General features: G+C 43.5%; 1 protein-coding gene across 1 annotated transcript; it reads right to left on the minus strand.

Moving 5' to 3' along the window:
* Nucleotides 1-20,737: 20,737 nt before the first annotated feature.
* Nucleotides 20,738-35,705, minus strand: LOC118085133 (zona pellucida sperm-binding protein 4-like). The gene is made up of 11 exons (XM_060273998.1): nt 35,701-35,705; nt 34,908-35,010; nt 28,748-28,862; nt 27,148-27,335; nt 25,767-25,864; nt 25,396-25,523; nt 24,560-24,749; nt 24,344-24,482; nt 22,348-22,426; nt 21,531-21,644; nt 20,738-20,865 (listed from the first exon to the last, which is right to left on the minus strand). Exons 1-11 carry the CDS (start codon nt 35,703-35,705, stop codon nt 20,738-20,740), a joined length of 1,287 nt encoding a protein of 428 aa, XP_060129981.1.
* Between the last annotated feature and the right edge of the window lie 36,384 nt (nt 35,706-72,089).

Consider the following 72,089-nt stretch of genomic DNA (forward strand, 5'->3'; position numbering starts at 1 on the left):
ATCAAGGTAATCTCTGCATTCCTCTCTCAAATGATCAATCAGTTCTTCAAAAATTAGGTCTTTTTCATGATCCATGCAACTCTTGAATGAACTGAAGCTTGGTCCTAGAGATGCTATCAAAAATGAAACCTTTGTTTCTTCATCAAGGGCTTTAGTAGTAAGATCAATCCTCTGAACAATTTCACTAAATTTGCTGATATGGTCAGTGAATTCTTCTCTTGAATTCATCCTCAGCGCAGTTAATTTGCTCATCAAATTCCTGTAGGAGTTCTTAGTAGATGCTCCATACCTGCGCTCAATATCTTTTAAGATTTTAGCTGCATCATCTTTGCTATTAACTGATGTTAGATGCCTGTTGCGAAGTCCACTCAAAATTATGTATCTGGCCTCGCTGTTCATGCGTTTCCAATTTGCTATCTTGGCTAAATCCTCTGCTGTTGTGCCAGTAGGCATAGGTTTTTCAATGGCATCCAAAACATTCCTTGCATCTAAAAATGCTATCAGGCGTTGTTTCCAAAATACATAATTGTCATCATCTAGAGCCATGAATCCTGGCTTAACTCCACTATCAAAATCTGCAAAAGCCATCTTGGAATCTCAAAATTCTAAAAATTTCTCAAAATTCAAAAATTTGCCAAAAATTCCAAAATCAAAATCTCTAAAAATATCTCAAAATGCAAAATAATCTTCACTGCCTCTGAGTTCTCAGTGCTGTAAACTCTGAGGGAGGGGAGGGGTAGCTAATCCCCTAGGCACACTGGAGAACAATAGACCATGTGCTTACCAGGAAGTTCTAACTGAAAAAATCCTACTCAGTTCAAAATCACAATCCAAAGCAATCCTTCAAAAATACACAAAAATACGCAGTCCTGGGCCGTAATAACCCTTTATGGGAATGTTAGGGATGTGGATTAGGATATATTATTAGATAGATCCTATCCAAGCTTGTGTTAGCAAGCTTCCAATATCAGCAGAGTGACATTCCCCTTTTGTGCGCAGCAAAGCATGTGCGTTAGATTCACTAGAATCTCTATAACAATATTACACTTTATAGTTCAATATTACACTTCCTGGCAAAGGTCCCCTTTGTCCCTCTTAAAAGAAATACACAACACAGTGTTTATAAAATAAGATAGAGTTTACTTACAGTTTCATCCTGAGTTACAGCATAATCTCAGAAAGGCAGGCTTGCTTAGAAAAGTTACAAGTATATATATATCTAGAGACTACTTAGTAAAGTAAGTCTCCATTTGGTCTCACTCTTGGCTGCAGGCCTAGAGTGAAAACCATGCTAACTAGAGATTCTCTGGAGATGTGTCCTCATCGAAGGAGGAAGTAGCTAAGAGAGCGAGTGATTGCAGGCTAGGGCTTTTGTCCCACCTAATCTCTTCAGCATATCTGGAGGAACAGGAACTGACCTGTAGTCAGGTGTCCCTCCAGGTGAGTTCCTGTTAGTGGACACTCTAGGAACTGTTGTGACTTGTCTGCCCCAGTGTTCCATCCCACACATCCGAGGATCACTAGGTGGATTACAATATCAAAACACAAAAAAATGCATAACATTGTAACAAACAACAGCACCTCCAGTAACTAAGCCCCAACTTTGAATCATTGACATATCCTTGTATCCCCATCAGAAATTCAGTGTATACTGTCAGAGGTTCTTGTGGCTACTCTTGAGTAACGACGCTCCACACCTCCTTGTCTTTAAGGTGTCTTTATTGTGCATATTATTTACAGTGTAAAGAGTCTGGAAAACATGTCTGCTCAGGCCGAGTCAGAACCTCGCAATGGCTTCTTTCTGCTTCATGCCCAACATAACAGCTTGGGAACCCCAAAGCGCCTCCCTCTCGCCCTACAGGGTGCCGTGCGCCTCGATTCAGGCATCGGGGGGGAGGGCCATCCTTCTGACTGCTCTCCAGTGGCCAATCCCATCATTTCCTCCCCAGCTGCTTCCTTCTCTACCCAGTGTTGAGGCTCTCGCATGCTGTCAGAGCCTCTCACCTCCCTCTCTACTTCCCGATTCCTGTAATCTGATCCGCTACTGGACTTGCTGCTCTGCAAAGAACTCAACCTGATGGGGGGGGCTGTTCCCTATAAGCCCTCCCCCTGACATACACCTTCTTGGGAACAGGCCCCACTCAGCTAATCAGGACATCCTCCTATCTAAACAAACTGTGAGGCAGGGATGAGAAAGCTGGTCAGGGATGGTGGGAATTATAGTCCAATAACATCTGCAAAACCACAGATTCCACATCTCTGCTATATGTCATGAGCAAGATAAACAAGGGAACCTGACAACTTGGTGCTGGAAAGAGCAGATGGCCTGATTTTGGCAGTTCTGTGGCACCACCCTGAAACAATTTGAAGGTGTACTCCTGCTTGTGGTGTGACCAGGTGGTGTGAGTAGCCAACTCACATCACCTTGCATTATTGCTAAAGCAGACTTAGTTCCCTAATTTGATGCCTGCTTGTTGGCTGGAGAAGTTTCTCTACAGCGAGGATGGCTAATTGGTGGCCCTCCAGATGTTGTTGGACTTCAGTCAGAGGCGGAATGCTTCTGAATACCAGGAATGGGGAGTGCTCTTATGCTTGGGTCCTGTTTGCAGATTTCCCACATGCATCTGGGTGGCCACTGTGAGAACAGGATCCTGGGCTAGATGTTCCATCAGCCGAATCCAGCAGGATCCTCTTACGGTCTCACAACTCCCATCATCCCTGACTGCGGATTATGCTGGTGGGGCAAACGGAGTCCAGGAATATTGGGAAAGTCAGATGTTAGCTACTGGCTTCCTCTAGTTATTTTATTGTTGATGATTAAAAAAACTAATATTCAACTCTTCATTTGAATAGAAATACCAAAGCAGTTCACAAGGCAATAAGACCATGCAGAATACAACAAACAGACTCCTCGAGCTCAGGCTGCATTCACACTTCCACTTGTTCTATGATTTATTCCATTTGTCTCATAATTTTTAGGCACAGGTCTGTGAAGTTTTTTTTTGTTCCATTGCTTTCCCTGGGGAAACCCACTGTTTAGTGCTGAATCAAAACATACATCCATCCACAGAAAACCCAGTAGATATTTTGTTCCAATTCAGTAGTAAAGAGTGAGTTTTCCTGGGGAAATCAGGAGGACAAAAGAAAAACCTTCCACACCCATGCCTAGAAACACAGCTTTTTTTAGCATGGCAAAGAAACTTGCTTCTATAACTGTATTATATGCCCAAAATATGACTTACTTACTACATTTTAGCTCAACTCACTTTTCATAGAGGCTGGTGAGTTGTGAACTTGCTACATGAACAATACTTCATGTTTAAATCCTGCATGTGTTCCACAGGTGGCAATTTAACCTTAGAACAAAAAATGTGTAAATCAGGGATGGGGAACCTGTGGTTCCCCCTGAACCCAAGCTAGCATGGCCAATGGTCATGGGTAGGTGTTCACCATCAAAGAAAGTGTAGGTGTGTATCTCAAAGGCACATATTGCAGGAGAAAGGATCATTAATACTCTGTCTAGGGAAAATATCATTTCTTGAGCTCAACTGTGTTTCCTGTGAACATGAGCAAAAACAATCTACCAAATTTTCCCAGGGGAAATATATAGCTCTCTGAGAAAACTTGGCCAAACAACAGAGTGCCCTTATCTCCACTATGATGTTTAGAATTCCCATTCGGTCTATAGGCACAAAGGACATCACTCTGTGACTATGGTAAACTGAAGACCAACTTATTTTTCAATGAAAGCAGAGAATAGAAATGAAAGTTCCAGGGCACCCTAATGATAGATCAAATCTGGGGCCAATGGACCCTGGGGAACCCACAAGGCTGATGTCATCAACCCTCTTTTAATGAAATAAAAAAAATGCACAACCCTCCTTTGCTGAGCATCACCACTGATCCCAACCACTGCTGGTCACCTGGCCTTGAGGGTGTGGGGCAGGCCACGGCGTTTAGCAAAGTAGAAAAGCACTGAGTGAACTAGCTGGAGCAGCAGCAACTCAACTCTCTTAATTTCCCAGAGAGTTGATGTGGGCAGTGCAGAGGGCATTTTACACAGGGACACCTCACCCCTGACATCAACCCCGGTAAGTACAGAAAAACTAGCAAGGGAGAAGGCAAAACAGCCTAACCAGTTTGTTACTGGTTAGGCTGCTATTATTCTTGCTTGCTTGTGCTTTACCAGCTGTTTCATGCCCAAACTGGAAGGCTTCTGAGATCAGCAACTCCGTGAAATATGTTCTGTGATCTGAATAGCATGAAGTCCAGAGGAGGCAAAACGAGATGCAACGGGGAATCTGAGTGGCGTTTAAAAGATAACTCTGATCTTTGTGGTTTCGAATCACACTAGACCCATGGCAGTGGTTATAAGTTCCCATGCATCTATTGTAACAGTGCTATCAAATATAGAACATAGGTGAAAAAATATATATTCGACTGGTGTGAGACACTAATGAGAGCCCCGCTGACTTCCATGATTCTGTCATGATAGACATCTTGATGAACTCTCCTTGTTCATTCCCTGTATTGATCTGCACCCCTTGCCCCTTGTAATATAGTCATCTCTTGCTTCACATGCAGGTGAAGAGGTTGGAGGGTGAAAGTAAATGGCACTGGCCATATTAATCAGGATGGAAGCTGGAGAGCCAGAGATAACTACCAAATATGTCTTGTGTCCAATGGCCTCAATAATAAAAAGTGTTGCCACTTGATGGCCTCTCAGAGATCAAATTGGAATTAGTTTTGGAGCTGTGATCTGAAAGGCTGCCCAATGGATTTATGGGACAATGAGGAGCCAGCCAGCAAGGGCTAAAGTATGAACAATGGATTATGCTCGTGCGACTGTAGCACTTTTTATTATGCCTTCAGACTCTCTAGCCTAGGTCAAGAGGGCAGCCTTTGTGCGGCAAGAATGAGAGGGGAGAAGCTTCTTCTTCACATCACTGCCTTGGGGCAACATTGATCAGGAAGGCTGGCCTATCGCTAGAAATTTCCAAAGGTGGGTCAGTTAATAAAGCTCAGTCATAGCAGCAGGAGGAAAGTTTAAGATGCCCAGGAGACACAAGTTTAAGATACATGAGCAGGCTAATCAGGTCTAAGTTTGATGAAAGATGTTTGAGTACCTTTTACAAAGCAGTAAGTAATTGCCACCTGAGGAAGAGGGGCATCACTTGTATTCTGTGGGGTGTAATCCACTGGGAGCAGTCAAGTACAACATTCCTTGTTTTGCTAGAGTGGACATGCAAGGGAATGTTTGGTCCAACCAGGTGAACTTCCTGTTACACCTGGCCTGGAGCATCCTTCCTTGCATGTCAGACTGGTAGGTAGGCGTGACCTTTTCAGACCTGGTAAAAGGCCAAGTCATGCAGCCACCTCCCTCTCTTCGATCTTCTTTTTCATCCTGCAAACTTCCTGATTCACCTGGACTGTACTGCTGGCTGCCAGCCAGCAGTGCCCCAGGTTATCTCCCATATGGGGTAAACCTGTTTGTACATGTTTGTAACTTTAAGTCTAAAGCCTGCCTTCAGGGATCACACTGTGCTCTGCCTGATCGTGAGTAAAACTACTTTTTGTTACTTATGAATAACACTGTTGTGTTTTTATTCTGTTAGGAGGGATCAAAGGGGTCTTACCTGGAATATTAGAACATATCTCAATCTGGGCAAGCCAGGTTGAATTGTTTATTGTCTTAAGAGACTCACACGAGTTTGCAACCAGCTTTCTGCTGTGTAATAAGGGGAATGTAACTCTGCTAAGCGAAGAAACTTGTTAACGCAAGTTAGGAAGAATATTAATAATCAATATAGCCTCTCCTGCCATCCTTAACATTCCCACAGATTCTCTGTCAGAAAGACACCAAAATATTTCTTGGACTATCTGTGTAACCAGTGGGACATGAATGTCAGAGTTATATACCAGAAGCTCACCTCAGCGCAGTCTAAAAGGCTGGCAGGCTGGTTACATAGCTATTGGATTAGAAGGGAAATAAATGTCCACTTAGGCATATGAGGAAGCATGTTATGAGGAGGAATAGGTGGAGGAGGAAGAGCCCCAGGCCCCCAGGTTCTAAGGGTACATAAAACTGATTACTCATTTCGATGTTTTGCTGAGGGTGAACAAATGAAGCTGTTCTGTACCAAATCTCACCATTTAATAGGAACATAGGAAGTTGTTCTAATACTGAATCAGACCATAAGTCCATCAAGCTCAGTATTGCCTACACTGATTGTCTCCACTGTTTCAGAGAGCAGCTGTTCCTCTCCCTACCTGGAGATGCTGAGAATTGAGCCTGGGACCTTCCACCTGCAACGTGGATGTTCTACCACTGAGCTTCAGCCCTTCCCCAGAACAGAAATCTAGTTCTATCTGCTTCCCAGCAACAACCCTTTAGGGCCAAAACCTACTACTCAAGATCTGTCAACTGGAGCTTCTAGGGATTGAACTGGGATCTTGTGCATTTCAGTGAGCCATGTGACTTAGATCTGCCGCTGTGCCCCTAGCAGCCATCCATAAAGGCTACAGCCTCTGAATGCCTGTTGCTGGTGATCACTTGTGGGGAGAGCACTCTTGCACTCAGGACCTGCTTGCTGTCTTCCCATAGGCATCTGGTTGGCTCCTGTCAGAACAGGATTCTTAGGACTGATTGAGCAGGGTTTTTCTTATGTTCCAGAGTAGTCTGAAGCTGGAACTAACTTCGGGATAACATACCATATCACTATCACCTAAATAACATGTTTGCTAAGGATGTTATTAAGAGCTGCAATTTCCCAGCATTTTGGAGCTTGAGTGAACATGGAAAGCGCCTCAGTGCAGCATGTTAAACTTCTGTCATGTGAATATGTATATGTTTATATAATGCTCTACACATCTTTAGCGCTTCAATATATCCTCACAAGAGTATATTAAAATGTGACTATATAGGATGTGTTAAATTATAAATCAGCATGTTTTAATGGTTATATATCAACCAGTGAGAATATATTTCCTCTTTTAAAATGGTCCAAATAAAAAATGGATATGTTAATTAAAAGCAATGGTTTAAATCACGTCTTTCTGCTTGATGATTTAAATAATTTTGATTTAAATCAATCTTCCATGCTCTCTCTCCCTCTTTGACAGTGTATGTGTGCGTGCGTGCTGTTCTTCTTTGTGTTGTGGTTTGAGTTCATTTCCAACAAAATATACACTACCAGCAATATTGCAATGCACATTTCTCTTACCTGACAACAGGGTGGGTTGCATTTTTTATTTAAAAAGTCATAAGGAACAGTGTTCTCTGACTTCCAGCACAAGGGCAGAAGGTGAAAATAATGGCTGTGTGATATAAAATCCATTGCAACAATTGAAGCAGTACTGGGTCTACAGCAATCTGCCGCACAACCAGCCATGAGAACCATGGTGGCTTCCTGAACCTTCTCTTGCGTAAGTTTTTCCACTAGTAGATCACTAAGGGGCTTTAAGGGAGCACTACATTGAATTACTCCCAAGGATTTGAGCGGTAGAAAATTGACCAGGATGGTAGAAAACTGAAGGTAGGCAGCCTTTCTCCACAATCCATATACATATTATCAGCTAAATGATAAATGTTTTAAAGGAGTGGTTCAATTAACTACTCAGGATAGTCCATTCTGATGCTGGAAACCATGGAGAGCACCTTTGCCCCAATCTTGTGCCCTCCACGTATCATTGGACTCCAATGTCTATCAGCCCCAGTCATCATGCCCAATAGTCAGGGATGATGCAAGCTATAATTCAAAATATCTGGAGGCTACTGTGTTGGGGGAAGCTGAAGCATAGAGTACAGGTGCAGATGTCCTGTTATTGGGGATCCCACAAACTTGCTTATCCTGTTGAACTGGTAAGGTGTGAATCAGTCCTATACAAATATCATAGCTGTCCATTTTCCCCTTTGCTCACGAGGAAGCCTATTCAGCATAAGGGAATTTCCCTTAAAAAAAGGAAGAACTTGACAGCTATGACAAATATATTTGTAAGATACAGTGCCCTTTGGAGAGGTGTTATGTTATGTTTCTAGAGAACCTAGCCAAATTTGCACATACAAGGATTAAGATGTTAAGGCCAAAGCTATTTAACTGCCCCAAAACAACACCTTGAATTGTGTCTTTTAGGCACCAAGGAATCAGTGCAGACTCTGGCACATCAGGGGTAAACAGGAAGAGGAAATCCAGAGTTCATTCATAACAATTTCTACCAGCACTCTTATTCAAGGTGAGTTTGTTCTCCTCCATAAGCACACACATTTTCCTAGTTCTGTTTAAACCGAGGCAACAGACTCCCTGACATTCTTCAGAAGCTACCTTTACATTGATTTAGAGCAGGGATTCTTTTATGTTTGCTTTAATTATTATCTGGATTGTGTATTGTCTCGATGCCATAAATACAGGGGTATAAGGGCTTTTTATATAAGGTTAAGCATATAACTCCCCCCCCCAAAAAGGCAGCTCCTCCTCTGATGCCACAACAGAATTTAAGGGTAGCACATTAAACAGACCCCTGATGGCTACAACATACTCCTTAGGTCACAAAAGGGCCACAGATATGTACGGCACAGTTGGAAAAGGAATAAGATTGACTTAAAAGAACTTCACATACTTTTTTATGTGTCTCGTTTAAGGAAATTGGCAATTCGCGACCTACGACCCATCAGCCTCATCTCTTGCAGGGGTGCCATGTATCGGAACTCTCTTTCATTGCCCAACCTCTTGCAGGCATCATTTGACTCCAGAAATCAAAAGTTAACACACACACACACACACACACACACACACACACACACACACTCTAAAGCAGACAGAGAAAAGAATATTCACCATACCATTGCTTAGCTATCCAGCAAGCAAGATCGAGAGCAATCCCCTTTTGATACTTTGGTAAAGTAGGAGCGAATTTCACACTACCTATTTAAGTATCTCCCAGCTGCACTGAAGAATGGCACAGCTTGTTCGTGTGCTAATTAGAACCGGCCCAGGCTGACATTAAAAAGCAAAGCAGAATTGACTGTGTGTGTATGGATGGCAGATAGTCTTCCTCCTCCATCCATATCGTATTTGGGAAGCTTGTTGTTTCATAAGCGGCGATACTGTTTTTTAAAGGAACCAAAAGTGAGACATAGCCCCAGCTGATCCTAATAAACAGAGGTTTCCCTCTTCTTCCTATATTGGCTTTGGAAAACTCATTGTTTCATGTGCAGCAACCCTCTGTTTTACAAATGATCAAAAAGCGAGACATGGCCCTAATTGATCCTTAACAAAATTCCCCCACATATTGATTTCCGTTTTGTACCGAGCAACGTGCATTCCAGCTATTACAGACACAGCAGATATGTTTTGCTGGTTTCTCCATTTAATGAACCACATCACAGCAATCTCTCTCAAAAGCAGCACAGAATGAACTAACAACTCATCCCATTTGCCTTTTGCTGCCCAGCCCAGAGTATCTGCATCTTACAGCAGCCAGGCAAATAATTGCAAAATGGTATTTACAGTGTTTTCCCCAGTAAGATTTTCCCCTTCCATTTTATTCACAGACTTTTCTTCTTCTTCTTTGTCTCATGTTATTGCTGAACAGGTCGCAATGTGAACTGATTGCTTTTATTAACCTGCCTTCCTCAAATAAGTTCCAGGAGGTATATAGAAGGCTGCAACTCCACAAAGTTAGGCTAATTTAAACCCACTGGTTTTAATGTGCATAAGCACATGCAATCCTATGTCAGATTGTGGGCCATGATGCCTCTATCCCAATTATATTGTCATGGGTCTAGGGGGTGGGGAAGAAATCCCATTCATTTTGCATTTAAAGGCAAATAAACATTGCCCTTTCTGGAAGAATATGCCAAACAAAACACCAGCATTCTTCAAACATTGCACTTTTACAAATATTGCAATGCAGTTATCTAGCCAAATAATATTTACAAAAATGCACATATTGTGGCATAATGTGCATAAAAATGCACATATTGGTGAAAAATAACATACAGAATTGCATTACAGGAGGACAAATTGCATTGCAAAAATGTACACAACAGGGAACACATCATAGCTGCCAAGTTATCCCTTTTTTAAGGGATTTTCCCTTATGCTGAATAGGCTTCCTCGTGAGAAAAGGGAAAACTTGGCAGCTATGGAACACATACAAACAAATCCATTTAAGCAAATCCACACTAAAATGCTGGTGAATTTTCATGAGAACTTAAAGTAAAAATTCCACAAAGCGATATGAAAATGTCAATTGAACTTAATGCTGGAAAAATAAGGAACTGGAGAAACCATGTTTGACAGATTTGCCTATCCACCCCTACATGAGCCTGTAGACTTGCGTAGACAGTACTTGGCTCAATACAAAATAGCTTCATATGTTCTCAGCACCAGAGGTTTCTGTATGTCTCAGAACCAATTGTCCTCTTAGCACCTGAATCAAGGACATTAACAGTATTTATTACCTTAGACTCCTCAGGCACACACAACAACGAGGCTGAAAACCTAGGTTTTTCCAGGACAGTAGCCAAAATAGCCTCTGCGATCTCACACAATTGTGAGCTGCACTTTTTTTCGGGCACAGTGTCCCAAAATGCACATTTTGGGGCGCTATGCTTGAAATAGTGCTTTTTTTGGAGGCCGTGATCTCACACAAGTAAAGTGACACAAGCGGGATTGCAGCCCTGGAAGATGGCATCCCAGTTTGGGCCTCTTCATATTGGAAGGTATGCATTTAAAGCACTAATCCACCCCTTTAACAGCCAAGGAATCCTGGGAACTGTAGTTAGGGGATTCCACATATGGCTACATTGCCTAGTACAAGTCATGTGGCACATGCAATCTCTGCTGGGGACACAGCTGGCGGTGGGTGGGGGGATGGCGGGCCAAGTCAACCTGGCCGGACCGGGGGGGGGGCAATCATGCATGTGACATCATGCATGCACAAACGCCCCATTCCCAATGTTGGCACACCTTTAAAGGATTTCCCCCCTACATCTCAGTCCTGATCAGAGTTGCAAGCCCCAATCAGCTATTTGGGGGTTTTTTTAAAGGAAAAAAATTAACCACACAAGGCCAACACATCGTGTCTATTATGGTTCTAAACTGCGTCACATCAAGGTGCCTGCAGAACAGATGATTGAAGAATGAGCCTTCAGATTATGGACCAAAATGTTCCCCATGCCCTTTAGAGCAACATTTTAAATGTTTTCAAAGCCAATTACCATTATCTACCCTCTAACCATTTTTCTAAGTTTAACAATGTCTATTTTTCTTGTGATCCAGACACTTTCCCCCCTCTGAAGTGTTCCTATATGACTCATCCAACTTCTGTATCAATCCCGCTTGAAATATAGTAGAGACAACAGTTTTGCTCAGGTCTGCAACCGCACAGCAATCTTGTACTATTATTTCTTATAACTCAGATTTAAAACGATGCTTTTGCAAATAAAGCGTGTAAAAATGATTGGGGGTTACAGAGTTTTGGGCTCTATAGTTGATGTGCGAGCCAGGGAAGTGACTAAAGGGGAAATGATAGAGGTTTATAGAAATACTGGATGTATAGTGTGAAGAAAGTGGATAGAAGGAAGTTTTTCTTCCTCTCTCATATTAGAACTTAGAGCAGGCATCCCCAAACTGCGGCCCTCCAGATGTTTTGGACTACAATTCCCATCTTCCTCGACCACTGGTCCTGTAAGCTAGGGATCATGGGAGTTGTAGGCCAAAATATCTGGAGGGCCGCAGTTTGGGGGTGCCTGACTTAGAGCCACCCAATGGCAGGAAGTTCAGGTCAGTCAAAAGGTATTTCTTCACATAGTCTATGAAATTTGTCTCCATAGCGATGAGCACTAGCTTACATGGCTTTAAAGAGGAATTAGACAAATTCATGGATGGTAAGGTTATCAATGGCTATATATTATTGATTACAGTATCAGAAGCAGCAGACCTTTGAATATTGGTTACTAAGGAACATGACAGAGATGGTGGGCGCTGTTGTTCTTATGCCCTTTTTGTGGCCCTACCAACCAGTTGCATCTGGTTAGCCACTGTGGGAAAGAATTCTCTAGTCTGAACAGGCAGGTCTTGTGTTCAAATATTCCAATATGCAACCACCACCCCACATAATTTTATTTTGCTGGTCTTGCGGGGGATGATACTTTCCCCTTGAAATAAGGTGGAACTTTAAAATACACTTCAGGTTATTGTATTTGTTTCAGGGAAATAATTTTGGCTTTGTCCTCAAAGATATTCTGCCTGAATGGTGGGGTGGGGTGGGCAGATTCATTTCAAGTTCCATTTTTGCATGAAATTTCAGTCACAATATGCTTTGCCTTTCATTCTCTTTGGGAGCAGAACAAGATAAAAACTCATCTTACCACATTTGTCTCCAATGTTCCCATCAATCTGAACATGGATAATCTGGAGAATATGTCTTTCTGGTGGCAGCCATAGGCTTTTTTAAAACCACCACTGCTCTTTGCCTTGCACTGTTCAGTACATTTCTAAAAGTTACTTCTCAAATTCTCTTAAATTAGTTCCTCACCTACTCTGATGCCATCTTGGGGAGACAGGCAAACTACCGTAATACCAGGGTACTGGAAGAAGCAAAGATCATCAGTGTTGAAGCAATGATTCTTCAACATCAACTTCATTGGTCTGGTCATGTGCGGATGCCTGATGATCGTCTTCCAAAGCAACTACTCTATTCCGAACTTAAAAATGGAAAGTGTATTGCTGGTGATCAACAAAAGAGGTTTAAACACTGTCTCAAGGCAAATATTTTTTAAAATGTAGTATAAATACCAACAATTGGGAAACACTGGCCTGCGAGCTTTGAAGACACTCAAACTTAGGACGCAAGGGAGAAATGTGGTAAGAGGAAGGCATGCTTGACAAATCCATGGCATGATCAACTCCCACCCAAACCAGTGTCCCCACTGTGGAAGGACGTGTAGATCCAGAATTAGCCTCCACAGTCACTTACAAACTCATTATTCAAACCGTGTTTATGGAAGACAATCTTCCTCGGCTACGAGTGATCATCAAAGAGAAAGAAGAGATGCATGCAGCATAAATACCATTCTAAAACATGTGGAGTGTTGCTCAGCAAGTGAGCCCCTCCAAACAACATGCCTTATGCTATCATTTGCTATGCTGTTTTTGAGCAGGCTTGAACACATACTTTTGGGTCCCAGTCATTTAAATGATTAAGCAAAGAAATAAATCACGAAGGAACATGTGGAGGTCTATTTCTTCTAGGAACAATGAATCCTGGTCTGTGGCCAAACACGTGTTTCCATGTCCCTTTATTTTCTTCTAATTCCCCTACACTTTCTTTCGCCACCCCTGCCAGGCTTCAGAGATGTGCAGCGGTTTCAGATCAGTACGTTAGAGCCTTCAGAGTCAAACCCTGGTATCCTCAATATTTGTCCCCAGCATGTAAGTGGTGCCTCATGCTGTTCCCCTCCCTGACCTCAATATCCAATTCCTGTTCCCCTTCGTTGCTTCACTTGCAGGAATAATACCTTCTGTGGTGAAGATAATACCCTGCAACATCTCACCAATACATGAGGTAGGCCTGATCTCTTCCATCACACACACACACACAGCTCTGCTGATAGAGGTGCTTTGTACAACCAGCACGTTCAGTGAACACAGTGTTCAGCAGCACATCTTTCCCCTGAATTATTCTGTTCATCCCTTACAGTTTTCATGGAAGGAGCTAGGGCAGGCAGTTGCCATGTGGTTGCTGCAAAGGTGCAAAATGTATGCAGCCATGTGCATTGTTCTCTAACTCCTCTTACATTCAGAAGTGTGTGTGTGTGTGTGTGTGTGTGTGAGAGAGAGAGAGAGAGAGAGAGAGAGAGAGAGAGAGAGAGAGAGATGGAAGACATCAGGCCTATGTGTACACACACACACACACACACACACACACACACACACACACACACACACCATGTCTTCCGTTCTCCTTCCAAACTTGATGGATATTTACGGTCATCCTCTTATGTTTTGTTCAGCAAAGTTGTTCTGTGAGTGCATTTCCTTATCGCTGGTCATCAGCGTTTCAAAACATGATTAAGCAGAGAGAAGAGAGGCAAACAGTGCTGACTTAGGAGTTTGTTCTGCGGCACTGGCATATACAACAGTTAATTCAAAGTAATTGATTTCTGCATGAATCAGTTTGAAGATTCCTGCACTATGGTCTAAGATAAGCCCCTTATGAACACAATTCTAGCTTTTTTCAACACAGGGTGGCAGGGAATGGGATTAATGACAATGATAGCATATTACATAAACAAGTCCTATGCTTTAAGCATGCTTCTTTTCACCATAAGCTGGGTTTCTAAAAAAAATCGTTACATCTGCCTTTTCATCAGTATAGACCGAGAGATACGGCTCACGTGCACACATTCTTCAGTCATTGACAGTAGCGTTGAGGGTGGACTTTCATGTGCAAAGTGAGCCACCACAGATTAAATCACTGCAGGCATAATGCATAAGAACAGGAGGTGTCATCTCAAGCACAACACTTGGGGCTGAGTCGCATCTGACGGAGAGGAATCAAATGTTGAGTAATGGGTAATGAAAGATCAAGCGATAGAAATGCAGATGTGAACCAACTCTGAGCATGTTTAACCATTATCTATGTATCTGAGGATCATGGGCCCAATACAAGGGCTCTACCATTCATCAGCCAATGACAAACAGACATGCATCCATTGTAATCACCCAATCTTCTGCATGTATGTGGCAGAAATTCCATTAAAACAAGAATCCTCTACAAGATTCATTGGGCTAATCTGGAAGCCATTGTTGTAGTTCTGTAGGCTCTTAGTGTACACATTCAAGGACACTGCAGGGGAGGTCTGTAGCGCAGTGCTAGACCATCTGCTTTGCATGCAAAATGTCCCAGGTTCAATTCAAAGGACCAGGTGTGCAGCCTGGGAGTCATTTTGGTTTGGACTCACAGCTTTCCATGAAGGTGTAAGTCAATTCTGTGTCCAGGGTTACCAGCTCCATCTGGTACACCAGCTGAGAACCTTCCTGCCCGCAGACTGTCTCACCAGAGTGGTGCATGTTCTGCTTGGACTACTGCAATGTGCTCTACATGGGGCTACCTTTGAAGGTGACTTGGAAACTACAACTAATATAGAATGCAGCAGCGAGACTGGTGTCTGGGAACGACTGCCAGGACCATATAACACTGGTCCTAAAGGATCTTCATTGGCTCCCAGTACATTTCCAAGCACAATTCAAAGTGTTGGTGCTGACCTTTAAAGCCCTAAATGGTCTCAGCCCAGTATACCTGAAGGAGTGTCTCCACCCATCGTTCAGCCTGAACCAGGCTTCCTCAAACTCGGCCCTACTGATGTTTTGAGACTACAATTCCTATCATCCCTGACCACTGGTCCTGTTAGCTAGGGATGATGGGAGTTGTAGTTCCAAAACATCTGGAGGGCCAAGTTTTGGTATGCCTAGCATGAACACTGAGGTCCTCCTCTGAGGGTCTTCTGGTGGTTTCCTCACTGTGAGAAGTAAAGTTACAGGACTCTCTCAGAGGTTTTCAAGCAGAGGTCATTTGCCATGTTGAGATTCCTGCGTTGCAGGGGGTTGGTCTAGATGACCCTTAGGGACCCCCCACAGCTCTACAATTACATTCTATGATGCACTTTCCCCCAAAATCTGACCCACCATGAGCTCCTTTTCTCTTCACTTCTCCCACTTCACTGCATTTCCAGTCCCCTCTTATTTTCCCTCATATACAGAATCACTTGTTCTGCAAAGCCTTTCCTAACCACAACACCTTCGCCACCATCTGTGTGCTCCGTTATGCGTTAATCATAGCCAACTCTCACTACACCAACATCCTCTCTAGTTCTCAAATTATATGCACTCAGGGAAGGACATGGTGTCATTTCATTCCTGATTAGAACGAAGCGCATATATAATCGCAAAATGGAATGCATGAGAGAAGCTACAGCACTGAAAAAACTTTTGCACGTCCAAGCTTAATTCTCAAGGCACAGGTGAGGAGGTAAACCGGTTGCTTATAAGAACTTGGTTTACAAGAACCTACCCAACCCCTTTTCATTCCTTCATTGCAACCTCTTCCTACCAGCTTGCCTAGCCACACTTGTGAATCCCATACAAACCTATTTACAACCAAGCTTTGAGCTTGCTCAACATGTCATCTCTGTGGGTGATGCCGCCTCTCTGGTGATCATCTCTGCACACATTCCAGGAGCAACTTTAACTCATGGCTGGACTTCAGATCTGAGGTTCAGTGAGGGGTCTAGGCCAATGGTCCTGCTTTCTAATAAAGATGGGAAATCAGTTGCCTTTTTCTTTGCTGCCAATCACATGCAAGCCAGGGCAGAATGGGAAGATCATGTTGGGCCAATTCATTTGATTTCCTGTATAGCTACTTGGGAGAGAGGAGGTGGGGATGAGGGGAGACTCGGCTGTGAATTTATTGACTCTCCCTTAAGAAGCTGTGGAGCAATAAATTCCACCTTTATGGTGCCTGCTAATTAGACATTTATTTAACTTTGTTGCTTTTTTTTAATGACTCGCTGCTGTTGTTTGAAGTTCGTTGTCTATTATTTGTAATAAAAACCTCTGTCACTTTTTCGCCTCATTATTCCCAACAAATAGTGCATTTCGCAGCCATCCCTCCCCCACTTCCTGCACCTCACAGACTATGGCTTCCCGAGTTTCAAAGACCAGCTGTTATCATTTTGTCGACGGAGCGCTTTTGAGAAACTTCTGTCGCGGACTCAGGCACAGCAGGGGCTGCTGAATAAAATATCAATCCTTCAAAGGGGAATTAAGGCAAAAGAGGGAAACCGCCGGGAGAAGTAGGAGGTGAGGGAGGCGACCAAAGCTGCAGTTCTCCTCCCACCCAGGAATTTTACTGAGGGAGCCCTTAAGTGTGCTCCTGCGCCAACTAGTCTTTCCCTCAAACTAAGTCCTGTGGAAGTCAGTGGGCTCTACTTCCATGTAAACATTGTAGGATTACACCATCTAATTCTATAACTTATAAATTCTAGAGCCTTCAATACAGGTTTCTTAACCTCTGAAATATACTCGGGAGTCGAGAGTGAATTTAATGCTCTTTATTCAGCTTGTTGTAGCAAAAGGAGAAGAGAAGAAGACTGGCTCTCCCCCCCCCCCCAACGCCTGCTTATATACATTATGTACGCAATGGGCTGTGCGTGATTGGCTACTTCAGGGCTACACCTGTAGGCCAATCAAGATGCGGATTCACTTCTGCCAGCAGCCTGATTGGCTGCTCCTGCAGGCCAATCAGGTTGTGGATTCACTTCTGCCAGCAGTCTGATTGGCTGCTCCTGCAGGCCACTCAGGTTGCGGATTCACTTCCACCTGGAGCTGGATTGGGTGGCTCCTGTGGACCAATCAGACTGCTGCATTCTGGACCCTATTGTTCTAGGATTCAGCTTAGTACATAACAACCTCTCTGGCAGCAGGCTGAAGATTTTTCTGACTGCAGCTGCTGTTTCCTTCAGAGCCAGGCAAAAAAGTGGTGTTGTGTCCCCTTCTTTCACCAAAGTGAAGCTTCAGCTGGCCATTAAAAGACTGCAAATGGGCAGAGGGGTGAACAAGCTGTTCTCTGAACCAAGTCAATTCTGCACAGCTGCCTAATGGCTAAGTCAATTAACAGGTGAAGCTCTCCCTATCGGAAGGGCTTTTCTTCTGCCGGAACACAGTCCCGACACCTCTCAGGTGGGTGCAATTTCTGATGATGATGATGATAGCGCTGCTTGTTTACAAAAACCACAGCGTATAAGAGCAAATGAGTGAGGCATGCACAGCAGCAGTAGTAGTGGGGCAGGGGGCCACTCCAGCAGCCTCAGGAAACAGAGAAGCAATGGTCAAGGCTTGCCCCTTGGAGGGCATCTGCACAGCACAGACCAGACTGATTGCTCAGAGGCCAGAAGATGAAGGCAGTGGTGGCCAGCTGCTGCCATGGCTGTGCACAATGTGGAGGATTTGTGCTGCGTAGCAGTGCCCAGGTATTGCTGCTTTGCATGGTGAGTCACCCACAAAGAAACAAGGGTATGAAACAGCAGGATTTCAAGTCACAGTCCGGAAAGAGCTCCCCTTTAATGAGCGAAGGCGCTGAGTGGCGGAAACCATCTGGATAGCCTTTCAAGTTGGTGTAGCCCGCCGGCACCTTGTCATGCGATTTTGGTTTCAAGATGCTGTCTGCATTGGCATCTGGGTTGGTGACTGAGGTAGTTCTGGCACTTTTTCCTAGAAAAAAAGCACTGCCTATCGGCATTACCTCATGTGCATGGATGATGGGAGTTGTAGTCCAGCAACATCTAAGAGAGCATCTCCTGGCTGTTTGCATACCAGGCCAAGCTTCACCTGAATGTTTTTTTACCTTCAAGGCAGCTTGTAGAAGGTTAAAGACCTGCGGGTATAGGATGGTGTCTGAATTCAATAATTTAATTAATAAGAGCAAGCAACATTTAACACAGTGCCATGTGCAAATATGAGCTTAGATTATGAATATATTTTCTAATTCTCATTGTGTATCTTATTGGGATTTAATATTCAGGCTGGGCTGGCTTGCCATTTTGAGCCAGGGAAGCCATAGAACTAGGATAGAGCAGTAATGTATCTGAGAAAGTTTACAAGTGCCACCCCAATAAGTTCTGTGCACCTCTTTCCAAATGACATTCATACTTAAATGATACGAAAATCAAATACTGAGCACGCCAATATCCTTTATTCCACATCTAAAGTAAAATCAATAATTACAAGACAAGACACAAGTATTTCTTCTAAACAGCCCTATGGGAGAAGTTACCACATAATGCCTTCTCCTGAGCTTCAGTTGAAGCATTGCATGCTGGCTACTGGGCACCCAAAATTGGTACACTCACTTGTCTTATTAGAGCAGGCACAGGCAACCTTGGCTCTCCAGATGTTTTGGAACTACAAATCCCATGATCCCTGACCACTGGCCCTGTTAGCTAGGGATCATGCGAGTTGTAGTCCCAAAACATCTGGAGAGCCAAGGTTGCCTGTGCCTGTATTAGAGGGAAGCTCTTCCATCCTTCTCTCTCAAAAAACAACTTTCTCCTTGATTTTTTTAAAACTAAAAGACAAAGAGCTGCCAGGTCCACAGGAGGCAGCTTCCCTACCTTCCTGCCCTTACTAGACAGCCCAGCAGAGACTTGCCATGGAGTTTTAAGGAAATGTGGGCACTGAAAGTGGCTGCAGAGCAGAGGTTGTACAATCTATAGCTACGAATGCAAGCATCTGTCCATTTTGGTTCTCCTAGCTTCCCTTTTCTTCCCTTTTCTTCCAGATTCAGTTCTCTACATTTCTGCAGCAATGTGGGATTTTGTGTGGATTTCTCCCAATACATAGATTTTTGTAGACATCTTTGATTAATATCCACATTCTTGCAATTTCCTCTAATACAAGAATTTTTGCGAACATTTTTTCATTGGAGAATTTTATCAAAAAATATCTGATAGTGTGAATTTGGAAGGACAGCTGTGTTTCATTCCTCATTGTTATGGAAAGTGAAAATTTGATACCTTTAACAGAATCAAATCTCTCTTCTGTTCCCATTCACAGCAGACCAGAAGAATAAGACACAAACATCCCTTGGCCACCTTGAAAGTAAGGAAGTTCAAAGAAAAACTGCAGCCCAGCACTTGAGGATTTTGAAATTTTATCCTTTGATCATTCTTTAAATAGAATTTCTTTTCTCATAAATTTCTCAACAATTGTTTTGTTAAAAAAGCAGGATAATTTTTTTTTTACACACAATTTTAGCTGCCAATACACTTTTTTAGTATATCCACCAACCTTCAATTTAACACATACTAGCAGAGTGCCTTGTCTAATTCCACTATTTGTACAACTTCACTGCGCTAGATCCAGCTACAGTGCAATGAAACACATACAGTGGTACCTTGGTTCTCAAACTTAATCCATTCCGGAAGTCTGTTCCAAAACCAAAGCATTCGAAAACCAAGGCACACTTTCCCATAGAGAGTAATACAAAATGGATCAATCCGTTCCAGACTTTTAAAGACAACCCCTAAAACAGCAATTTGACGTGAATTTTACTATCTAACGAGACCATTGATCCATAAAATGAAAGCAATAAACAATGTACTGCAGTCACAGAATCAATCAATCAGTAGCTGAACTGGGTTCCACAGTATCACATAAGCAAAACAAAAAGAGCCACGAAAACAAAAACGCAAAATAAATAGCAAAAACAGACAGACCTCAGTGTAACAATCAAAACGGAAGCGTGGCACTCAAATTGGAAGCATAACACTCTAAACAGAGCACATTCGGCTTCCGAAAAAAGTTACTTCCTTCTCGGTTTGCAGTGTTTGTGTTCCAAGTTGTTTGAGAACCAAGGTACCACTGTACTTCATTTGATTTTGACAGTGTATGTTGGTACTGTAACTGTTTTAGCAGTTCCAACTTGAACCAAGCAATCATTGAGAGGTAAGGCAAGACTTGACAAGTACATTGTCCACCCCTGCTCTTTACCATGAGGTGCCTTCTAGACATTGCTGCCCCCATGGTCAAGGTTTAGGGGTGATGGGAGCTGCAGCTCAACATCATCAGGAAGGTTCCTTGTTGCTTAGCCCTGGTGTAGAGCTTCAATACAGGACAAGGCAAATAAAAGACATCATTCACCACTTCTTTATTTAAAACAAAAAACATTTGTCCGTTCACATTTTGGTCCTTTTCGAGTATTTCCTTAATCCTACAAGAGACAAAGCAACAAAAACAGCTCCTACTGCAACTACAAGGGCTCTCTCCCATTCCTTTGACAAGACTGGACTACTCCAATAGGAACCTGCAAGAGATAATTAATTAATTAATTAACCTGCTAATTAATAACCACAGAACTCCAGTTTTCTTGTGATTCAGCGAAGTCCTAAACAGAGAGGTGCATGCAAGACTTTCGTACATCAGCATTTTCACACGATCCACCTTGCCATATACCATTTGCCCACCACTGCCATATTTCTTCAAATTCTTCTCACAAGGCTACCAATGGAGAAGCCTTTTTGCCCACACATGACAAGCATATGCCACAGAGGACCAGGCTGCCCTCTGGGCCCATCTATGTAACAAAGTTCTTTACGTATGTAGCGTAAGCTTGAACCATAAGCACATCCATGCAACTGAAAGGTTGCTGCTCAGAAGAGGCTTAAGAGGGCTCTGCTCATTTCAAGTTCCTTAATTGTTCTTGCTCTTTATGACCAATATAGGAATAAAAAAAACCAAAATGCAGCAGTGTAGCCTTTAGCTTACAATTCATGCATCCGAGCCAGTTATGAATTTGGCAGATTAGAGCTATATTAGGAATAGTAAGTCAACATACAAATACAGTTTCGAGGTCATGCCCATGAAAAGAATAGGATCCAATCCATCATGATATTTTATGGCAACAGTCATTATCTCTCCCCCCCCCCAAAAAAAATCACATTCCCATCTCAATAGTCACTTCCCTCTCACCTTTCTGTTTGACGTTGTCCTGTTCTTTCTCCATCTGGAAGTCTACAGGTCCTTCTGCCATCACTAGGCTCCTTGGAGTGTCCTGTAGGGCTTGGTTCTCAAGCGATCTCCTGGCTATTTGACGAGAGAAGTTAGCAGACAAGCGATTAATACAGACGTTCCAGCTCTTGCGCTGATCGTGTCTCCCCTTTCCTTTCACTATCAGGATTACTACTGAGGCACTCAAGGGAGCTTTGCCTTGAAAGCTGCATTCGAGGCAGTTGCTAGGCTTTCTGGGAAGCCATAAGCATTCAGCACCTCATTCTGCTAGTTACTCCTGCAGAGCAGCACACTGTGCTAAATGCATTTACACATATTGTCAGATCTCATGCACAAAAGTCCACATAAAGATCTGAATTGGCCTCCCACAGAAGAGTAATTTAGGGACGGTTGATGCATAAATCCTCCAGAGGTGACACTGCAAGTTTGTTTCGTTTTGCATCTGGCAGAAAGCACCTTGAAAATTTGTACAGAACTGTCTATTCATCACAGCCTCCTCTCTGCATCGGAGTGGAGAACCACCGGCTCCAGGGCCAAATGCAGCCATCAAACCTTTAAACTCTCTACAGACCACAGCCCCTCACTGTTTTTGCCTGGCTGGAATATGGAACTAGATCCTGCTTGCCATTTGGGTCATTTCTTCTGCACCAACAGTTCCTAACTGCTCAAGGGAAGTCAACTCTCATTGTTACAAAAGGAAGAAATTATTCTATATCCCCTTTTAGAAGTTTTGGAAAAGAAAAACAAAATGGCAGTTGAATAGCTGGGGAGCCACTACCTCTGATCCTAGGACAGTGAGCCATGCAGGATTCCACTGTTGATGGGACACAAGCAGCAGCGCTGCAGTGGAAGTAAACCTGGCAAAAGACAGTCAGAGTCATTCACGCCTGTTAAAGGTACAAATCTCAGAGGGTTGTTCTATACACTGCCCACCTATACTCACAAATCCTTTAACAGGCATACTGTGCATTCCAAGTCAATTGTCCCACCCAAACCTGGTGTTAACAGCATTTAACCAGACTTTGCTGTGCTTAAACACAAGTAGATGGACCTTCATTGTGGAATGGTCCTGCATTAAGAAAACAAAATGACTGAAGGTAGCTGCAGGGTTCTGTACGTGGGCTCCTCTTTCGTTATATATCTGGGACCCTCAGACCTCCCACCTGGCTCTCAGGACTCCTTCCTCTTAGACCACATCCACACCCTCCCTGAAAGCTTTTGCGTGCCTCGAAATGTGCCCTGCAACTGTGTTAATGCTTCTTCTTTGCATAGATGCATGGAGGATAGAGAGTTAGGCTATGATTTTGCATGACTGGAATGCAGCCTATAGTATGGAGAGATAAAAGTCGCATTCGTTGTTCAAGTCCCCACTAGCATACAGCCCTCAAGACTGTTGCTCAGGACGGCATGTCAGCCTTAGGGCAAATGCAGCTCTCTACCTCTATTGCATAGAGTAGGAGCAGAAACAGTCACATTGTGGAAGGCTGTGTGTCTGGACTCCAGCTCCTTGCGACAAGCTTGTACACACATCTCCAGAATCCTGCACAATTAATGACTGTAAAACACATTGCTGTTTAACAAGTGCACACATAATAATTTTCTCTGGCTATCCGAATGGTATACAGTGGTACCTCGGTTTATGAACACCTCGGTTTATGAGTTTTCGGTTTACGAACGCTGCGGACCCATCTGGAACGGATTAATTCACTTTCCATTACTTTCAATGGGAAAGTTCGCTTCAGTTTATGAACACTTCAGTTTATGAACAGACTTCCGGAACCAATTACACCCATGCTTCAGGTTAAGTACGCTTCAGGTTGAGTATTCCATAGACCCGTCTGGAACGGATTAATCCACTTTCCATTACTTTCAATGGGAAAGTTCGCTTCAGTTTATGAACGCTTCAGTTTATGAACAGACTTCCAGAACCAATTGTGTTCATAAACCGAGGTACCACTGTATGCCCAAAGATGGGGGGGTGGGGAGCAGTTCCAATGAAAGACGATTGGCAATTAAAACTGATGGAATACGCAGAGATGGCGGGACTTACTGGAAGAATAAGAAATCAAGATGAGAGACTTTCTTTTAGTAGAATGGGGAAAATTTGTTGCGTACAGTATATGGAGACCATTTGTATGTAATTTAAAATGTTAGCAGGACTGACATAAACATGAGCAGTAAGAAATAACTTAAAGGGAGTCAAAAGGTTAAATTTGTAAATAGGTTTGAGTTGGTTATGCAGTAAGATTATGATGTAAAATGAACCGCTGTGGGGGGGGGGGGGAATCCAAAGAAAATGCAGGCTTAATTTGTTTAGACTTCATTTTTTGTTGTTGAGATATTGCAAAATGCAAAAATGGGAAAATAACTTTTAAAAAACACCATCGTTTTCCCAACAATGGTTCATGATAGATGGCTCAGTCAGTAGAGTATGAGACTCTTAATCTCAGGGTCATGGATTCTGGCACCATGTTGAGCAAAAGGGAGTTGGACTAGATTGCCCTCATGGTCCCTTCCAACTCTACAATTCAATGATTCTGTGGTTCAGTAATCTGATTCAGAATAGTAATCTATTCCAGGCATCCCCAAACTGCGGCCCTCCAGATGTTGTGGCCTACAACTCCCATGGTCCCTAGCTAACAGGACCAGTGTTCGGGGAAGATGGGAATTGTAGTCCAAAACATCTGGAGGGCCAAAGTTTGGGGGTGCCTGATCTATTCTCATGCATCACCCTTTCACAAGCTAGGACCCTGGTGAAACTGGGGAGCTCTTACTGGTCCAGTAAGTGCCTGCCGGGAAGCAGTGCTGAAAGTGCTGATGACAAAGCGTTGGTAGTGAGATGGAAATGGTAGCCCTGAAATTTCTCCCACGAGGATGAACCGAGTCTGGTAGTTGTCTCCTTCATATGGACACCTGTAAGAGGAAAACGCTGCATTATGCAAAAAGCTGTTCAGTAGTCTCAAATTCCTAGCTTATCTTGGAGGTCTTGCCTGTTCATTAAGATGGGCCACTGTGGCCTCTGCAGGGGGTTAGTACTTGGTGTGGCCCAGCACTCATGAAGAACCAAGACAAGGTCTGGGTCTGTCCGCTGCAGGATCCGTACTTCCAGGAAAACAGAATCCCTCAGGAGCTTGACTACAGGGTAGTCCCCATTAGCATAGTATTTGCTGTACTGTTGGTCTGCAGAATACAAATATTGGAAATGGTTACACACCACCGACAGAGAAGGATCGCAACACCATGGCTTTAAAGGTTTTTATATTGTTGGAAACCACTATGATATAGCTTTATGATGCAGCAGAAAAAAATATTTTTATGAAGAAATGAATTGGCCATGGTTCACTGAGTTGGTGGATGCTGTAGTTCATTTGCAGGGCCCAAGGCAAGGCACCCTGCTCCTGCTTGTAGCCTCCTGTTGTGGCTGTCTTACAAAGATCCAGCAGCGTGCCCAGTTAATCCCTCTTAATCATCAAAATGTGTTTGTATCATGTGCAGCCTTCTATTGTTTTTTTCCTTGGAAAGTCAGTTAGTAGACACAACAATCACATTGCACCATGCACAATTCTTAGCAGGAAGTTTGCTATTCTCATGAAGTTACTTCCCCATAAGTCCCTTTGTTCCAGTTCAGTCTTTGGGGAAAGTTTGAAGATTGAGTATTAGGCTTCCAAGCTTTGCCTGTTCGCACTATTGCAGAGGGGTGCAGACAGCTACTAAACAGCCGATTCTTTACAATACATGCAAGCAAGAAGTACACGAAGTGGAGAATAGAGGTGTCAGAAATTATGACAGCCATAGATTTTCCTCTCATTGACATGATGACACTTACCAGTAGCAATTCTAAGCTCGAGGCTGAGTGGGCCAAACTGAGTGACTGACAGTGGAGGCGGCAGGGTGAAGACTTGTACCATAAGTGGGAGGAAGCTCCCTGTTGAATACCTGCAGCTGACATGCAGTCTAGTGAAGAGCAAAGATAAAGAAGTTAGGTATTGGGGAAGAGCCACCGCTTGGTAGTAGAGCATCTGGCTTTGCAATCAGAAGGCTCCTGGTTCAATCCAGGGAAGGACCTCTCTCAAAACTTGAGAGCTGCTACCAGGCAATGCAGACAATAATGTGCTAGATAGACCAATAGCCTTAACACTGTAGTTTCCTGTGTGCCCAGATGCCATTATGTGTGAGTGCCAGTTACTATTACAGTACCTGAAGGTGCTATCTTGCATGAGTGATCCAGTGTTCCAGTTTTTGACATCATGGTGTGCTACCAGCTCATTTGCATATATGCCCTGATCGCCTGCTCCCTGTTTTTAAACATTAAAGATTAGTTGGGATTAATCCAGTTTATTTGCCCTGCAATCCTGCACCCAGAGAAGAATGAAGGAAACCTAAGAAGAGTCAAACATTTCTGAACCATAAAGTGCACTCTTGAGAATACTTGTAAATTTAGAGGGGTTGCATCAATTGCTCACTTTCTCCGGCCTTAAGAAATTCAGAGCTTCCTCGTGGATGGGAGGTTGCCTGCTCTTGATGATGTTACAATCTGTTATACAGTTTGGGCTCAGGTGGCCTTGGTGGCACAGAGTGCTTCCATCAGCTTTGGGCTGGTGGCCCAGCTGTGCCCCTATCTGGATAGGGATAGTCTAACTTCTGTTGTCTATGCCCCGGTAACCTTTTGGTTAAATTACTGCGATGTGTTATACCTTAGGCTGCCTCTCAAGACGGTTTGGAAACTTCAGCTAGTGCAGAATTCAGTGGCCAGGTTGCTCACCAGGGAAAACGGTTTGAGCATATTGCACCGATCCTGGCCCAATTGTACTGGCAGCCAGTGCATTTCTGAGCCCAATTCAAAGTGCTGATTTTGACCTAGAAAGCTTTAAAATGGTTCAGGACCATGGTACCTCAAAGATCACCTCTGCCCATATGAACCAATTTGGTCATCTAGCAGATTACTTTCCTCAGTACCTTGTCCAATTCCTGCCTCCCCTCACCCCTGTACATTTTCAGATCAGAGGAAGTATGCATGGATTTACAAGGGCTTTATAAACACAGTCCATACTAGCCTATGCTTTTCTGTGCATCTCTTCCCACTATGCCTGAGGACTTCAGCTATGGAATGGCCATGCAAGAGGCTCCTTTTGTTGTCCCCAGACTTACCTAAAACCAGAATAGTTCATCCAGGTATAATAGTGCCGTACAGTCAGAGAGAAGGGTCATAGCTCAGTAGTGACTTTGCACGCAGAAGGTCCCAGGTTCAATCCCCTTCATCTCCAGGTAGGGCTGGGAATGTCCCCAACCTGAAACCTTGGAGAGTTGCTGCCTCTCCATGTAAATGATACTGAGCTACAACTTAGCCAACTTAGCCCCGTAACTATGGGTGCCCGGGGCTCTGGGTGCAATGCATCGTGCACCAAAATTTGTGGGTGCCCAGCCCCTTCATAGGGAGTTTTTTAGGTGCTCGGGCACCCAGGGCCCAAGCAAGTTGGCACCTATGCTGAGCTGGATGGCCCAATGGTCTGACTCAGTGTAAGTACGTTTGCAAGCTGGCTGCTTAAATCAGGAGTTTTCAAGGCAGGTGGATTCCTACCAGAAATGTAGTTCCGCAGGAAGAGAGCGGGAATTTGTAGAGGACAAAGGCACCGTTCTTTGTCACAGGAACACAACCACTGCCATATCCACTGACAAGATGCACAGAGTCCAGAATTAATGACGGCAGAGTCACATCCCTGGACACTGCAATTGAGAAGTAGCCATCTGGAGTGCAGTGTGTAGTCACTGAAAAATGAAAGCCAAAAGCATTAGCATGGAATTCCACCATAACAGAAGACCACATAACACCGGTCCTGAAAGACCTACATTGGCTCCCAGTACGTTTCCGAGCACAATTCAAAGTGTTGGTGTTGAGCTTTAAAGCCCTAAACGGCCTCGGTCCGGTATACCTGAAGGAGCGTCTCCACCCCCACCGTTCTGCCCGGACACTGAGGTCCAGCGCCGAGAGCCTTCTGGCGGTTCCCTCACTACGAGAAGCCAAGTTACAGGGAACCAGGCAGAGGGCCTTCTCGGTAGTGGCACCCACCCTGTGGAATGCCCTCCCACTAGAGGTCAAAGAGAACAACAATTACCAGACCTTTAGAAGGCATCTCAAGGCAGCCCTGTTTAGGGAAGCTTTTAATGTTTGATGGATTTCTGTATTTTAATGTTTGATGGATTTTTGTATTTTAGAATTTCTGTTTTGTTGGAAGCCACCCAGAGTGGCTGGGGGAACCTGGCCAGATGGGCGGGGTATAAATAATAAATTATTATTATTATTATTATTATTATTATTATTATTATTATTATTATTGTTTCTAGAATTAACCATCCTTCCTTTTGTTGTCTAGCCACCTGGCTCCAAATGGAAGGCAACCATTTCAGCCATAGGAGGTACCACGGCCACAGTAAAATAATCCATTCAGATGCCTCACATTTTTCTGCTGCTCCAGAGAAGCAGGCACGGAGCAATGGATTCAAACTACAAGAAAGAAGATTCCACCTAATCATTAGGAAGAACTTCTTGACAGTAAGAGCTGTTCGGCAGTGGAATTTGCTACCGAGGAGTGTGGTGGAGTCTCCTTCTTTGGAGGTCTTTAAGCAGAGGCTTGACAGCCGTATGTCAAGAATGCTTCATAGCTGCCAAGTTATCCCTTTTTTAAAGGGATTTTCCCTTATGCTGAATAGGCTTCCTCGCGAGAAAAGGGAAAACTTGGCAGCTATGGAATGCTTTGATGGTGTTTCCTGCTTGGCAGGGGGTTGGACTGGATGGCCCTTGTGGTCTCTTCCAACTCTATGATTCTATGATTCTGAAATGGAAGCTGAAAACATCCAATTCCAGCAAATTCCAAGGTGCACCTTTTAAAATGTGGATATATATATGCTTACCACATAACTAGATTTCCTTGAGCCTGCTTCACTTCTATGGTTCTTCCCCTTCTCTCCATATAAGCAAGGGAGAAGAGCTGCTTAATTAGACATTGCCTTGCAAAATATGGATTTGTGCAGCTAGGATGAAAGTTGTTTTCTAGACTGGAAATTCAGTTTCCCTTGACTTCTCTGGAACGAAGTGTTTTGTTCTCAAACCAGAACATCAAAATATGCCCAAAGTACACTTCTAGTGCCAGTGTCTTTTTTTTTAAGAATGCCCAGCCTACCTGTATTGCCATAGTAACAAGGAACACGATGATCTTCAGTGGTATAACAGCAGCCTCTCTCTTCACATTCTCCCTGGGACACAGGTTGAGTGGCACAGGGAAGGCGGTCTTGTCTCTGCTTCCTTCCACCAGACATTCAATGACTTTCACCCCACCATCAACCTAACAATGAACCAATCTATGCAAGAAATACATTTTTTGGACACTACTATAAAAATACAGGATGGACGTATAGACACCACCTTATACAGAAAACCAACTGACCGACAAACATATCTACATGCTTCTAGCTACCATCCCAAACATACCAAACAATCCATCGTATACAGCCAGGCCCTACGTTACAACCGTATCTGTTCCAACTCTACAGACAGAGAATCTCACCTAAGAGATCTACAGCAAACCTTTTTAGAACTAAAATATCCACCTGATGAAGTTAAACAACAGATCAACAGAGCCAGACTGATACCTAGGGAGAACCTGCTGCAAGACAGACCCAAAAAAGAAAATAACAGAACACCACTAGTCATCACATACAGCTCCCAAGTTAAAACAGTACAACGCATCATCAGAGATCTACAGCCTCTCCTGGACAATGACAGTTCTCTTTCTCAAGCTCTGGGAGGAAGACCTTTCATTGCCTACAGACAGCCACCCAATCTTAAACAACTCCTCACCCACAATAATACAACCACCAGACTTAACATGGACACTGGTACCAGAGCCTGCAATAAACCCAGATGCCAACTTTGCTGCCACATACACCCGGACAACATCATTACTGGCCCCAACAACATCCAACATACCATCTCAGGACTATTTAATTGCTCATCTTCTAACATTGTGTATGCCATCAAATGCCAACGGTGCCCTTCAGCTCTCTATATTGGACAAACAGGCCAAACCCTACGCCAAAGGATAAATGGACATAAATCTGACATCAGGAACCATAAGACTGAAAAACCAGTAGGAGAACACTTCAATCTCCCAGGACATTCTATACAAGATCTCAAAGCAGCTGTTTTATTACAGAGAAATTTCAGGAACAGACTGGAAAGGGAAGTTGCTGAATTGGAAATCATTACCAAGCTTAAAACCATGGAAGCACCTGGGATGAATAGAGATATCGGATTCTTATCTCATTATGCATGATCAAGCTTTCTTTAGCACCTCAGCCCAGGACTAATTGCAGCCATCAGCAGCCATTAACACCCATCTACAGGTTTACCACTCCCATCAGCCCATCTCCCATTCCCACCCACCCCCTCCACCCTCTGTATATATATAGGGTCTGACACTTCTGTTTCTAGTGTATCTGAAGAAGTGTGCATGCACACGAAAGCTCATACCAAAATATAAACTTAGTTGGTCTTTAAGGTGCTACTGAAGGAATTTTTTTATTTTGTGAGGCACATTCTTCAACATGTTATGTTTTTCAATGTACTCTGCAGTTTTCAGATCTTTTCTTGGAAGACTCATTTCGTAGTGCATTTATAGAAGCAATAGGGAAAGAAATCGGAGACAAAAAACGCCTGCAACTTGCAACTGAGACCTCTCCAGTTAGGCATGCTGGCTTTGAGGCAACTACCACTTGCATAGGATTGGGCTGTCAGGCTCCAATCCAAATGAACTTATTTGGGAGTAAGGGGCATTGAAATCAATAGGATTTACTTCTGAGTAAACATGCATAAGTTCACCTTGCGCTGGGCGTCCAAACCACCAAGGGAGGATAGATGGCCCTTAACAAGTAATTTGTAGAAAGGTAGACATTGAGCCGGTTTTGTTTTTCCTGTCATTGCTGCTTTGTAGCAAGAGAAGTTGCATTTTTAACATGTTAAAGACAAATAAGTGTCTATCAGGAAAGGTGATAGCAAGGGAATGCTCTCTTTCCCAGAGAACCAGAAGCAGCTGCCACAGAGGATCCATGGCTCTAACAGCTGAAAGTGTCCAAAGTATTGGATTTACATGTAAAAGGTCTAAGTGAGGAACCAAAGGCTCCCAAGATTTTGCTGAACTACAACTCCCATCAACCCTACCAAAGCATAGCTAAAGGCCAGGAGCGATGGGAACTGTAGTTCAGCAACATTTGGGAGCCAAATGTTCCCCACGCCTGGACTAAGTTCATCTCTCTGCTCAGTTAAGCAGATCACACTGTGCAGTCTTGTGCTAAGCACTCACTGCCAAGGATGTGGGTGGCGCTGTGGTCTAAACCACATGGGCTTGCCGATCAGAAGCTCAGCAGTTCGAATCCCCACGACGGAATGAGTGCCTGTTGCTCTGTCCCAGCTCCTGCCAACGTAGCAGTTTGAAAGCACGCCTGTGCAAGTAGATAAATAGGTACCACTGCTGTGGGAAGGCAAACAGTGTTTCCGTGCACTATGACTTCTGTCATGGTGTTCCATTGAGCCAGAAGTGGTTTAGTCATGCTGGCCACAAGACCTGGAAAGCTGTCTGTGGACAAACGGCAGCTCCCTCAGCCTGAAAGCAAGATGAGCGCCGCAACACTGTAGTCGCCTTTGACTGGACTTAACCGTCCAGGGACCCTTTACCTTTTTTTATCTTACCTAACCACTCACTACCTTCCAATATAATCCACAAACTTTTCAATACAAGTATACGATCATAGATTATTCAAACTGCAGGGTTGCCAATGGTCCAAAGCAGGGTTTCCAAACTTGAGTCTCCAGCTGTTTTGGGACTACAACTCCCATCAACCCTAGCTAACAGGACCAGTGGTCAGGGATGATGGGAACTGTAGTCCAAAAACAGCTGGGGACCCAAGTGTTGGGAACTCTGGACCAAAGAAAGCAACCTGGCTGTTCCTGTGTCTTTACCAGTGGCTTGATGTGAAGAAATGGGCAGACACAGCTTTTCACAGCTTTTACATTATTACCTACTAATGTAAGCACATCAAGATAAATGCAGTGAAAAAGCCTGCTGAAAAGTCTGTTCAAAGCAAATCTAGTTTACAAATGTGGGAAATTCAGAAGGTTTCCACTTTTTATGGGCAGAAGCATTCTGCATCAGCTGGAGTAAAAGCAGCATTCATCAGACTGATGCTCTCCCTGCCACAGATATGCCATGTTTGGTGGAATCTACACACATGTAAAAAACGCTGTGAAAATGCTTTTTTTAAAAAAAAAAAGTTTTGAAAAATACATTGAATTTTGCATAGCTGACTGTTGCCATCTAGTGTCACATTTGTATATTGCACATTTAAAATGATTCATTTGCACCTGTGTAGCAGATTCCTTTGCTAAACCTTCTGCTGATCATGTGCATAAAGCTCTGTTTGTGAGCAGGTGTCAACACTAGAAAGTCAGGCTCTGTTTTTACAGACCAATCTTATTCTTCCCCCCTCCTTTTCTAAAATAGATAGATACATAGACAGATAGATTTAAAAAAACTGAAATTAAACACAATTTATTTCAATGGAATTCTGAGTGGGTAAACACAAGATCACAGCCTTTGCATTTAGGAAAGGAGGTGGACCTGCAATGAGCAGAAATGCAATGCAGCTCACATGTGTGTCCTATAATACTTGTGTAAATGACTGACTTTCCTATTGTGCAAAGGAAACAAGGCAGGCAGGAAGGGGACTACCCCACCAATGACCAAGAAACCATTTCATGCATTGTACTGCAGCAATATGTCTTTGTGACCTGCCCTCCAAAAGGGAGTAGGATCCAGGTACCCATGCTAAAACACATTTGATGCCCTCCCCAGCCCCAGTGTTTCAAGTTGTGAATCAGGCAAGGAAACATATGCAGGCAAGGGTGGCAGCCTCAATAAAATATTGGGGGGGGGGTAAGACCCACCCTGCATAATCAATCACATGATGCAGTGTGTGTGCACGCACATACACACTCACATGCACACACACTATATGAATGGCAATGCCCATTAACTTTGGGGGGAGACTCCCTCTAATTTTTTGGGGGGGGGGGCGAAGGGACCTCAGCCCCTAGGAGTTGGCTCCTATGTATGCAGGCAAAGGTGCATTGAAAACATCCAGGAAAGAAAGAATGCAGTGCTGAGCAGAGCTGGTGGAGAGGAGAGGTGAATAGGTCCAAGGTAGACATGTGCAGTTGACCAGTCAATTGAGCAAAGTGAATTCCTCCTGGAATTGGGATTTTTTTATAAAAAAGGGGGGGATAATAGTCCTTGCTGGGGAATGGAAGACAGGGATTCAAAGACAGTTTGGGTTTGCATTAACACACACACATCCCAAAAAAAGTCCATGTTTACTCGTCTCCCTCTGCACTGTGAAAGGAGAGCAGCACATATCCTGGCTCTCTCTGATCATGTAAAATTCATCATTTTCCTCTTCCTTTTTAGTGTGTGGGCTCCAAGGGAAAGCAATAAAACTGCACATTTCTCTGGCACTGAGGCTGCTGAACAGTGTAGTCATTAGCATACAAGCTACAAAAAAAGAGAGATAAAAACAGGGTAACTGCGGAAAGCTGTGGACATCACCAGTGACCTTCTGCCAAAGTAGCTCCACCCCAAAAATCCTACCTGAAGTCTTCTATTAATTTCATGGCCCAAAGTAATTTTCTCTCAAACATCCTCTGCAGAAACAATCTTCTTCCCTGTTTGTTTTGTTTTTGTAAGACTGTTTGCTTATGTTCAATTATAGGGGGAGGGGAACCTGTGGTGGGGACTTTTTAATGCTTCATCTGATCCCCAGTAGTATCCATCTGTCTTGAGAGACAATGGAGAGCTCCTCAAGGGGTCAAGTCAAATCAATGTATTGTGAGCACTTCCCTGGAGTGCAAGCCTGGGCAGTATTTATGGAGGTCCTAGTCTGCCCAGATGATAAGACTCTCTCAGCCTTGCTAATGTGGTCCAATGGAAAGTAGAGCAAAGCGTTTGGCACCAGCTTGGTTGCAGAATTTGCCAGAAGGAAGCCTACAAGGCACCATCCAACCATCTTAGGGACTCCACTCCAGATTTGTGTTGGGTTTACTCCTTAGCCTTTTCTTCTCCTGAATATATCATACAAGGAAAATACTTTTCCTTTTCCTAGATGGGCTACCTTCCCAGGTTGACGAGTGCCATCTGCCCCTCACTTTCCTCTACAGCATGTGCAGAAAATGCCTTCTTGACCATTGGACTCCCTCTTGAGCTTGTCTGCTCAATCCGGGGGAGCCTGTCTTTGAATGCAGGGGGAGTCCCTAACTCACTGAGGGCTTGAGACCCATCAGCTACCCTCACCTGGTGCATGCTCTAGTTATCTCCAGAGTGGTGCATGCTCTAGTTATCTCCCCTGTGGACTGCTGCAATGCGCTCTACGTGGGGCTACCTTTGAAGGTGACCTGGAAACTACCGGTACAACTAATCCAGAATGCGGCAGCTAGACTGGTGACTGGGAGCAGCCACCAAGACCACATAACACCAGTCTTGAAAGATCTACATTGGCTCCCAGTAGGTTTCTGAGCACAGTTCAAAGTGTTGGTGCTGACCTTTAAAGCCCTAAATGGCCTCGGTCCAGTATACCTGAAGGAGTGTCTCCACACCCATCGTTCTGCCTGGACACTGAGGTCCAGCACTGAGGGCCTTCTGCCGGTTCCCTCACTACGAGAAGCCAAGTTGCTGGGAACCAGGCAGAGGGCCTTCTCAGTGGTGTGCCTGCCCTGTGGAACGCCTTCCCATCAGATGTCAAAGAGAAAAACAGCTACCAGCTTTTTAGAAGACATCTGAAGGCATCCCTGTTTAGGGAGGCTTTTAATGTTTAATAGATTATTCTATTTCATTTTTCTGTTGGAAGCTGCCCAGAGTGGCTGGGGAAACCCAGCCAGATGGACGGGGTATAAAAAAATAAATTATTATTATTATTATTATCATCATCATCATCATCATCATAGCAGGTCCGTAGAAGCCATTTCCCTGTGTGGCCTCTGTTGCATGCTGACAGCTTCTAGGAGCCATAGATGGGAGCTGAGTGCAGGGTGGGGACCAAAGGCATTTTATGTATGTATTGCTTTATTTCTATCCCACCTTTCCTCCGAGGAACTCGGTGAGGTATGTCCATGATTCAAAGCACCTTTATAAGGTAGGTTAGATCAGGCATCCCCAAACTTCGGCCCTCCAGATGTTTTGGACTACAATTCCCATCTTCCCCGACCACTGGTCCTGTTAGCTAGGGATCATGGGAGTTGTAGGCCAAAACATCTGGAGGGCCGCAGTTTGGGGATGCCTGGGTTAGATTGAGAGCAAGTGACCTGCTTAAGGTCTCTCGGTAAGCTTTTGGTAGAAGGTGTCTAGGAATTTAAATTGATCAGCGCCATTCAATCAGGTCATACCACAGGAGTTCTGCCTTCAGGGAACACCTTAAACATTGGTAAATCTGCCAAGCAGCCCCTGAAAAACAGGAAGTCACATGGGAATTTTAAATGTTGCAGAATATCCCAGAGAATACTTTGGGGTGCGTTCTCAGTTCACAAAGAGCACTGAAAACGGAGACTATGCCTTAAAACACACCTGGCTGATTGTCATACCTTCCACATTGTGGAGGAAGATCAGTGGTGGTCTTTCAGAGATCATCTAATTTAGGATCCCCTGACAATGTTTATGCAAGCATTCTCCCGAAACATGTGTCTCTTTATGTGTGCAGCTATGAGATACAGTGGTGCCTCACTAGACGAATTTAATTCGTTCCACGGGTCTATTCTTATAACGAAAAAATTTGTCTAGCGAATCCCATAGGAATGCATTGATATTTTTTTTAAAAAAAAAAAAGTGCCCATAGGAACGCATTAATTGAATTTCAATGCATTCCTATGGGAAACCGCGATTCGCTAGACGAATTTTTCGTAAAATGAATTTGTCTAGCGAGGCAACCTTCGCTAGAAAATTCCTTTCTTTAAGCGAAAATTTTGTCTTACGGGGCGTTTGTTAAGCGAGGCACCACTGTATGCCCCTGGGTCCATGCTATTCTGCATAGTCTTTACTTCATCTTGCTTCCTTCTCCTGGAGGCTCTTCTCTGTTTTCCCTTCGCTGGGGCAGGATGATATTAATTTTTTGCTCTGCTAGTCAGAAGATTAGAAGTATTAAGATGTATGCGGCATAACAATGCTTTTATTTTTTATTTTTTTAATTGGTGGGGAGAATAAACAGGGCTGCTGCAGTGACAAAGAGGGTTATCTTCTTGTAGCTGAGCTATCTTGCAGACACTGCCATTGGCTTGATTTTAATTGTTCCCAGATTTCATGTTTTGCTAAGCATTTCTTTTCTCTGTGTATCTCCAATGTGTGTGCGTGTAATCTGTGGGTGCTTGTGTGAGAAACTTCAGATAGCCCTAGAATGAAGAAATATACATAAAAGAGTCAAATTATAGCCCAGGGCTGTATGCCTTTAGGTGATGCATTAACATACCAATGTAAGCTCAAATTCAGATCCTTCAAGCTAAATTTGACTGGATGCAAGCAGGCAGGCACAAGTGGCAAGAAAGTCTTTGGACTTAATTTTAGCAGTGATTCCAAGGTCATACGGATCAAGGATGTGATATAATTTATGCTCAAGAACCCATTTTCTGCCAGCTTCCTGCCCATGTGTCAGTTTACACTCTGAGTCAAGGATACCACAGAATGCTGCAATATTAGTAGGATGGCATTTTACACTCTCTTTGCAAAGGCAAGAAAAAAGGGAAAGCAAACAGAGGATAAGAGTCTTTTTTATTATAAAACCTTGTCTTTTATTTTAAAACCCTTCTCTCTCTCTCTCTCTCTCTCTCTCTCTCCCACCCACCGCACCTCCACTAGATCATAACACTTTCCTTTACAAAAGTCCTATCTAACAGCCACCTTTACAAAAGTCCTATCTATTGTGATATTGTGGTGCCAGCATTGGAGGACTTTGGGGGATGACGTCTTCAGTGCCCTCCTCCTATTTGCAATTAACCCTCTTTGTCCCTGCTTGCCCTCTTTCTTTGGTTCAGATCCACATGGCCAGATAGAGGGAAAAGGTGAGTCAGGGCAGTGGCGTACGAAGGGGGGGTGGGGGCGGTTCGCCCCGGGTGCCAGCTGGTGGGGGGGTGACAAGATGGCCCGCTGCCTTCCCCCCAGCTGTAGAAAGGCCGAGGGCGTGTGGAGCATCCGTACGGGCAACCTTGCTGCCCGCTGCTCAAGCCAGCCCCGCTGCTCAAGCCATCTCTCCAACCTGCCACTGCCCATAGCATGCGCACAGTCCGGCATCCCTAAATGTGACAGTTCTGTCCCTCACATTGCCGCTCCACCGTCTCCCAAGAAACTTTTGTCCCACTGGCCAATCAGCGGAGGGCGGCCAAGGAGTGGGGAGGGGAGGCGGGGAGCCGACGCGGGAGAGAGGGCTTTCCCGAGGAGCTTTTGCTCATGCTCGGCTCGCGCTGCCTGCTGTCAGTCCCGTTTCCTGCGCCACAAGACCTTCTAATAGAGCTGCTGAGCAGAGAGAGTGGCTGGCAGAGAGGGAGGCAGGGGAGGGAGGGAGGGAGGGAGGGAGGGGGAGAGAGAGAGAGAGAGAGAGAGAGAGAGAGAGAGAGACTGAGGGAGCGAGCGGGGTGGGGGGGAGGCAGGAGAGTCCAGGCGGGCACTGTTTATTTACACAGCACCTTTCAGATGGAGGGAGAGCCGCGGAGAGGGAAAGGAGAGCCGTTTCGTGCCTTCCCCTCTCCCCATGGCAACAAGCCATAGGAGGGTCTGAGAAAGGAAGCTGGGATTGGTGTGTGAGGTGACTAAAGAGAGAGAAGAGGAGGCGGAGGAGGGGAACTCCCTTTCCCGGATGGCCAATAGGTGTCGGGTGGAGCAGCTGCCACCTGCCTTTGCCAGCTCGGAGGGTCGTCGCCGCAAGGCGCTGGCAACTGGGCTCCTGAGGAGAAGAGGGGGTCAGGTGGCGTGGCCCTGAGGCGGCGTGGGTTTCAAGGGGTAACGGAAACTGGGGCTAAGGCAAGGACAATTATCGAGGCTGTTCCGAGCAGGGAGGGAAGCAGGGGGTGGGGGCAGCAAGGAAACAGGCGGCACTGGTTCTCCATCAAGCATCTGAACGCCAAATGTCCTCAAACGCACATTTGCACGATCAGTGTGCGGCGCTGACACCCCCAGGAGGGTTTGTGCCGCCTTGGGTTGTCATTTTTCCAATCTTAAATTCAGTTCTCCATATTTCTGCAGCAACCTGCAAATTTCCTTTGTGAAAACTCTTCATGAAAATCATTCCGCTTCTTCGCGCAAATGGCACCTAACACATTTCTGTGTTATCTTTATCAATATGTTCATTTTTAAGCACACTTCCCTCTAATCTATGTACGGTATTTTTGTAAACATTCTTTGCTTGGCGAACTGCATGGCGAATTTTGGATTGGTGCAAATTTTAAAAGATGGCTGTGTTTCAGTTCTCAAATTGTTTCGGAAAGTGTGAATTTGATAAAACTGGTTTTAAGTATTAACTGAACCGAAATTATCTTCTCTTGTTAGTCTGATCTAAATCCAGGTTAAAGATAAAGATAATAAGAAATGTGTGCAGGAACATTGAAGTTGCCCATCCACAGTTAGCCTCTGGAGAGTGGACTGAACCCAGCACACATGAGGGTTCATTTTTCTTCTGTGAAATAGGCATTATTTGGTAACCATGACAGTTTATTAGATTTACAAATGTAAACAATCCCCAGGCTCTAAATAGTTGAAGACTCGTGGCTTAAGCCAAAGACATAAGGCAACATCACTTTCCCTTCCTTATGTAGACCTCTCTTTAATAGAGAGAGAGAGATAAGAGAGAGTGTGTGTTTCTTCAACCCAAGAGCAAACAGGGCTAAATTCACAGTAAGTATGAATAGGTCTAATTAAACACAGCAGCATTTACTTGCAAGTAAACATACATAAGGCTGTATTGTGAGCTCCTAAGGCTGCACATGCCATCTAGTACCCAGTAGGAATGAAGGAAATATTCTATTTAAATGTAATCTGTATGGGAGACATGAAAGCAGAGGAGGAGGAAAAAAATCAGCGTGTTTGTGAATGTCAAACATGATAGATGGAGGCTGAAATAAGCAAGCCAGTTTCGAATAATATAGCAGTGTGCAGTGTTCCCCCATTTACTTACGTTTAAATAAGACCAAAGAACCAATTACCCCACAATCAATTTTGGAATCTGATATTATAATAGTAAACACAGCTCGGACTCTAGAATCCTGCATATATTCTTAGCTACCACTAGAAATTTTGAACCTACAACCCAAGAATTCTTGAAGCACTAAAAGAAGTTGCACGCATACCATTTGTCCCCTTTCTTTGATTCATGTTCCTGTTTGCCATTGCAACAACATAACCAAATATTAGCTACCTGTCTTTGCCCACTGACTCATATTGCCACCAATACCACTAGGACACTGAGAAGAAGTGCAAAGTGCAGCCCTATGGCAGCCATTTTGGCGGCGCTGTGGTTAAACCACTGAGCCTAGGGCTTGCTGATCAGAAGGTCGGCGGTTCGAATCCCTGTGACGGGGTGAGCTCCCGTTGCTTGGTCCCAGCTCCTGCCAACCTAGCAGTTCGAAAGCACGTCAAAATGCAAGTTTCCGTGTGCTGCTCTGGTTCGCCAGAAGCGGCTTTGTCATGCTGGCCACATGACCTGGAAGCTATACGCCGGCTCCCTCGGCCAATAATGTGAGATGAGCGCGCAACCCCAGAGTCGGCCACAACTGGACCTAATGGTCAGGGGTCCCTTTACCTTTACCTATGCTTTCAAGTTAGCCATTTTGTGACTAGTGCCCAGAGTACTTTCTCAAAATTCCAAATGTACTCACATGCACAGCATTAAAGAGATTCATTTCAGCTATTTTTCAGCCAAAGCAAGCTTGAGATTCAAAAGAGCCTCATTTGGGCAACCAAATGAGAAGCAATATCTGAAGCTAAGAGCACTGCTGTTATCAACAATACAGTGGTACCTCAGTTTAAGTACTTAATTGGTTCCGGAAGTCCATACTTAACCTGAAGCGTACTTAACCTGAAGTGAACTTTCCCATTGAAAGTAATGGAAAGTGGATTAATCCGTTCCAGACGATGAAAAACATCCCCTAAAACAACAATTTAACACGAATTTTACTGTCTAGTGAGACCATTGATCCATAAAATGAAGGCTATAATCAATGTACTGTACTATAAAATAAATCAGACAGCATTTTAAATGAAAACATTAACATTTACAGTATTATTATTTTTTCTTATACAGTGGTACCTCTGGTTCATAGCTGCCAAGTCTCCCGTATTCCCCGGTAAACCCCCGTTTTTCCAGCCGTTCCCAGCTGGAAAAACAGATTTTTTTTGTTTTTTCCCGGTTTACTTACTGCCCGGGGGAGGCTCCTTCTGCGCATGTCTGGAGACTCTGGACATGCGCAGAAGCGATTTCTGGTGCAGTGGCCATTTTGGAACTGGGCAGAGCAGCATCGAAAGACGCTTCTGAGCATGCTCCGCCCAGTTCCAAAATGGTGGCAGCACTACTTCCTGTCTGCTGATCCCTTATTTTTCCGGCAGGAAATTGGCAGGTATGCTCTGGTTAAGTACTTAATTGGGGTGCCATTCACTCCCCGAAAAGTACTTAATCCGAGCAGTGATAGCGTGCATGTGCAAAGCGCCGATAGAGCACTTCTGCGCATGCGTGAACTGCACAGATCACTTCTGCACATGCGCGCACAGCAGAACCCGGAAGTAAACACTTTCGGGTCCGCGGAGTACTTAAACTGAAAGTACTCAAACTGAAGTGTACTTAAACCAAGGTATGACTGTACTTTAAGCACACGAGAGCCTCCAAACAGCCAGTTGTATCAGGCCAAAAGGCTCATCCGGTCCAGCATCCTGTTCTCACAGTGGCTAATCAGATGCTTGTAGGAAGCCCACAAGCAGGACCCAGGTGCCACAACACTCTTCCCTCCTGTGGTTTCCAGCAACCAATTCAGAAGCATTACTGCCCCAAACCATGGAGGCATAGCAGGGGCACCATGACTGGGAACCATTGATAATCTTGTACTCCTTGAAGTTGTCTAATCCTATTCTTAAGCCATCCAAAGGTGGATCTAAACACAGGAGGGAGGGAGAGAAAAACACTATAAATAAGTCAGAAATTATACCATTTTAACAGAAGAAAAAAAAATCCCTATGGAAAATTGAGTTTTAAAATTTCCTGCTCTCTGGGGCCATCTGGTGTTGCACATTTGTAATGCATTCAAATTGCTGTTGTTGTATTTTTTACTAATGTAGCTGAGTCCCAAGTTGGTGGCCATCACCATCTCCAGTGAGAGCGATTTCCATCGTTTAACTGTTTGCTGTGTGCAGTGCTTCTTTTTCTGGGGGTACTGAAGGGGGTGCAATACCAGCACCATTCTTTGTAGAAGAAAATCAGTGCTTAAAAATGTGGCATTTGCTGTAACAACTTCATGGTGAGAACCAGCCTTACCTTCCAAGCCCCGGACTGCAGAATCCGGGACCGGCAGCCATGTGACACCGGAAATTGCGTTGACGTAACTTCCGGTGTAGCTTTGCCCTTCTATGGGCACCAAAAATGGCCACCGCCGGCTTCAAAAGTATCTTCTACGCATGACCGGAAGTGCGTCGACGCAACTTCCGGTGTCGCCTCGCCCATCTATGGGCACCAAAATGGCCGCCGCCAGCACTGGAAGTCGCATCTATGCACTTCCGGTCATGCGTAGATGCGACTTTTGAAGCTGGCGGGGCGGCGGCCATTTTTGTGCCTATAAAAGGGCGAATCAGAAAGAAAAAAAATGGCCGCCGGCAGGAGAAAATAACAGAGAAAAACGGGAGACAAAGTGATACGGGGGACCACCGGGAAAAGGTAAGTAAAAACGGGGGTTTCCTGGGGAAAACGGGAGACTTGGCAGCTATGGAACCAGCAACATTTTTTTCTAGAAGAAAAGCACTGGCTGTGTGAATAGGTACTTTCTTTTCTCTGTCCTGAATCTTACAACATACAGCTTCACTGTTCTGCTGTTATGGGAGTGGGGAGGGACCTCTCTCTATCCACTTTCTCAATGCTATGCATAATCTTATAAATGTCTCTCATGGCACCTGTTACTCAACTCCTCTCAAAACTAAAAAGCCTCAAATGCTGCAACTTTACCTCATAGGAGAGTTGCCCCATCTCCTTCTGCTTGCTGTTTTGGTTGTTCTGCGAACCAGGGCAGCAAATGATTCACAGCCCTGTTCAAGGAGGGGCACAGTATCCAAAGCCAGTCAGGTTCTGGAGGCAGATAATCTCACAAACCACCTCTCTCTGGCAATAAAAATGCAACAATAATAACTTTAACAACTGTTTTCTGCCTTTCCATGATGGCCCAAACCATCTGCCTGAGGCAGCTGAATCACTCTGCCTAATGGCAGGGCCACAAACTTCTACACAGAAACACCTTTTCTTTTTTCATATGCTTTTACAACCCCAAAGACCTTCCCTTTATTTCTCCTTATCGCTGGTGAATTGCCCTCTGTATGGTAGTTAGTATCTCCCCGTAGGCTGCATAGTTGAGTTTTGCTTTCCAAAATCAATCTTCTGCTCTTTCTTTAACAACATTTCCCTTCTATTTATAGCTTTATTTATTTATTTATTTCCACCCAAAGGCTAAGTATCTGAGGGTGTACGTTACAAGAGAAATGGATGCACTTTCCCCAAAAGATTTCATTACAGGCCTGTTGATTTGACACAACTGTAAATGCAAGGACAGTTTCAAGAGGTCATGGGACATAAATGGAGCAAAGCTTAGTGGAAGGACCACAAAGGGAGGTCAAGTGAAGGTGTGCCTGTTGTTTGTGGAAAGTAAAGGCAGAGAGGAGACAGTTATATTCTCTAATAAGGCACTCGGTACTCTTAGCTATGTTCTTTGTGCAGTGTGTCCCATGTTGGCATTGAGTCTAAAATTCTAGTCAATCGTTATGCTTGTACATGAAATGTAAAGAGTAAATACATGCTTTGCCCACTATGTCTCCATAAGCAGTAGCCCTCACACACTCTCGCCTCAACATTCCCATGTGACTGATAATATATGAAAGGGCCTTCTTAGTATGTTCAGGTGAACACACTTCCATACCGCTGTTGCCTTTCTTAAGCTCCTTCATGGATCAGTGCCTTGTCATGGCCTGAATAACTCAGAGAAGCTGGAAAACTCAGCAATGGCCAGAGAATTGGAGAAGATCAGTCTACATCCCAATCACAAAGAAGGGCAGTGCCAAAGAATGCTCCAACTACCGCACAATTGCGTTCATTTCACACGCTAGCAAGGTTATGCTTAAAATTCTACAAGGTAGGCTTAGGCAGTATGTGGACCGAGAACTCCCAGAAGTACAAGCTGGATTCCGAAGGGGCAGAGGAACCAGAGACCAAATTGCAAACATGCGCTGGATTATGGGGAAAGCTAGAGAGTTCCAGAAAAACATCTACTTCTGTTTCATTGACTACACAAAAGCCTTTGACTGTGTCGACCACAGCAAACTATGGCAAATTCTTAAAGAAATGGCTGTGCCTGATCATCTCATCTGTCTCCTAAGAAATCTCTATGTGGAACAAGAAGCTACAGTTAGAACTGGACATGGAATAACTGATTGGTTCAAAATTGGGAAAGGAGTACGACATGGCTGTATATTGTCTCCCTGCTTATTTAACTTACATGCAGAATTCATCATGCGACAAGCTGGACTTGATGAATCCCAAGCCGGATTAAGATTGCCAGAAGAAATATCAACAACCTCAGATATGCAGATGACACAACCTTGATGACAGAAAGTGAGGAGGAATTAAAGAACCTTTTAATGAGGGTGAAAGAGGAGTGTGCAAAATGTGGTCTGAAGTTAAACATAAAAAAAAAAACTAAGATCATGGCCACTGGTCCCATCACCGCTTGGCAAATAGAAGGGGAAGAAATGGAAATTTTAGTTTCCTGGGTTCCATGATCACTGCAGATGGTGACAGCAGTCACAACATTAAAATATGCCTGCTTCTTGGGAGAAAAGCAATGACAACCCTAGACAGCATCTTTAAAAGCAGATACATCACCTTGCCGACAAAGGTCCGTATAGTTAAAGCTATAGTTTTCCCAGTAACAATGTATGGAAGTGAGAGCTGGACCATAAAGAAGGCTGATCGCCGAAGAATTGATTCTTTTGAATTATGGTGCTGGAGGAGACTCTTGAGAGTCCCATGGACTGCAAGAAGATCAAACCTATCCATTCTTAAGGAAATCAGCCCTAAGTGCTCACTGGAAGGACAGATCCTGAAGCTGAGGCTCCAATACTTTGGCCACCTCATGAGAAGAGAAGAATCCTTGGAAAAGACCCTGATGTTGGGAAAGATTGAGGGAACTAGGAGAAGGGGACGACAGAGGACAAGATGGTTGGACAGTGTTCTTGAAGCTACGAACATGAGTTTGACCAAACTGCAGGAGGCAGTGGAAGACAAGAGTGCCTGGCTTGCTCTGGTCCTTGGGGTCACGAAGAGGTCACTAAATGACTAAACAACAACAACCTTTCTTAAGGGACACGGGTGGCGCTGTGGTCTAAACCAATGAGCCTAGGACAGGGGTCAGCAAACTTTTTCAGCAGGGGGCTGGTCCACTGTCCCTCAGACCTTGTGGGGGGCCGGACTTTAAAAAATTATGAACAAATTCCTATGCCCCACATATAACCCAGAGATGCATTTTAAATAAAAGGACACATTCTACTCATGTAAAACCATGCTGATTCCCGGACCGTCCACAGGCCGGATTTAGAAGGCGATTGGGCCGCATCCGGCCCCGGGCCTTAGTTTGGGGACCTGGCCTAGGATTTGCCAATCAGAAGTTTGGCAGTTCGAATCCCCGCAATGGGGTGAGCTCCCGTCGCTCCGTCGTCAAAGTGCAAGTAGATAAATAGGTACCGCTCTGGCGGGAAGGTAAATGGCATTTCCATGTGCTCTGGTTTCGCCAGAAGTGGCTTAGTCATGCTGGCCACATGACCCGGGAAAACTGTCTGTGGACAAACGTAGGCTCCCTCGGCCAGTAAAGCAAGATGAGCGCCGCAACCCCAGCATCGTTTGTGACTGGACTTGGCTGTCAGGGGTCCTTTACCTTTACCTTTACCTTTGAATTTACTTTTCCCCTTTTCCTCAAAATATATGTTGGATAAAAGACTGAAGAGAAAACAGCAGGTTAATGAATAATGACTGCTAACACAACAGAACCTCAGGGCCTCGTTCATTTCTATTATTTCGTTGGGGGCTTGACTTTGAGGCACATGTTATCCCATTTGCTGTAGTCGATGACTGATATGCAGCTCTCGGTGATTGATTAACTGTGCCTCCAGACTGTCACTAGTTTGCAGGAGGCATTCAAGTGCATGTAGGAAATTTAGGTTTGTGCTATTAAAGTGGATTAAAATGCTCCGTTGCAACTAAACAAAATGACTTTTCCGTGGTTAGGAAAGTGACAGGGAAATGGACTGGAAAGCAAATCAGAATGAATACTCCTTGTCACAAACAACATGAACAAATGTATCAACACACTGCAGAAAAAACTGCAGGGGGGAAAAGCAGAATGAATGCTCATTAAAGATTGGACAAGGTCTGACCACTACATAAGCTTTGGACAACCAAATCAGGATGAATGCTCAATAAACGGGTCATCTGGAAAAGCCTTAAAACCTTCTTACTGTTGACACCACGCAAATAAGGAAGTAAAAATAGGTGGCTGCATTTGACTGCAACACCTTAGTATTTGTGCACTACAGAGAGGCAAAAACTGAGCGTTAATAACTCTAACCTTAAAGCCCATCTCATGTTTTACAATTAAAAGAGAAAACAATGAATTCTAACAAATGCAAAGCAAAACCTTAGTGTAGTGAAGTAAAAGTTTGTTGGAAGGGACCACAAGGGCATCTATAGTCCAACCTGCTGCAATGCAAGAATCTTTTGCCCAACGTGGGGCTTGAACCTACAATCCTGAGATTAAGAGTCTCAAGCTCTACAGACTGAGCTGTTTCAGAGTAAAACCCTCAGGGCTCATTCAGACTTCCTTCTTTACTGCACTTCTTATGCACAGGTCTGCCTTTTCTAGGTCTGTGTCCAAGTGGTGTTTTGTTTTGTTTTGTTTTGTCCCACCACTTTCCCCTGGAAAATCTGCTGGTTACTGCTGAATCTGAACAAACAGCAATGAGGTTTACGCAGATTGCCATTTGTTCCAATTCAGTAGTAAACAGCAGGTTTCATTCAAGAGGAGGAGGAGGAGGAGGAGGAGGAGGAGGAGGAGGAGGAGGAGGAGGATGCTCGGACATGGACGTAGAAAATGCAGACCTGGGTGCAATGCAAAAGGAAATCTAGTTGAGTCCACAGCAACAACCTTCAGGTAGGATGCAGGTTGAAGTACAATTTACTGAAACTAAAACAAACTCAAGGCAGACCAAGGAAGTAGAATTCACTACAACAAAATGTTTAAATTTCAGAGGATATGTATTTACATCAGGAAATAATTGTGGCATGAGAACAGGTGAAAAAGCAAGATGACATGCCTAAGGAAAAAATTCTCACAGAATATTTTCATTAGACAAAGATACACATTTTTGCACATGATTTGTTTGCAGATATTTGTATGTTACATGTTGATCTGGATTCAGTGAGGGGGACAATCCATACCCTACGCCAACACCACTCCCTGCATCCTGGGCAGAAGGGAGCCCAGTCAGTCCAGGGCTTCAAGCAGAAAGTATTACGTACCTTATACGGTACATTTCCTTTCCCATTCAGGTCAGTTATTTTCTCTTGCCATTTGCATACTCACTCTGGTCATTAAAGTAATATAAAAGAGAGAGAAAATGGTGCCTGATAGAATGCAAAGCTATTATGCCTAGAGAGAAGGTAGGTCACATCAACCCCAGGACGATAAGAAGTCAAGGTCAGTAAAAGAGCACTGTGTCTCATCACCACATTCATTCAAATAAAGGAAATGGGATTGACGCTCATCTCTCACTCCTCCAGACACTCATTATTAACTCAAATTTCCAGTATTCCTTCCATCTATTGCTGCCTCTCACTGGACCCCATAGCATATTCTGTCTTTGAGCTAGTAAAGCTTAGGAGGTGAACGAATGCAGGAACAGAGTTTATGGGAACACATTACAGGGTCTCTTTAAACATTTAAAGATAGATTTACTGATAGCTGGATTTAAAGATTAAAATCAAAACAAGCCAAGTTTCCCAGTGTGTTTTATGCCAAGCCGCACTCTTAAAAGATGAGAATTAAATCGCTGTGGTGGGATTTCTTGTAGGACTCCATAACATTTTTAAAACTCAAAGTGCTGTTGTTTTTTATGTGGGGCGTGAAGAATATGGGGTGCCCCCATCACCCCCTTCCATTACAGTTCCTTGTATTCCATCTCAGAAATCTAACACGGAAAATCAGGAAATGTTGTAAAGTCTAAGATACTGCAGCTGGCATTTGAAATCCAGCAAGAGTCAGTGAAAATACAAAAGCTTTTGGGCGCAGACATCAGAATTCTTCAGATACTTAAAAAAAACCTTTTTGTTCAATATGTGCATATGATAAGAAAAGATCATTGTATTCTAAGCAGGAAGGTATCTTGAAGGATCCAATATTCTGTTTCAGTTGGAGGGAGACTGTGAATGCTTCTGCTGAGAAGAACTATATAAATATAAATGGCGTCCTGAAGTTTTTTCCTTGTACAGGGCAACTGTAAAGGGAGATTCCTGCCGTGTGCCCTGTGACTGCTACAAATGTTCCAAATCCTCATGGATATGCAACCTGGAGCCATTACTGCCACCAATGGAGCTGTTAGCTACAATAGGCAGGTGTTCATGAAACCTGAGCTGCACACAGTGGTTTTATGAGGTCTTTGCAGACCTCAGACTTACCATATTTACTACAGCAGACTTAGCAGGAACATACAAGAAAATGCACATTACCAGAGTGGTTAGATGGTCTCTGTTGAAATCTTAGGTGTAGTGAACTGCACAGAATGACAAACTAAATCATGCACAAGACAATGCATTTTTTGAAGAAACAAGAAGGTGGGGAACTATACAATTTTTTCTTAGTAAAAAAATATATAGAAGAGAAGAAGAAGAAGAAGAAGAAGAAGAAGAAGAAGAAGAAGAAGAAGAAGAAGAAGAAGAAGAAGAAGAAGAAGAAGAAGAAGAAGAGTAGTAGTAGTTTGGATTTGATATCCTGCTTTATCACTACCCGAAGGAGTCTCAAAGCGGCTAACAATCTCCTTTCCCCTCCTCCCCCACAACAGACACCCTGTGAGGTGGGTGGGGCTGAGAGACTTCAAAGAAGTGTGACTAGCCCAAGGTCACCCAGCAGCTGCATGTGGAGGAGCGGAGACGCGAACCCAGCTCCCCAGATTACGAGTCTACCGCTCTTAACCACTACACCACACTGGCTTTGGTTCTTGTGTTTTTGCTATGGGTTCCTTCAGACAGAACAGGGGACAATAGCATATTAGCATAGAGGTGTCTGTATTTATTTTAGTCCATCACACTGAGTTATTTTCTTCTTGACATTCTCCTCTCCACCAGAAATGTAGGTCCAGATGTATCTTGGGGCTAAAAGTAACCAAAAGGTCAGAATATGAGGAAATGGAAGTTTGAGTAGTGTGAGAACCTATCTCACATTCAGCAATTATTCACATGTTCTTTCAGTCCGGATAATAGCAGCAGACTCCAAAACGTAGGTGGAGAAACCAAATATCCAAGTCTGTTCTCACAGATCCATTCTGGATCTTATACAGGACACCACCACCACCAGTGCCCAGGCTCCAATCTGATATTCAGGTTTCAAATGGAACACTCTCTACCATCTCCCACATATGCTGATCATAGATGTTATGGGAAGAGACCACTTTATTTGCAGCATAAAGCCTGTTATAACTTCTTGGACCCTGTATGAATCTGCATCTTCTTGGTGCAGCCAGAGCCTGCAACTTTGTGACATCATCTGGTGTGGTGAATGGGTCCACACTTGTTGCTTCCACAAGTAACATGAAAAGCAGAGTGGCAAACGGGCCATTACAATGTCTGGTCTCCAGGCCCTGGCATGAAGCAATGACGTTATCATTGAGGGACATAACCTACAGGTGCAATTTGGGACCCCATCCTTAGTCTAGTTTATGCTCTCAAATCTGCAGAGGACTATGTTTCACAGTGTGCAAATAGTCCCGAGATTATATCTAGAGCAGAAAGGGAGACAGGTCTACCTCCATAACTTCTGTTGGTTTCTGTTTTGTCTCGGTGCCACAGCTACTTATGTAATAATCCCTTTCCTTGATACTTGGCAAGATGAGCCCATAATCTCCTGTAGTCATAGTGTACGGATGGTGCAACATTTGATCAGACTCATACAGCCATGATTGTTCAAACTGGAGAAAGACATTCAAAATATTCAAAAGACATTTTCCTGCAGGCAAAACTAACTCACAAATAGTGGTGTATGAGCTTTTGAATATTCAAGCCACAGACTGTTGTTGTACAATCAGAGTGATAGTAAACAGCAATGTTGTTGTTTTTCTGGGGGTATTCAAGGGTACACAGTACCGGCACCTTTTTTTTTCCTAGAAGAAAAGCACTGGGAAGCAGAGTTTGCAGAGGAGGTAATGAAGTTTATCTACTGAATCCAACCTTTGGGGAAATTATGCCACTGCAAACCCTATAACTACTCTGGGATTGCTGGACTTGTTTAGTTTCAGGTTGTTATGTAGCGTGGGCAGGAATGAAAATAGCTTTCTTCTAAATGCAAGTTTCTCCTGAAACCGAAAATGGTGTGGTCAGAGATGCCTCTGAATATGAATGAAGGCCTCATTCTGTATCTCAGCTGCTGCTGCTGCTTCATCATTAGCCATAGCAATTCATGACCTACCCAAGAACCCAGAAAACATTGTGTGACACTTTTAGCCCAAACAATGCAATTTAAGGCAAGCCCCCTTGCTCCTAACCCTGCTTGTGTTTCCTAGCAAAGGGTAGAGCATAATGGGTTCAGAGGTCAAAGTGACCCTTTGCCACTTCTTAGCCATGTTTAGCTTAACAATTTAAAAGGTCAGGTGTCTGGCTTTAAGTGCTCCACAGCAAGCCCAGTTCAGTAACCTCATTGTTTTAAGCATATCTGAGAACAAATTATTGTTGTCACTGAGGTAAGCCAATATTGTTTACCCAACATTCCCTTCTCTGTCACCTGTGAAACTTCTTTTCTTTTAACCTAGCTTCCAAATCACACACACATGTCACTTCCTGGGAGAAAGAGCTGCAAGGATCATAGGCAAAGCAACCACAGGTGACTTAGTGATCCAAAGCTCACATTGGATTAAATCAGACATTATTCTGGTCATCTCCTTCTTCCTTATCCTGTGCAAAAGCCATGTCTGGCCAAATCCTAGGTACCCAAATGCCATAGCTGCCAAGTTTTCACTTTTCTCGCGAGGAAGCCTATTCAGCATAAGGGAAAATCCCTGTAAAAAAGGGATAACTTGGCAGCTATGCCAAATGCACTTCTTCCTTCTCTTTATTTGTCTTGTAGTTGAAGCAACAGGAGGAGCAACAAAGGCACATGGTTAGAAGAAAGGAAGTAGGGTTTTGCCCTTGCGGGAACTAGATTTTTCACATCCCAGCACACTGATGCCCAGCAAAATGGAGGAGAGAAAAATATTCTTTCCTCACATGCCTCTGCTCATGTCACAGGTTCAAGATAAAGAAAGGGCATGAGGGGGAATTGAGAGGAGCTTGTATTCTGGAATAGGGGAGGGTGGCCAAGATGGAAGGCTAGAGCTGGGAGTTCTTACCTGGCTTGGATTTGAACTGAAGAAGAATTTCAGAGCTTCTCATTTGAGATGTGTTTACAAGCCCCCCAAATTTCATGCCTAAGCGCAGCTCAGGAGAATTTCACCAGCATCCCTAAAAGCATCTGGTCACACCTCAGGATCAGTTTCCTTTCTCCTAAGATTCCTTTTTCGGCTACTCCCTCATCCCCACTCCCAACAAGATGCTTGGTAAACCAAATGGTAACTAACCATAATGCTCCTCCAGCTACATATGTACCATTCTACAAAGTGCTGTGGAGAATGTTGTCGTCCTCTTCCTTTTTTGTTTGTTTGTTTGTTTGTTAAATTTATATCCCTCACAAAGAAGCCTGGGATGGCAAACAACAGGTGATTTTGCAGATCTCTGACCAGACAGGAAACCAGGTGAACATCAAAGAATCTGCAGGGTGGGGCATCTTAGAATCATAGAGTTGGAAGAGACCACAAGGGCCATCCAGTCCAACCCCCTGCCAAGCAGGAAACACCATCAAAGCTTTCCTGACAGATGGCTGTCAAGCCTCTGCTTAAAGACCTCCAAAGAAGGAGACTCCACCACACTCCTTGGCAGCAAATTCCACTGTCGAACAGCTCTTACTGTCAGGAAGTTCTTCCTAATGTTTAGGTGGAATCTTCTTTCTTGTAGTTTGAATCCATTGCTCCGTGTCCGCTTCTCTGGAGCAGCAGAAAACAACCTTTCTCCCTCCTCTATATGGCATCCTTTTATATAGTTGAACATGGCTATCATATCACCCCTTAACCTTCTCTTCTCCAGGCTAAACATGCCCAGCTCTCTAAGCCGTTCCTCATAAGGCATCGTTTCCAGGCCTTTGACCATTTGGGTTGCCCTCTTCTGGACACATTCCAGCTTGTCAGTACAGTATCCTTCTTGAACTGTGGTGCCCAGAACTTAAGGAAGGTGTTTACATGCACACACAGATACAGCCCCACTTGGTACTAGTCACCTGTGGTTACTCCATCACTGCTTGCCTTTCCAGTATTGCATCCCCACATTGCTAAGTACATGAAAGAGGGATTAAACGTGGGTGCCTATATTGGTCCTTGCATCTGTGCAATGGGAGATTTCTAGCGGAGTGCAGGTGAAGGATTTTGTTGCATCTAATCTGCACTTGGTTTACATTTAGTGTGCCGTCTCAGTTATTTATAGTTTATGTGTTTAATTTTTGACACGACTTTTTATTTCTTTGACATTGATTTGTTTGACACTGATGTATTGATTTTGACATGTGAATTTTCTTCCGATGGCACTTGCTAATTGAGAGCCAAATCTTGAGAGGCCCTAAGTCTCTATATCCTCTATTCAAAACGCCTGAATGCTGAGCCTGGATCCTTTTTGTACAAAAGAGGGCCTGAGCACCGAGCCACAACGTGCATTTAAAAATATATTTTGATATTTTTTTGAACAGAAAAAAATGCGCCGGAATATTCGGCAAATGTGAAAGTGGGTGGGCATCTTGATCTGCACATTAGACCAGAAAGAGTAGATAGCAGATCAGTAATAAGAACTTGTTCATAGCAGAGCAAGCTTTGCAATTGGAAACAGGATGTGTCTCTTTCATCAAAGCCCCAGTATGTAATTGGGACTAAAAGAATGTGAGGACCAAGGTCATTTTTATGAGCTAATGTGAAGGGCACAGTGCTTTGGAGTAAAAAAAACTCCCCAGTGCTTTATTTTTACGTGATTCCCCACCCCCCCCCACCATTTCATAAATTTATTAGTAACAATGAATGGATGTCAGTTGCAAATACATCTGGAAAGGGACTGTCAAGGATTTTAGGTTTTTAGCTTTCTAAGGCATCAGAATATTTCCCATAAATTCCTATATTTGCATAAGACTTTTTCCAAGTCAAAATTTTCTGTAAAACTCACACCACAGGAGATCCATGGCTGAAGTGCACAGATCACCTACTCAGACCCATCAGTGGAAGCCCTATGGACGGACTTCTGCTTACATGATTAGACTTCCCCTTTCTCCTCCCCCTCCCTCTGTGGTCCCCCAAATGGTCTCTGAGGAGTTAGAACACCCAGAACACAACATAGAGGGGAAATAGTGGCAAGCATTCCACCTGGCAAGCTGGAATGCTTCTGCAGAGACCACAAGAGTCCAACACTGAATTTCACCCATAGTTAGGTAATATCAGTGGGCCAAAATGTGTCCAGGACATCCTTGCTCTTAAAAAAAGCAGGTATCCAAATGAAGTTCAGCCACCATTGTCTGGGACAAAATGCAGCTTGAGTTTTAAGTTCCTTGCTTGTGCTGCAATGTATAACCTTTTATCAGATGAAGGTGTAAATGTATTTTACAGGCAGCAATTAACCCCTTCACTTTCCAAGTTGTCTTGACTCTGGATTCATTTTCATGTTCTCTTTACTATAGCATCTATCAAATGATTCTTGTTGTATAAGCATTCTTGATATTTCTTAATATCATTTTAGGCATTTTATGGCATATTAAAAATGATTTCAACAGCACTCCAGAAGAAATATAGCCAAGAAGCTGAATGCTGTACAAGTAGCCATTGTGACAGGTGCAATGGCTAAATCATATTCAGAAAAGTCCTGTTGGGAGGAAATCTTCTTTGCCATGTAATCAATAGCATATGGAGATAAGAGTGCTGACCGGCAGGCAGATTCCACAAGTATTTAGCATATGTAACAAAGAGTCTAAGGGGAAACTACCAGCTGAATATATTTTTTTCAGAATAGTAAGTAGGATTCAAATTTTCCTAAAAGCAACAATCACTTTTGTTTTTCCCTGAAAGGGCTAGTTCAGTTCTATTTGCATCTATTGATATAAATCACTTCAGCTTTTCAGTCATTAAAAACTTGGGATGGATAAGGTAAATCCCATTATAATTTTATACCATTGCTTTTGTCGGCAAAGTGATGTCTCTTGCCGACAAAGGTCCGTATAGTTAAAGCTATGGTTTTCCCAGTAGTGATGTATGGAAGTGAGAGCTGGACCATAAAGAAGGCTGATCGCCGAAGAATTGATGCTTTTGAATTATGGTGCTGGAGGAGACTCTTGAGAGTCCCATGGACTGCAAGAAGATCAAACCTATCCATTCTTAAGGAAATCAGCCCTGAGTGCTCCCTGGAAGGACAGATCGTGAAGCTGAGGCTCCAATACTTTGGCCACCTCATGAGAAGAGAAGAATCCTTGGAAAAGACCCTGATGTTGGGAAAGATTGAGGGCACTAGGAGAAGGGGACGACAGAGGACAAGATGGTTGGACAGTGTTCTCGAAGCTACGAACATGAGTTTGACCAAACTGCGGGAGGCAGTGCAAGACAGGAGTGCCTGGCGTGCTATGGTCCATGGGGTCACGAAGAGTCGGACACGACTAAACGACTAAACAACAACAACAACAACAACCATTGCTTTTATGAATATTGAGAAGACATAACATGTCAGATGTTTTGTTTGTTTTCCCCCATGATTGATACTGAGCCTTCATATTGCTGTTTTGTGAGTGGGCGTGTCTGGGTTTTAACGCTCCGTTGAGGTCTCTGATACCACCCGCGGCCACCCGGAAACAAATGGCCAAGGTGGATTGGTTGGAGGGAGACAAACAAGTGGGAAGTAAGCCCAAGGGCGTAGGATACAGGATTAAAGAAAGCCAGTGGAAGGAAGAACAATGGAATGATGGAACCAAACAGGGGATTCTGTTTCAGAGAGAAGGACTCCTGGTATTGTTACCATATTCATCCTATATAATAAAGCAATGTTTTATTGCTAACCTGCATCTCTATATTATTCTATGCACTGTTGTCAGACACACTCCTAATCATAACTGAATGGGCCAGCACATCTATTGGGCAAGGTGAGGAGACCGCCTAGGTAGCAGGATCCACAGGGGCAGCAGATCCGACCTTCAAGAAATGCATTGTCTGCTGCAACTGCCACAATAGAGCAATGGCTGTGGTCCTCTCCTTGGAGGCCAGACCTGCCCCCTCCTTGGCAGCCCCCCCCCCGCCACCAATGCCACACCTATAGCAGACCCCTGGCGAATAGGTGGAGCCACTATTCTCCTCCCACTCTTGTTCCTGGTGTCTTTATTTATTCCCCCATTATTCCTGATCTAGATTTTCACTCTTCCCTGGTGGGGCAGGAAACTGTTTTCTGTTTTCCCTCAGGGGCCAAAATGTATTGTACTGGCCCTGTATTGTACTGGCAACCTATAGCTCTGCTATAGGTTGATTCTTACAACTTGATCTCACAATAGGTTGTGTTTTTTGTTTTGTTTTTAAAGCTACTGAATTTATATATATTTTTAAGACAGTGATTGTTGCTCAGTAGTGCAGATGCAGCCTGGAACTCTGTGAGTTAGAACTCTATAATGAAGCCATATATTTCTGCTGTGGAGTAGTTACCTGATTTGATTATCCAAGCTTCTAACGATTTGGAAGTAAAATAAATAACACAATCCGTAGTGGCAGCTACTTGAGACTGCCTGACCCGCACTTAAGTTCCACTGAAATTAATGGAGCTTAAATTAATTGCAGCTAACCTTTCCCATTGATTTCAGAGGAACGTAGGAACTACCACTTTCTCTGGAAGGTGGCCAGAGTATTTCTATTTACCAAAGAATTTGGAATACGCCTTCTGCATTCATGTTTCCAAATAATCCTTAAAACATCAGGGACAGAAACATTTTCTATGATATGAAAGCTGACAGTCTCAGAAGGCTTTTTAACAAGTTTCAGTTTCTGTATGAAATTTCATTGTTTTGTTTTTGTTTTGGTTTCTTGGTTTTTTTCCTTAAAATGCCAAGATATAACTAGCTCTGCCAAGTGTAATTCCCTACTACACAATACTGAGGGAGAAAAAGTGAATGGAAATTACTATATAGGCCTGTAAAACAAGCTTCCAAGCACTGGATGAGCTTAAAAGAGATCTCACCATGTTCTCTGACGGGAACATTTTCTGTTTCTTTGAATTTGCCATTTGCTTTGTTGCTGACCAGAAAGAAGAAGAAATGGAGTCAAGAGTTTTCTCATCTTTCTAGTAAAATACATCCTTCTTGATACTGTAGTGGGAGAGGAAAATATATCTCACATCAATTTAGAGCTGATAAAAGAATGCAAAGGTCAGGTCCTTCTTTGCATACCTGATATTTACTTTCATGTTCTCCTCAAGGCATTCTGACTCCATGAATGCAAAGAAAATAGCTGATATTAGAAGCTATAATAAGAACTGTGGGATATGTTGTGGCTCTTGGAGAATTAAATAGGTAAAGCAGGCTGAATTTACCAGGATGTTAAAGACGCTTCACAGTAGGCTTCAGACAAACTTTATAACTCTTGTTAGATTAATTTCGAGGGGATGCTTCCCTGCCTAGACCTATGCCGATCTTCTGCGCATCTTAACAAATAGTAATTACAGCCTAGTGAAAAGTTCAGTGAAGGTTGAGGGCTGCTGTGTTCATATAGTCACTGTGTATTATTTGGTTTCTTTAATAAATTGAAAAACTGTTGGTGCTGTTTGATGGCTCTAGGTTGGCGCCATGATTGCCCCATGGAAATTGGGAAGGCAAGATCTTTCACCAGAGCACTTTTGTCTCAAACTTCCCATGAATTCACACCTTCAAGTGTTCATGCTAAATACAGAAATAAATGTTTATCATTAGGCATTCTGATTTTTAGGAATGCATAATGAACAAATGGCAACATTCTTCCTGTTTTCATAATCCTAAATGTCATGGGCACCTTCTGCAGATGTCCCCAGTTTTAAACGCTAATTTTAAAAGCGATTGGTGTTCTGTATGCAAAGCACTACTGGAATTACGGCCTGCATTGTTTCTTAATGTCAGGATTAGTATTTATTATTTCTTAACACCAGCCATGTGTAACTACTGGAGAAGCCCCTCCCTTCGAGAAGTAGCGCCATTTCCCAGGAGGGGGTAATGCATGTGTATAAAACGAGGCTGTGATACCAACGCTTGGTACTTGCAATAATACTCTGCACTTCTTTATTACTTTCCATTAAAGTGCTTAACAAACATGAATGAATTAAAGATGACATTTCAGAATGTCTGCTAATTGTCGCCGTCTAGCTTGAGGCACTGTGTGAATCTCTTTGCAGAGGCGTCAAATACCTTAAGCCCTAACCAATTGGCTGCAGGTGAAAAGTTTGATCTTATCCGAGTCTTACATGGTGAGCAAGCAGAGCAACCTTATGTTCGGATTTCAAACCGGGAAACTGAAATGTGAAAGTGATGGAGGCACAGAGGCGCAGGGGTGGGTTAACTCTTTGAATCAATACACAGCAGATGGGGACACCAGGCAAACTGGGGATCTGGCTGTGATTTAATAGTTTTCCATTGTTACAAATGAGCCCATCTTCCTTCCTGCAGAACAGTATTTGAACTATGGAAGGTTTTCAATGAAATCTGTAAGCCATCCCCATTTCCCTTCAATTTTAGTCAATTCATGCCCCCGCCATGCCACCTCATAAAAACAGCAAGTAAGACAAGGGGCCAACCCTTCCCTGCCCTGTTTCCCCTATAATTGGTGTATTGCTGAACCACAAATATGGTGCCTGTAGTTGTTCAGCTCAATCATCGCTTTCCCACCTCAATGAGAGCTGGACCTTAAGACACTACCTACCGTATGTCTATAATGCTTGATAGGATGGCCAGGCAGCAGGTGGCACTGTGGTCCAAACCACTGAGTCTCTTGGGCTTGCTGATCAGAAGGTTGGCGGTTCAAATCCCAGTGACGGAGTGAGCTCCCGTTGCTCTGCCCCAGCTCCTGCCAACCTAGCAGTTCGAAAGCAGATAAATAGGTAAATGGCGGGAAGGTAAATGGCGTTTCCGTGTGCTCTGGTCTTCCATTGCATCAGAAGCGGTTTAGTCATGCTGGCCACATGACCCGGAAAACTGTCTGTGGACAAATGACGGCTCCATCGGCCTGAAAGTGAGATGAGCACCACACCCCATAGTCTCCTTTGACTGGACTTAACCATCCAGGAGTCCTTTACCTTTTACCTTTAATAGAATGGCCACCACAAGTTTAAGAATTTACTTTCAATCCTAAAACAAAAAACAAACAAAAAACCCTACTGTTTTCAGCAAATGAGACCTTTGGCAGAACAGTATTCCCTTAAAAGGCTACATTGAGAAGTCCATATTACATTGAGAAGTCCATACAGAGGCTCTACTTTGTGTATTCACACACATCACACACACACACACACACACACACACACACACCACATTCAGTTGGTATCTTTTTTTCACTGCACTCTTCACTGCACAAAGGAGACAAAATCACAACATCTTTCATAAAAAGAGTCAACATCCGCAACAACAATGCCCTGAAAAGCAATATTAACAACCTGGAGGTGGTGCATTAGGTTTTCCATTATCTCTAGAAACCAAACTTTCTCATACCGGTTTTTAACTGTGAAGAAATCCGCTTCCCTCCAATACTGAGCTATCATTAGCCTTGCTGCCACAGGTAGGTATTGTGTCATCTCTTTAGGAAGCATGCCTGAGTTATTCCCCTAGAAGACAGAGAAAAGACATCATGAAAGGGTCCCTCTCTAGCTTATAAATAACACTCATTTCCACAATCTCAACTTCTCAAACTATGTTTACCGTTGGACACTGCCACCAACGCTGCCAGGGTGTCCCTTTAAAGCCGTTCTTAACAAAAACTTTGGCAGCCCTGCTGACATTTAGCCAAGACCCAGAAGCGTGACGACAGAGCAAGCAAAAGGCTTCAGGTTGGTACTGCAGTTTCTGGAACGATACCCCAGAGTTCTGCGAAATCTCTCCTGTTTCATGCAAGTGATACATAGAACGCCTCTGTGAAGCAGCAGGCCAGAGCAAGAGGTAGAGCGTTTTGATGAGACACTCAAGCTTATATTGTCTCACCGTCGTGCTGCGCAGCAGAGAGTTCTAACTTTATAGCTGAGTTTTGAGTGCCGGGGAAGGGAGAAGCTGTTCCCTCTTGATAGATGTACATTACTGCCATTGTTAGTCAGTCAATGTAAAGTGCTCTTGGAGGAGCAGCAGATGTCATATTACGTGGAGGCAAGTAGGACACCTGGGTTCGTTACTACCTAATTAGGTTCTCCATTTGATTGACTGCTTGTGCTGCAGACAAAGGAAGGGAACAGCCACGGTGAATACCAGGAGAAAGCAGGCTGGCATGTCAGCATTCATAGATACGTGCTATAGGAGTGCTTCTGATGGAGCAAAGAGAGAAATTCTGAATAAAAGTTCTTGTTTTTTAAGAGAGAGAGAGAACATCGGCCTGGTGTGCATGTTATCAAACCAATGACCTTTGGACAATTAACCCAGCCTTCAACTTTCACCATTCTACCATGAATGGCCAATTTACACGTATTCACAGCCATAAAACAGAAACAGAAGCTACCAACATGAGTTTGACCAAACTGCGGGAGGCAGTGGAAGACAGGAGTGCCTGGCTTGGTCTGGTCCATGGGGTCACGAAGAGTCGGACATGACTAAACGACTAAACAACAACAACAACAAAACAGAAACCATGGAAAAGATGCCTGGTGGTGTTCCACATTGTGTAATGTTTGGAAGCTATTTACTATGTGTACCAGACATACTGTGTGGAGAGTTGCCATGTCTGTGCCAGCCATTGCAGGAATATTTAAATATATGAATATAGTTCTCCATCCAGTTAAGTTGGTGGCATTGTAATTAATATGTGGGGTATCACCAAGTTAAATCATTTTTCATGTTGTCCAGAATTGTGGTAAGGTTTGAACTGGTGCTAAGATACTTAATAACCCCAAATGCTCAACCCACTTTCAACACTGAGATCCATTTCTTGAAAATAATGTAACTGAGGCCTAAAAAAATCTGCCAATTTAAATCTGATTTCTGAAAATGATTCTCCCTTGAACAATGTTCTCATTCCCAAGTAGGAAGATACCTCATTTGCACTGGACAATGACATGTACAAACCATTAGACATTGTGTCACAAGCCCTTAGAAATCATGTTCATTATTTTCAATGGGTCCCCTCTGCATAAAACTTATATATTTAACTGCCCTCAAATTCCCTTTGCAAGAGGTATTTTCGAATGGGTTTTTATTTTCTTTTAAAATGCAGTTTTAACCAAAAAAGGGGGGTTGGGGCTGAAAATTACATTGTAACATTCAAAGAAATGTGGAATTCGATAGGGAGACAGGAAGGTTCTAGTCAGCATCTACATCCCGGTCATGTGGGTCTTTGTCAGTTTGTTTTGCCATTTGCAAAGACTGAATTCTTCAAGCATTCTTAGTGCAGGATTTTACAAATGTGGAATGCAAATATGTGGGATAAGCAGCCTCATATAACCAACATGTTTTTTGTCTAATTAATGCATGAAGGGGTTAATGCAACAGAGTAAGCTATCCTGCCAGGCTTAGCTAGGTCACTCCCCTTCACCTTGGGAGGAAGGCAACCGAGTCTATTGTCTCCCTCAGTATAAAAAAGTCTAAGCTGGTTACTCCGAGCTTACACATGGCTTTTCTACAAACATCTATTGAGTTCTTATACAAATAATTTAGGAACTTTCGCCGCTTTGGAAATAACCTAAGTCTTAATGCCTGTGTTTTCTGACTGCTGTATGATTCTGATTTTTTGTAGAGCTTATAAGTAAACCATTTTTAACTTACCAAATGTGTGGTCCTTTTCTAAGCCAGGGGAAGTGGGAAACTTTGAAAGGAACTAGCAAGGGGATATTTTAAAGGTCAAACAGACTATATTTCCACACTTCACTTTGGTGCATGTTTTGTGATTCTCTCACCATGTTTTGTGGGGTTCTCTCACCAAAGAGTCCTTACCCCAAACCTGGATCTTGACATCCAGGGAATTCTCCTTTTTATACTTACATTTTTCATTGCCAACCAACAAAATCTGCCCAGAAATAAATATGAGATGTGGTGCTAATGGGCCACAGCCTTAGAATTAGTGGGTGCCACATCAATCTGTTTCCACTGACCATTCAGAAATGCCAAAGGTTTTTCTAGCAAAATCATTACTCTGAAAATAATTTTTTTTAAAAAAAATCCTATTTCATTTGCCCTCATCGCTGCTGTCTCGGAGCCACACTTGCAATTTTTCAGAGCCAGCTTTATGATTCCACTGGGGCCATGGTGGAGAGGTAGCTGCTGGTTCCTCAAACACACTGCTGCTACCTTTCTGGAATTAGAGAAGAGGAGAGGGACAGGTGATCTGAAATGGAAAAAGGCAATTTCATAGAGCAGACTGAGGCCTGAGTAATTGCATGATTTATGCACGTGATGAAAGCCAATCTGACACTGGTCTAAGCCACAGGAGCTTGGAATGGCCCCAGCACACTGGAGAGCCCTGCACATCGTGGCATCTGCTCATTCACTCACCTAGCATCCTGTGATGGTGCCTGCAATCCTGAGCAACAGATTTGAGATGCTTCGGATGCTGCTCTTCCCCTGGAGTGTTTCCCTGGTGTTTAAGTTACCCTTTGAAATTTTAATCCGTCTAAGTGATTTTAACGCCAAGAAGGAATGTTGGATTGACAGCCCTGGGCAGCAGGGTTTTCTGAGCTTCCCAATAGACAAACTGTTCTCGGAATAGGGGCACCTCCCTCCGCTGCTGATGTGATCACTGATCAAATTCGAAACTGGGCTGTCACAATTCAGGCATGCTAATTTCAGTGAACAACAGAGAGAGAGAGAGAGAGAGAGAGAGAGAGAGAGAGAGAGAGAGAGAGAGAGAGAGGGAGAGAGAGGAGATGTGAGATGTGGCCAGATCTTTCCTTTGTCTTTGCCAGCCAAAGGAGCTGGCATCTAAAGTAGTTTGGTTCAGCAGATACTAAATAATTGGACAGATCCAGGAATTTTGTGTTCAGCTTGAGACAGGAAATAATATTTAAAAGAGAGTTAAGGATAGTTTGATAGATATATAATTTCCCAGTGTGCTCTGGGACAGTGCAGGCTACAGCAAACAAGCAAGCCGAACTAATTCTCCCTTCTCAACTGCATCAGTGCCGCCATGTGGCTATCTTTCATTTGTTTTCCTGTGCTGCCTTCACTAAACAGCCCTTTAACCTTTTGGGCTTTGCCAAAGCCCCTATGTTGGTAGCATCACAGCAGAGATGTGGAACCTGTGGCCTTTCAGATGCTGTTGGACACTTCCATCTGCCCCAAACCACTGGTGGTGCTGGCTTGGCCTGATGGGGGTTGGAGTCCAACACTATCTGGAGATCCAAAAGTTTTCCAGCCCTGCCTAAAAGACTAGAACTGTAGCACAATCCACCTGTCTCTAAGTACATTGACTTTGCTTTTGGTGTGTGAGGGTGGAGGAGGATGAAGCCTGAGACTCTCAGGACAGAGAATTCAGTAAACCCAATAACTTTTCTTTTCAAAACAAGAAGTCAAAAGAGTTATGGATGGGGAAGAAGAAGAAGAAGAAGAAGAAGAAGAAGAAGAAGAAGAAGAAGAAGAAGAAGAAGAAGAAGAAGAAGAAGAAGAAGAAGAAGAAGAAGAGTGTAATTGGCATTAATCCTGGAGAATGGCCTGAAGGTGGACAACTGTTTTACTCTGATATCCCTAGTTATATTCTTCATTTCTATACTATTGGGCCGGGGGGGCGCTTTGGCCTTTCAAATTTCAGCAGTGCCCTATGTGAGGCCTAAATTCAGCACCCCTTCCCAGCTCTCAGCTTCTGTTATGACACCCAGTGAGGTGGAACTGCTTACATTGCCCTAAATTTGCATCGAACACTACTGCAGCTTTCAAAAGACTGCTACCCAGAGTGCTTTTCTCTGCCCATAATCCTAAAACATGTGCATGGATGTGGCTGAGAAATCATTGAAGATATGCCTTTGGTAGCGAAGAGCAGATGTCCTTCCTAGCCATTTCATATTTTTTCCCCCGCTTGGCTTTTCCTTTTATTCCACCCCACCTGCTTTCTGGTTTAACTTTAGGAATTTTAAAAATTAATTTTGGAGTTGGCTTAATATGTGCAGTTGGCTGAGGTTTTCGGTTCTCTTTAACCCCACCGCAATTTTCATGTGACACCTATAGCGAAACAACTACAGCAAAATGGCAGGAAGCTGCCAAATAAGTCCTACCTTCCAAAAGCAGAATGAAACAAAAGAGCTTCCAGCACACCATGAGAGGGGGAGCCAAATCAACAGTGCCTACTCCAAGAGATCGTTCCAAAGCTAGTGGGACGTGGGTGGCGCTGTGGGTTAAACCACAGAGCCTAGGGCCTGCCGATCAGAAGGTCGGCGGTTCGAATCCCCGCGACGGAGTTAGCTCGGTCCCTGCTCCTGCCAACTTAGCAGTTTCAAAGCATGCCAAAGCGCAAGTAGATAAATAGGTACGACTCCGGTGGGAAGGTAAACAGTGTTTCTGTGTGCTGCTCTGGTTCGCCAGAAGCGGCTTTGTCATGCTGGCCACATGACCCGCAAGCTGTACGCCGGCTCCCTCGGCCAGTAAAGCGAGATGAACACCGCAACCCCAGGGTCGTCTGTGACTGGACCTAATGGTTAGGGTTCCCTTTACCTTTACTCCAAGAGATCGTTCCAAAGCTAGAGGGGCATCTAAGGAGCTCCACTTCTTATGGACATCAACCTAGCCTCCAGCTTTTACCATAACTGCATCAGCACATTATGAACAGCCTGAGACATCCTGGTCCCAGATGTGTAGTGGAAGACTATTGAACTTAGGATAGCGATGGGGAGGGGGCTGTTGTCCTTCATATGTTGCTTGAGTACATCTCCCATCATCCCTGATCACTACCTATGCTGACTGGGGCAGATAGGAGAACAAAAATATAGCCCTCCTGGATTAGTCCAGAGGCACTTCTAGCCCAACACTCTATTGTCACAGCAGCCAACAAGATGCCTATAGGAAGCCTGGAAAGAGTGAAACAGTACTCTCCCCACTTGCAATTCCCAGAAACCTGTATTCATAAGCATCAATATCTGGAGAACCACTATTAAATACATATATATCATATACAGACACTCAGGGTGGTTCACAATAAGAATTTAAAATAAAATATAATTATATAATCAAAATACTAACCCCCCACAAAAAAAACAATTAAAGTAAAAAGAAACCCCCATCTGAATTCACCATAACTTCAAAACCCATATAACGAAATTACTAAATTACAGCGTTTGAAATATACCTTAGCTCCCCCCTTGGCACTAAACAATTTGGTTCCTTAGGGGAGAGAATAAAAATATCTTAACCCGCCACTTGAAAAAGAACAACGTGGGTGCCAGGCAAACTTCCCTGGGGAGGGAATTATGCAACAGAGGCGCTGCCAATTAAAAAGGGGAAAAAATAAAAAAAACCACCTCACTCTATGAGCCTCCCCTCCATGCAATGAAATCATGCTTTGAATTCCATCTTACGTTGTTCCCCACAAAAAAGCTGAGCATTCTCGGTTGCTGCTCTGGGGCTTTGGAACGCTCTCCTGCAAGCTGTTCATTTGGCTCCATCTCACATCATGTTCTAGGAGCAGATAAACATTATTTTGTGTCATTCTGCTTTTGGAAGTTGCACCCAACTTTATGGTCTTCTGCTGCTCGGAGCTTCGGTTGTATGCTTTTGTATGCGCGTTTAAAATTCTGATATCAAGAGTTTCTTTTCACCAAGGCTGCTCCAAGACATTGTGCCCCCTTCTCCTAATTCCATATACGGAGGGCCACTGGATTTAACAATCAATTCCTTTAACTAGGGAAATGCAGGAATACTGGTCTCCTAACAACTCTCAGCACCCTTAATAAACTCAGAATTATTCAGGGAAAGCTGGTATCATAGTGCGTCAAACATGTGGCATGACTGTGGCCTCAGTGTTGCCCTTGTATAACTCAGCAGGGATGAGGATAGAACTAGAAATAGCTGTCTCCACTTGTCATTGCTTCCATCTTCTCTTGGTGTCCCTGCATTCTGCCCTACTTGTCTCAATGGACACCAGCCACCTAGTACTAGGGTGTGTAGTTAAGAGCTCCATGTACCTCCAGACCTTCCAAGTGTCCCTATTTTCCAGGATTTAGAGAAGCCACCCCAGTTTCTGATTTCATCCAGGAATGTCCCGCTTCTCCTTAGGGTGGTCCTATTTTCATTGGAGAAATATTGCAGGGTATGGAGTTATCCGACCCCCGAGCTGTCTGGAGACAATCTTGTATATGGAAGTTTTTTTTAAAAAAGTTTAATGTTTTATTATGTTTTATATATGTTGGAAGTATACATAGGGTATACATAGTAAAAATTATCATTATGGAATGGGACGTCCCTATTTTCATTGGAGAAATCTTGGAGGGTTTGTAGCTCTGTTCTCCAAACATAGAGGAATGGCCAGGGGGGTCAGAAGGAATGGCTGGGGAGGGGATGCTATTGCTATGGCTCTCCAGCATCTATTGCTTGAAGTGATGGTTACACTTTTACTGGTGGCAAGGCAGGCCCTACTTGAACTGTTTTGGAAGCATTGCTAAAAAGCCATTTGCAGATTTGGCAGTTTGCATCTGCTTTCTTGGGTGTTTAATTTTATTGCGTAGGCTGCTGCCATACTTTGGTGTCTTATAGAATGCTATCGAACTGCATTTTTGTTTTAAATGAAACTGTACATTTGTTATTTCAGTAAACATCTTGGGAAGGCGCTAGCCTTCAAAGGGAGCTTAGAAATGTCTGGAATAAATAAGATACACAGCAAAGATTAAAGAAATAAATGACAGTGCAACAAGGAATCAGGATGTGGCCCTCCTTTTGCAACAGTTTCATCATTATGTTTGCCTTTGTGTGCATTGGGAATCCGGAGGAGGAGGAGGAGGAAAGAAACTGCAACAAGCTCTGCATATGTATCAGTTTATTAAACTTTAGAATTAAGAAAGGAGGAAAAAGAAGGGTGAATTGCTAATGTATCACTACTCCACAAACAAGGTCTGATAACTTGGAACCCCAAAACCCACGGATAAACTCAGCAGGGGAGAGATCTGCTAGCATCCCAATTCTTTGGATAGTTTCAGCAGCCAAACAACAAATCTGAGACATATGTTTGTCAGAGCAGCTTCTATTCAATTTGCCAGGAAGGCCTCCGACTAGTAGTTTGGCAGACATTACTCTTTTTCGCCTCTCTCCTCCTCCCCCGACCCTGTTTGTTTGTTTGTTTGTTATTTCTTGTTTATTCATTTCAACGATATGCCATAACAATAAGCCACATTACAAATGTTGGCCTCTTCAGTCATTTTCCAGCTGCTTAATCCCTACACATATATTATTCAGGAACAGAAAAGCAACAACAACAATAAAAAACGCCCCAACCACATATGAGGTACTGCTTTGGTGTTGCTATAGAATTATTTTCGTAGTTTACATTTGCTCCTTGCCCTACCTTTGGGCACAGGTGGTGCACAGTTTATGAAGGATTTATTCCATAACCCTAACATTTCTAGAATAGCCTACCTTACATTGTATATTGTATTTGGGGATAAGGGATGCTCTAGCCCTTAGCAGTTAACTGCACCTGTGAGTAGCAAGGTTAATGTTGTCTGTTTCTGTTGGCCTTCTGAGCATATAGCTTTTGTGTCAATCCTTCCAAGGCATCCAGAATTCTGTGCATCCCTTCAACACATGCTTACCAGAACATCTGCAGTTTGCGAAAACTAGGCCAAAGACGTTATCCATGTATAATATATGCGTGTTTGTCACTAAGGCAGGGCCTGTTCAAGGGTTAGAAATGGGAAGACGCTGATCTTAGAGTGAAGCATTGTGGGAAAAGTGGTCCCCACAGAACATCTGCACAGATGGTGATGGGCAGCTCTGCAAGTGATGCACAACTGCCATCCTCTCAATGCATCACCTGAACCCTGCAACCTAGCTTGGCACATAATAGCACTGGTCCTGGTGACGGAAAGAAGGATTTGTGTTTCTTGCCACATCACTTCATTTGGAATGTTTAGGCCTGCTTTTTTTAACTAATACCTGTTACATAATGATAATATGAAAGTTTTCTCGTATGTAGAAAACTGGAGTTCACCATGCCCCTTCCCCGAGACAGTGAATGGATTGCAGTAGACCTTGACAGCCAATTAACCTCAATATAGTATTTCCTGGCAGATTTCCTCTTCTTGTTGATTGGTACAAGGGATGTTTAATGAAAATAACAGGAAAGGTACTCAAAAGGTTGTCATAGTGAGCCTCCTCAAGGCAAGAAAGCAAGATTTTAGCTTCTCAAGTATAGGAACAATTTTGTTTAAAAAAGATTTTTTTTATTTTTTAAAAAACCCAACTTTGTTGTGTCTTCCCTCTTCACCCAGCAATGAAGTCCTGGTCATCAAAAGTTTAGCAAACATATATGGCTAAATACAGACCCTCCAACTGCCCCAATAAATCAGGGCATCCCATTTTTTGGAGGCCATATTCTCACGCGATAGCATGACACTCAAAAACTTGTGAGAGCATCATGCCCCAAAACATGCTTTCCTGCAAGCAACTGACAGCTGTTCATTGTTATTTTTTAAGTGAGGTATTTTATTTTTAAAGAAAACAGTGTGGATTTTTTTTCCTTTTTAAGTAAAAGGAAGGGGTTCCCTTAGAAAACATAATCAGTTTGCCTTTTTTTTAATTCAAACAACATTTATTCAAAAGTTAGGATGCAGTTACAAAATCAGTAAGTGTACTGATCTCAGGCACTTTGGGAGCAAGCCTCCCTTGCTTCTTACACTTCAATTAAAACTTGGAGAAATCTGCTCTGGCAGGGCGCAGATCAGGGAGCACAGGCACCCAGACCACTGGAGAAATGTTTAATGGGCAGAAAAACACATGTGCTACCCATGGGAAACAATAAAGATCAACCCTGTGCAGCCACCAGAATGTGGAAGACATCTAACACAACCTGAGAATGAAGGAGAAAAGTAGAAGCTTCTTTCTTGCAGGAGAAGAAAGCTTTTGAGAAATTGGAGGTCAGGTTTTGGCCCAGCACTCATTTTAACCATTGCTTTCCACACCTCTCATTCAAGGCTAGGCGTAACCACCAAAGAGCTCTTTAATGTGGGAGGAGGAAGGAAAGCATGGAGGGTTGTTCTTCCTTGAGGTCCCCGCTGCTTCTTGGCTCCATGCCTCAGTGAGTAGCCCAAGCTCCCCACCTTGCTCCATATGCACAGAAAATTACCCCCATGCTGTGGCCTCTCGACAAAACCGTCAAGAGCAGCTACTAATGGGCCACCTAATGGCCATTTAATGGGACTAGTAAAGCTAATAGATTTTTAAAGATAATATTCATAATAATAGCTGGAGCGAAGCCTGCTGAAGAGGCATGAGGGCTGGCAGGGCCTGCCCTCTTGGAGTGAGCTCGCTGAACCATGCCTCCACTGTGACCTGCACAGGAAGCAAACCTGCTTTGCAGACCTTGAATGGCATAAATGGAATAATGAGGCATTGTTTTCATGCCGAATCTTTCTTCCAGAGAGTTTCAATGCCAGCTGATGATGGCCCAGCACTGCCTACATGCCTAGAGTCCCTATATATTACAGACAGTGCCTGTTTTCTTATTGCTTCCTTGGTTAATCACAATCCACATCTTTTTTACTTTTTATTATGTCTTGTACAAGTTGTTCGGCTGTGAGTTTCCCAGAGGTCATACTTTGGGGTTCAGCGAAATTTCAGAGCAGGGAGCATACACATAATAGAGGGCTCAGGCAGCAATCTTTGGCATGAGGTGCTAATGAGTTTGTCTCTGTTTTCATCCATGAGATCTTGGGATAGGGGATTAACACAACAGGCAACCTTGTTGCTCTCAGGCCTAGCTCCTGCAAAACAACCAGAGAGGCAGCTGTTCCCATTCAGCGGACTCAAATAAGTCGGGGCAGAGTGAGGTGCTGCTGTGAGTGAACATGGGTGCAGCAAGAGTTTGGTCAGATTAGCTAGAAAGACTTCAAGGGGTTAGCTCTCCTGTAGAAACTGTGTGGCTTGGCTCTATAGCATACCCTCCAACATTTCTTCGATGGAAATAGGGACGTCCCATTCCATAATGATAATTTTAGTATTTATACCAAACACATCCTATTGGGTTGGCCCAGCACTCTGGGCAGCTTCCAACATATATTAAAAAAAAACCTTAATAAACATTAAAAATTTAAAATACTTCCCTATACAGGATTTCCTTCAGATGGCTTGGGGGTTGGACAACTCCATACCCTCCAACATTTCTGCAATGAAAATAAGGACATCCTAAGGAAAAGTGGGACATTCCAGGATGAAATCAGAAACCAGGATGGCTTCTCTAAATTAGGGACGTCCCTGGAAAATAGGGACCCTTGGAGGGTCTGCTATAGCTACCAGCTCCTTGGGTACTTTCGTGACACTCATCTGCTTGTTCCTTTGTATGGTACACTTTAATCAATGTACAGGTAATGCTGTGACTAGTCATCGTCGGCCGTGATTTTAACAGGGGGAGATGGTGGCTACTTGGTTGGTAGCTGATTTATTTATTTTCGCCCATCATATCCATACACATACACACACAATGTTATGCTCCTGTGATTCCTTGTTTCCTTAACATTGTTTTATCTTTTTGTAAACTGCTTTGCAGTTTCTTTTGCTATAACTAAATAATAAGTAAATAAATGGTCTCCTTTTCAACAGAAGCACTTGGAACAAAAATATGGAAAGGCTTAGTGGTTCCAGGGGAAAAAAAGATACGATGGCCAGGATCTCACACAAACATCACTTCTCCAGAAAACCTCCATATTTAGCACTCACATTGATTTGCTTACACAAAGCTTACAAGGTGGTTAAATTCTGGCTGGTCTTTACTGCCTATTCATTCAGATTTGTTTATATGGTGGTTATATGGCAATGAGCATTGCATCTTCATTTGCTTGTGGGGTGTTTACATGTCTTTCCATTAATCATTTGTTCGTCCCATACTTTTCATCTCCCTGTCGCTTTCCAAACCTCAAAGTCCAGTTGTGTGTGTTTTTAAGGGAATTTGTTGTGCTAAATTGACAGAGCTCTTTGTGCAAACTCAACATTCTAGTACATGCTTGACTCCTTCCTGCAAAATACTGACAGTCTGGAGGTACCGTACACTTTCTGTGTAGGATAGTCTGAAGTGTTGTTGTTGTTTAGTCGTTTAGTCGTGTCCGACTCTTCGTGACTCCATGGATCTATTTGGATCAAGTTCTTAGGTACCCTGGTACTTATTAAGTTAGTGTTAGACAGCAAGTGAGACCTGCAACAAAGTGTTCCTGAATTAAGCTGGCTACTATCAGCATTACCTGGAGTTCTGCTCATTAATATGATGCACATTAAAGTGTGTTTACCATAACATGGTGGCTTTTTTTGGCGTTGAAGGTCTGGCATAAAACTCTCCTCTCCTAGACAGTTAATCAATCTCGTTTCTCTTGTGATTAGACCCACATTTCAGCTCACTACACCACCAATTTCTCCGCACACAAAAGATTAATAAAGCAAGATCTGGGAGGGCTTGGGGAAGTACAAACCAAGCTAGAAATTTGAGATATGGCTTATATCAACAATTAACGGGCTGAAGCATAATTCAATTAGAAATTAAATTGGAGGGAAAAAACCCATAATAATAAAAGGGCGATTTGCGTGTTGATTAAAGTGAAAACATGCAGTCATTAGCCTGTATTTAAATCTTATTAGCTGGGAGGTTGAGCAGTGCCTTACCATTAACCTGCCGGGTGCCTGCTGAGAGCCTGTCTTTCTCTGGCTGCTTAAATGGTTTGGATGTGCTTGAGACAGGTGCAAAGAGCCAAGATCTGTGCATGTCACAAATGAGTTTGGTAGGCAGATGCTTGGAATTACATAATCCTCAAAACACGGCATCCCCATAGTGTTTTGCAAGCCTTATATTTATGTGTCATCTCAGTTTTGATGGGGAAATTGCAGCCTGCTAAAAAAAAATTGCTAAAAGCCCTGCTTTTATGCACTCTGCCATGATACCATGAGCGATCAAGGTTCTCCAGCCCAAGAATGACTTCAAAAATTTCCAGAGAGAGAAAGGTGCTCAGACAATGTTGAGAAAAACATGGCTATTGTTTCTTTTTAATCACATTTTGTAGCCCATCTCTCCCCCCCCCCAATAGCCTCATGTGGAATACATGGGCATTCCCATTTTGTCCTCACAGCAACTATGTAAGGTAGGCTGGACTAATGGACAAGGACTAAGGAGGAACTGAAGTAGTTCAGATTAATAGTAATGTAGAGCCACTGCATAATGATAGGTGAAAGCACTCTGAGAGTGGAAGCTCATCTGCACTATATGTTTAAAGCAGTATCATAATGCTATAAACAGTCATGTCTCCCCCAAAGAATCATGGGAACTGTAGTTTGTTAAGTGTGGTGGGGGTTGTTGGGAGACCCCTATTCCCTTCACAGAGCTGCAATTTCTAGAGTAGTTTAACAATCAATTCCTCTTCATGTGGAACTTTGCTAGTGCAGCTCTGCTGGGAGGGAATATTGGTCTTCTAACAGCTTTCAGCACACTTAACAGACAACAGCTCCCAGAATTCATTGGGGGAAAGCCATGACTGTTTAAAGTGGTATCATAGTGTTATGTGTGATATCAATGTGGCCTTGTAGAACTTAGCATCAACAAGCCAGCCCTATTATTGTTGTGGCTCTTGTTCTTCTGGATTACCTGTTTATTTAGCGTTCACCCTTTGTTTGCACAATATTTGTGGGGAGGTTAGACTACATTGGCTATGCATCGAACACTTGTTCTGAATGGTTCGTGGGGAGGTTAGATGACATAGCACTAAGAAAAAGAAAAAGAAAAAGAACTCCCACATTTCTATTGCATTTTCACATCACTTTAATTATCACAATAAGTCCAACTTGGGTGAGGGGAGCAGGATTGTTGCACAGTTCCAAGTCCACTTGAATTGCACAATTTCAATTTGTCAGTATGCAATTTAATTCCACCTGAAAATAGTGTCCATATGAAAGCTTGTCTACCACAAGCTACTCTTGCCTTGGGAAAGCTTAGAATATCTTCCCAGACCCCCGAATGGTTGCACTCCCACCACCTCCATTTTATTGATCAAGTCCCCCATGAAAAAGTAAGATTCTCTTTTTAGGTGTCATTATTATTATTATTATTATTATTATTGTTGTTGTTGTTGTTGAATTTATACAGAGGTCTCAAGTTGGTTCAACATAAAAACCACAATATATATATAATCAAAATAAAAACAACAACTCAATAGCACTCAAAAAGAGCCACATTTTAAAAGGGCATAGGGTGTCAATCAGATCAAATAAAGGCCTGATTAAAAAGGAATGTTTTTTTTGCTTGCTGCCAAAAGGCAAACTTCCCTGGGGAGAGCATTCCCCAGATGGGGAGCCACTGCAGAGAATGCCCATTCTCATGTTGCCACCCTCCTGACCTCTCAAGGAGGAGGCCCATGAAGAAGGGCCTCAGAAGATGATCTCGTGGTTCATATCGAAAGAGGCAGTCCTTGAGGTATTGTGGTACTGAGCCAAATAAGGCTTTTAAGGTCAAAACCAGCACTTTGAATTGGGCCGGAAAC

This window comes from Zootoca vivipara, chromosome 4 (assembly GCF_963506605.1).
Source record: "Zootoca vivipara chromosome 4, rZooViv1.1, whole genome shotgun sequence".
NCBI lineage: Eukaryota > Metazoa > Chordata > Lepidosauria > Squamata > Lacertidae > Zootoca > Zootoca vivipara.

Excerpts from the sequence above, each read along its gene's own strand:
- LOC118085133 (XM_060273998.1), bottom strand. Across the intron at positions 25,524-25,766 it reads ATGCAAGATAGCACCTTCAG|ACTGCATGTCAGCTGCAGGT; the intron begins GTACTGTAATAG and ends GCTCTTCACTAG. Across the intron at positions 22,427-24,343 it reads GGCAGGCACTTACTGGACCA|GTTTACTTCCACTGCAGCGC; the intron begins GTAAGAGCTCCC and ends GTCTTTTGCCAG.